This window comes from Notolepis coatsorum, assembly GCF_963971535.1.
Source record: "Notolepis coatsorum genome assembly, chromosome: 8".
Classification (NCBI taxonomy): Eukaryota; Metazoa; Chordata; class Actinopteri; order Aulopiformes; family Paralepididae; genus Notolepis; species Notolepis coatsorum.
In genome coordinates, this window is record NC_140172.1 from 127,685,183 (window position 1) to 127,757,271 (window position 72,089).

Below are 72,089 nucleotides of genomic sequence, written 5' to 3' on the forward strand. Positions count from 1 at the left end.
GTGTAGTCGTGGGGTCAGGCCACGGTCTGCTCACCCTGTGCGTTGAGTTGCTTGAGTGCCTCTTCGCACGGTCGGGTCCGTCGCCCTCCCGGGAACCTCCAATAGGGGGGGTGCCCTCCATTAGGGGGGGTCGGGGGGGCTCGGTCCTCCCTGATCTGATGGTTGTGGGGGGCCTTCAGCGGGGTGTATTTGTCGGCCGATGGCTCTCGCTCGGCCTCCCTTGTGCATGAGTGACGCCGAGCGAGAGCCACTACGATACAGAACGTTAGGTTATGACTATAACCAAGTTCTGTTAGTAGTGGTGACGCTCGGCGTCCGACGCCGCTGCAGCCCTTGATCTCGCCTTGTGGTGAAAGCTTGGGAAGGAGGCGAGGGGGTGGCCCCACCCCTGCTTATATGGGTAAGCTGATAGGGGTGTGGTCAGACAAATATTGGGATATAAAGGTACATTGTGGTCTTTTATTCAGTGCGCGTGCACGTGCGAGGACAGTGCATGAGTGACGCCGAGCGTCACCACTACTAACAGAACTTGGTTATAGTCATAACCTAACGTTATGGCCTACAAAGATGGCCATCATATTCAAAATGCACACGCAGGCATATGCACACATGCTTCCATATACTTCCTGGGTAATATAGCAGATGAGTCACCTGACATTGCATATAACCAGTAAGGATGGGAATTGGCAGGGACCTCCTGTTTCAATTCTATACTTGGTTGCCGATTCGATATGTATTGCGATTCTTTGAATGTATAATCTGTAATGCCGTCAAAAAGTGGCATCTAGGCAAAAGAGCCCTGCTTGGTATTTCACTTTGTTTCTTTTTTTGTGTTGGTCTGACATGTGGGTTGGAATTAAAGATCTTATTATACTGTGAAATTCTCCAGACTTCTCTTGGTAGAGCCTTAGGTGCGGCGAACAGTAGCAACCCCTTGCCTATACCCACTGAACTCCAACCCACACACAGTGGTGCGTTGGTCATGGGACGGGGTTGCACACCGAGCAACCGGCTCTGTGAGCAGAAGCACGCACATGCACGGATGTGCACGCGCGTGCACTCAGGAATGTGCTGCACTTGACTGATGCGCCAACTCGCCAAGTACCCACCTGGCTACTTTGCACAACAATAGCTCAGGTCGTCAGGTGTGTTCAAATACGTCCTCAGATACATTCACACAAAACTTGTGAATGAAATGTGTTACATTCCATTCCTAGAGGCAATTAGGCATTGTCTTTAGTCTGTGCGCACGCGAGGGAACATTTATGCGCAGGAGCGCGCGTGCACGTGCCGTCATTAAAACACAGTGCAACCAGGTATGAAATCACCAACGCACCACTGCCAGTGCCCACACATCAGACAAAACCAAAGACTGTAAACAAAGCGCAATACCATGTTGTCATCTTCTGCCTAGAGGTCACGGTTTGATGACATTACAGATTCTACCTTTAAGTATTGCGATTAGATGTAAAAATTATAAAAAATTCATAAAGTGTGGTTTTTGTTCACTTATTTTAACACTGGACCATGAGAAATTATAATAACTTTATGCACCTTTCATACAAAATTGCAGCTCAAAGTGCTTTACAGCAGTAAAAAGACAGACATAGCAATGCATAAAGTGCAGACATATAAAACAGACATGTAAAACAAGCATAAAAAAGATAGCAGCAAAGTGGACAAGGTAAGGCAAATCACAGTTTTTCACATTAGGATCTAACATCCCAGTAGGCCTCTTTGTTTATGGTTTGATTCAGTTTTAAAATAGACTAATAAAAATACTAAAATAGAATAGAGAGTAAAATAGTGCAATAAAATGGTTAGTAAAATAGATTATACAATGGCATGCAAATATCTTGATTCTGATTGGCTGAAACAGTCAAGTTAGCCGTTGTTATTTCGTATAACACACTCCACGTGACCCCAGATCCCTCCCACAACCAAATTACTTTTTCTGAATGAGTCCGCCATAGATAGACAAATGGAAGTATGAATAGCCTTTGAACGAATCCTCCAAAAAAGATAGAAAATAAGAGTACTTTTTTTTAGACTTGGATCTACTATTCAGCGTTTCCCAAACTTAGGGTTGCAACCTAAAATGGGTTGCGATGCATAACAATCAGGCACGTTGGAAGGGGGGGGGGGGGGGTGTGGCAGCTTCAGTTACTGCACAAAAGTAAACCGGTATTTGTATATACTGTAACACATATATATATATAATATAAGTTATAAGTTTATCCTGCTCAAAGCACTTGACTTCACCATTGTGTTAAATTGTATCTGAATCGGGAGATGATCTGCTCTCGTCACAATTGAAATTGTATTTCTCCATCGCGCAAAAGCTGGCTGGCAGTCTATATAAAGTTTGTTGTTAGATGGCATGCTTTGTAGCACCCCCCTCTGCACCTCCCTCTGCTTCAAAAGGACACTGTCACACGAAGCAATTTCACTGGATGTCCCGGACGCGTCTATACTTTCCACAACAAACTTGTGTTTCCGCGTTCAAGTTTTGTGCTCTGATTGGCCAGGTCATGTGACATGTGCGCCAATCGTGGGACGGCAAGTTCTGCGCCTATTTCCGGGTCGAACAACCTGCAAACTACCTAACGCCTAGTTTATCACTGGTTAAGCTTAGGCGACTCTTTCGCAGTTGGTTAAGGTTAGAGTTTGGAATCAGGGCAGGCGTTCTATCGCCATGCTCTAAGACAAACTCTAACCTTAACCAACTTCGAAAGAGCGCCTAAGCTTAACCATCCAAAAACTTGCGGTCCCACGATTGGGTGTACATGTCACATGACCTGGCCAATCAGAGACGCGGAAACACTAACTTTGTTGTGGAAAATATTCAGGCGTCCCGGACGCGTCTATTCTTATCCTAACGCATGTATGCTTCCGCGTTCGTGTTTTGCGCTCTGATTGGCCACTGACGTTTCTGGTCGCACCAATTCTAGTATTTTCAAACAGGCTGTTTGGATGTAACGCTAACAGCGCTGCCAGGGCCAACTAACATTATTTAGTGTTCTGTTCTGACCCAAGACACTTTGGAGCAAGAGTGGACAGGGTTTTGGTGGACCTGCTGACAAAGGTAACGTCTATTTTACCGAACCCCATCATAAAACATGCCTTTGTAAGGATCCCAGCGTCAGAAAACGATTCCACGAAGGGACCCCCCCCCCCACCCCATGGTTTGAGAATCATTCTACTATGGTCATGTTACCTTTGACCTGGAAATAATATAGGTGACAGGCGAGCAACCCGCACGAAATGTGCATATGCGCACAAAACACCTCATATCTCGTGTTCCAGGAAACTGAACTGGATTATTTTGAGCCTTGTCGCAAAAAATATATATATATATTCACAAAGATCGGCGCTAATTGCCACGCACAGTTAAAGCGACACTATTTACGTCTTCAGGGGTTTGGTGGTAACTAAGCACATTTATAAAGGGGTGTCATTAGGCTTGTTTGAGATGACACACACACACACACACACACACACACACACACACACACACACACACACACACACACACACACACACACACACACACACACACACACACACACACACACACACACACACACACACACACACACACACACACACACACACACACACACAAAAGATATCTCCTAAACTAACTAACAGCACACAGTACCAGAGCCTTCACCAGCTCTATTACCACACAAACAGAGAGAGCTCTACCAACAAAAACACAGAGACATAGTTACCACCAACACACAGAGCTCTGGCTAACCCTGCACACAATGGGACATATGAAGTGAGAGAGAAGGTTGATTGCTGACGAGCCTCAGCTGTTGCTGCTGCTGTTCTGCTGCTGGAACTGAGACACCTGAGAATGGGGATATGTAGACACTAGACACAAGAGAGAGACAAGACAACAACAAACAAAACATGCCTATATATACAACAGATAACATACATAACTCCCTCTATATACATACATAAGGACAGGGTCCGTAACAACTGCACTCACCTTCCAATTGTACCACCAAGCGAAAAACGAACATGTTTTACTGGCAACACCAGTAATATAATAATGAATGTGGTTGCCAAATTCCCTGGGTCCACTTGCCGTGCGTAATCTCACACCAGAACTCGCACATTTGATCGTGCGCAAATTTGGCATCTTAAAAAGCTGACTTAGATGCCTGGATCGTATCGGTGGTAATGCTAAATATTCCCCCCAAAGCACATCACTCCTTTGGGTGCTGGATTAGGTAATAATCCGCACACTCATATGCTCCAGAATAAACTTTTAATTTATAATGTTTCATCAGGTCCATGAGGAGTAGTAGCTGGAAACACGGCCAATGAAACGTTTATTCTAGAGTATATGATAATGCGGGTTCTATTCTCTTAACTAAACATTAAATACAACTTTCTCACTCAAAAAAGATTCCTTAACTCTTTCCCTGCCAACAACGATTTTATACGTGTTTGTCCACCAATCGAATAACGCCAACCATGTATATATACATTATTGGATCGTTATTTCTTTTATTCGCTATTTCCATTCATAAATCATCCAGGTATGCTGTGGTACTGTGTGGCAATGTGTCTGAGATCGCAGCGGTCCACCTGGTGGTATGCGGCCGATGTCGCACTTCCTTGTATGTGGCTGAGCGTCATTGAAAGTCATCCGGGCAGAGTTTTCTTGTAACGTGGATCAAGATATTCACCCGATCGCATTGAATCGCCTTCGGGACGCCAGATTCATTATGCTGTTGGGGGTTATGGCGTGGGCCAAATGGACATACGATCTAGCAGATGGCAATCAAATAATTGGAATATTCTTTTTGGAGTCTCATCGGCCACAGGTAAGAGTAATTTAACGTACATTTCAGCTTGGTTGTCCATTGTTTTCATAGCCATCGCCCTGATCAGCGTATGCTGTTGTACTAACGAATGCCGTTATTGACAATCAATTAATCAGAAACGACCCCCCCCCCCTCTTTCATGCATGCATGATGGAACATAATATACTGATCATATGCATTTGAATTTTCAATTGTAGCGTGTATAGGGACAAAATGCCAATGGATTAAGTATAATGTGTCACAGGCTATTACTAGCCTTCCAGGAATGACCCTAGACCACTCTAAAACTATATATATTCACCACGGTATAAAACGAGAATGTATGGATGGAAAAAATATTCCTTTTTCACATCTTGAACGATAGATACTTGATGTCAAATAGTAGGCCATAGTATTGCATATATAGCTATAATATTTAAATAGTTATAGCCCTGCAAACAAGGTGAGCGACTCCCACCGTTTACAGCGCTGGCGGTAGCTACTACAGGATGAGGCTAATGCTTGGCGTCCAATGAGTTAATGAGACAATATTTTCACTTGCACAGTGCCTAACTTCGGTCTAAAGATTCAGCACCATGGACAGGTCTGCTCAAAATTATTTATTTGGGAATGTCATGACAAACAAATGCAATAATGAAAGATAGTGACAAAAACAAAGGATGCAATGTGTCATGAAAATACAAATTAAGCAAGCTCTATAAATTATGAAATAAACTAAATAGAAATGGTGAAAAATACTGTTATGTCTATGCCTCATTTCATGTTTATTTTTCACCTTCCTGATATCTGCCAACAGCGCTGCCAGGTGCAAACTGCTCCGCAAGCAAACTGTGCTCGAGCAAATCAGGAGCAAATTGCACACCTATGGGTGTGTTTGTGCTAGTATATCATCCGCGCAATATCTTTAGTGAATCGGTTGCAAAGACGGAGCAGATACCGCGCGCTAATCGCTGCTATTAGCACCGCACAATCCATTCTTTGTGAATTCGCCCCTTTGAGTTTCTTTGCAAAGTTCAGTTATAATTTGCTTTATAGAACAACAGAGCAGTGCATCGCTCTTAAAGGGGACATGCATTGCTATTCCTAGCACTATTTGGGCAACTTTACACAATTCCTGTGAGTCTATTGAACACATCTGTAAGCTTTTATTAAAATTTTTTTATTGTTTTATATTTCTAATCAAGTACTCAAAAGCCAAATTTTTCTCACTTTGGATTTCAGGCTGTGTTGGCCTGGCTCCGCCCATAAGCACTTTGAGTGACAGTCATCCACACAGTCTGCGACTGGCACAGAGAGAGATAGAGAGAGACTGAGGGGGATACTAATTAATTTCGCAGCGGGGGGGCATAATCCCACGGGACAATGCATTGGTAACTTGTTTCAAATGACAATATATACCCCTGTGATTATTATTGTACGGATCGGAATACGGGCGTGCGCATGGGAGCATGCACAAAGATATTACAGTGATATGCTGGTGCTCGACTGCGAGGGAGAGAGAGAGAGAGAGAGAGAGAGAGAGGGACACACAGAGGCACGGAGCACTGTGTAAACGCTGCATGTGTGAGAGAAGACGGTCCCCCTCTCTATCTCTCCCTCTCTATCTCTCTCTCTCCCTCGCAGAGTCGCAGTCGAGCACTTTCTCGTTTGAGGAAGTGTCGGGTTACACTATCTGCCTCGCTCTGTTTGAGGAAGTGAAGATTTTCCACTCGCTCTGCTGTCGCTGTCAACCATAGAGTTAGTTAGTTAGTTATGCAAATCAGTGCTATATTAACATCAGCAAAACTGTCAAATCAGAACAGCTTAGTTGAGTGAGGGAGGATCTCGTGAACTCGAGACTAGATTGATGAGTCAATATGATAATTAACGACACAGACCACATTGATATAATCCCTATAGGAAAACATGCTAATCACTGAAAAAAGCCATTTATAATGCATGTCCCCTTTAACGCTTAAAAATTATAACCTACTTCAAGAGACAAAGTATATTATCGGATTTATTTTCCCTGATGCTTCAGGAAACCTAATCTAACTGTTATGGAGTGACAGGGGACTGGCTAGTATAGCAGCTATAGCTACCAATTAGCTTTGATTAGCTTGTTATATTGAATTTATGTACAAAACATACGTAGCTGGTTATCTAGATTTGACACCCATTGTATATCCCTCATTATAATGGAAGCCCTGAATAAAACCGAAATATGTTAGCTAACTAGGTTAGCAAGCTATATGTTGTGAGGGCTGCGTCTGAGCAGGTGTCTCAGCCTGGTAGCTCCCCCCGGAGGTCACGTGGTGCTTTCACACCGTCCAGACGCACACGTGCCCTTAGAAGTACTCTGCCAACATCTGTAACCAATCTACAATCAGAGGCTCCTGTCTCCTTGCCAGTGACGGAGGGGAGTATAAACGTTGACCTGCCCTGAGGACAACGCGAGTTTGTTCTACCAGGAACAGTAGGTTTGTGTCGTACTATTTGACTATTTTGTCTATACCTGTTGAATTGCATATTTGAAATGACTGGCTGGTTGTCTAACCCTCGTCTTGTTTTGATTCGCGCATTGTATTTACGTTTCTCTCTCTCTTTTGTCTAGTGTGGGGACGCCGTTCCCGAATCACCCCCACGCTTGTGTTTTTTTCCGCTCGCTTGACTGCCCCTCGTGTTTTTTTCTCTCTCGCCTGCCCCTCATATTAAGACCCCGGACTCCATCCCAGTGTGTGTCGTTATGCCAGTTCCCAATCCCCTTCCTGGTCGCTGCGCACCTACCCCAGCTACAGTTGGTCTGGGAGAGTGGAGGCTATCACATGCTTCCTCCGACACATGTGTAGCCAATCAACCGCTTCTTTTCACCTGGCAGCGCGGACTCTCACTGAGAGGGTGTAACGTGTGGAAGGATCACACTACCCCCTGGAGCAGGCGCCCCGACCGAACTGTAGGAGTCGCTGTTTACAACGACCAGGACCCACCCACCAGCTTTCCCACCCCTAACACTGCCAATTGTGTTAGTATGAACGACCAGCCAAGCTGGTAGCAATGTCGAGAGCTGGGCTCGAACCCAGCATCTCCTGCACTAGTGGTGAGCGCCTTGCCCACTGCGCCACTTAGCCGCCATCTTTAGCACCTTTTAAGTGAATCCATAATAACCGTCATAACCGCCAACTCAAGTCATTGCTCTATTCTGCCAGATAAGGAACCAAGGTCCGCTGTGCTGCTGGAGTCTCTGATCCATATTGCATTAAAGGGCTATAGGTCAACACGTATTCCGCACAAGTAGTTAATATTCCATACAAGGGCATATGGTTTATTTGTCTCTGTATCATTGCCTCTTTATCTCCCACCATGCATCACCTAGCTGGATTTGAACCTGCGGGATAGATTGCAAGCTAAGTTGCTTTCCTCCCGGCCGCTGTATACGAGCGTGTCATGAGGTTTCACGAGAGGTTGCCTATCGGAAATCCTTTTCATGCAGAATCAGCTGCTTTCTCAAAGGCCCTCGGAGGAGATAAGCGTATATAGCCTGCCAACCTGACGAGCGGAATACAAATGACCTTTTTAGCATAGGGGAGGTGAAGAACAGAGGAGATGGATGCTACAGTGTGTTCGCGGGGAGAGCAGAGCAGAGAGCGCACAGGAACGGACAGGCTACTCCGTGTCGAGGCCAGATTAGCCGGCGCGATAGCAATCGACGGAGGGATGGACAGAGGAACGCATGGCGAGAGAGGGAAAGGTGCGCATGTGAAGAGAGAGAGAGCGTGAGGAGCAAAAAGAAATAAAGAGATTGAGGCGGAGAGGAAGAAAGAGGCGGAGAGAAACCTAGAGAGAGAGAGAGAGAGAGAGAGAGAGAGAGAGAGAGAGAGAGAGAGAGAGAGAGAGAGAGAGAGCGAGAGCGAGAGAGCGAGAGAGAGAGAGAGACATAGCATAAGGGCAAGAAATTACATCGAAGCGTGTACACAGAGAGTAATTTGCCTGCGGGCAGCTGTATCACTCAATCTCTCAGAAGTTCTCCACCCTGACACACAGACACTGTGAGAGCAGTTTCTTTTTTTAAGATTTCCTCCTTTCATATGTTCCCTGGCACACTCCTGTGATGCATATTAAATCAACTGAGTGAATAATGAAGCTTATCTCACATAAATTAGAGAGACACACTGAATTCCCCCCGGTTCAATCACCGTGAATATTGAAGCGAAATGCACAAGGTTACTGGGAGAGAAAGGGACAGAGAGGGAGAGGGAGAGGGAGAGGGAGAGAGAGGGAGAGGGAGGGAGAGAGAGAAAGAGAGAGAGAGAGATAGAGATAGAGATAGAGAGAGAGAGAGAGAGAGAGAGAGAGAGAGAGAGAGAGAGAGAGAGAGAGAGAGAGAGAGAGAGAGAGAGAGAGAGAGAGAGAGAGAGAGAGAGAGAGAGAGAGAGAGAGAGAGAGGGATTGAGAAAAAGAGTAGATAAAGAGGTGAGCCCTGTGGCATTTTCAATTGGGTGCGACTGTGTAATCGTTTTGCAAACAGGGCGTCAGAAGACTTCCAACATCCTGCATGTGTCAGGCCAATGCCTAAGTCCTTCTACTAATGTACAGTGAAGTGTAAACCTCTCTTAGGACAGTGAAACACTTTATTTTTGTTTTGGCTCTGTACTCCAGCACGCTGGATTTGAAATGGAACAATGACTATGAGGTTAAAGTGCAGACTCTCCACGTCAGGTGAACCATGTGGGAATTGTAGCCCTTTTTTATACATATGTAACGGATGGTATCGTGAAGCGCAGTCAAGAAGGGCTGGGGTGAGTAGCGGTGCTATGGGTTAAACTCACTCTCACATCCTCAAAAGACGCATAGACCCATTAGTTAGGAGTGAATTCACCTCTTGGTATAGCGGTCTGTGTTGTTGCCTGCGGCGTGGGAGACCGGGGTTCGACTCCCACTCTCGGCATCGAAGTTTGAGGTGACGTTGTCACAACCGTTACAATGGTGCCGATTGACCCGGATGCCTTGGGTGGAGTGGAGTGAGTTTGAGAGGGTGAGTGTAACGGATAGTATCGTGAAGCGCAGTCAAGAAAGGCTGGGGTGAGTAGCGGTGCTATGGGTTAAACTCACTCTCACATCCTCAAAAGACGCATAGACACGGTACAAAGAAGTGAATTCACCTCTTGGTATAGTGGTCTGTCTTGCTGCCCGCGGTGTGGGAGACCGGGCTTCGACTCCCACTCGGGGCATCGAAGTTTGAGGTGACGTTGTCACAACCGTTACACATAGTCCCATCATTTTAGGGGACCAAAGGCAACTGGATACATGAACATGAACTTAGAATCTGTAATGTCGCCAAACAGGGAACAGGCTAAATGCTAACGCTTGGTATTGAACTTTGTTTACATTTTCAGTTTTGGACTGATTGGGGTTGGAGTTGAGTGAGGATAGGGGATGGGTTGCTATTGCCGGCCACACCACCAAGAGAGGTTGCACAGTATAATACGTTACTATATAGCTATATACTATATTATACTATAACATTACATTATATCATTAATATATATATATACACAGTATATATATATAGTATATAAATAATAGCAATATAGTTATTAGTGTGAATCCTCTTGACCTCACTTGGCAGAGACTGAGGTGTGGCCAGCATCAGTATATCTCTTGAATGCAGATGAGTTCTATGAACACCCTATGAATGAGTCTCCCCTTTACAGACATGCCCGATTTATGCTAATCCCATGCAGCTTCGGGGCAAAACCATGCAGTTTAATGCATGTAATAGAAATGATTGGTATTATTTTCATATTTAAAAAATGTGCATACTGCATACTGTGGTCCCTAAACAGTCTTGATATTGCATAAACTGGGTAGGCTATGACTGGGAAGCAGAGACCCTTGTGGATCTAATGAGCCCAGCTGTACTCATGAGTGATGGTGTTAGTCCCCATAGTTGCCATTTCAATATAGTGAGACCATAATTCTTTAACTTGACCTCACTGTATAAAATGACCTATTGTGACCTCTAGGATAATCAACCTCCTGAAACAAACTGGAGAGTTGGGCCATTCAGAGGATATATGGCCTAGATGTATTGAAAGAAGGGGGGTTTTCTGAGCCATTTTCAGAGCAGAAGTTCTCACCCTCCATTCACTGAGAAATGCAATTCTTAGGGAAATCACCAGCTGTCACTCCAGGTGAAACCAGTGAGATGGCTATCGCTGAAAGCTGCTGCTCAGGATATCATCCCTATATTGCTATCCCTATATTATACAACGCATTCATTCATTCAAAGCACTAATTCTGTGTACTGTTCAAGCTGATCCCTCCTATAAGCTCCTGAAGTCATCCACATGTGCTCTGGATCCCCTCCCTGCAGCCCTGGTGAAAGCCAACATCCGCACTATTGGTCCCCTTATGACCAGCACCATCAACCTCTGCTTGCAGGCTGGCCACGTTCCGCCTGCCCTCAAAACTGCCATCATTACCCCCCTCCTGAAGAAACCCACCCTGGACCCAGAGGCCCTCGTCAGCTACCGGCCCATCTCCAACCTCCCGTTCCTCTACAAGGTACTGGAGAAGGTAGTTGCGGTAGAATAATGAATTTAGTTTTCCATCAAAGACTTTTCGAGGACAATACGAGATGGGTAACATCTGATTACGAGGCTTTTGTTTATGGAATAAACAACGTTTGTCGAAGAAAGGTATCACGTTGTAGTGTCGTTTCTTATGACTATGGATGTACTATCAGGGGTTGCAAGAAAAACACAACGCACAAGAGAGAGAGAGAGAGACGAAGGAGATGAGGAGATGAGATTGGCTGATTGCCAATATCTAACATAATGTAATATTGTGTGTAGGATCAGGTATTAACACAGTGTTACTGTATCTAATATAAATACTGTGTGTATGATCAGGGCCAGATTAAACCGAATATATATATTTATTTATATATATTTAATTGTATTTGTATATTCTCTAATATTCCTTGATATCCCTTGTATATTCCTTGTACAATATGCATTGAATATCCATTCTAGCCTACTGAACATCCCATAATAGTCTCCATTCTACTATTGGTCGAGACCTTGGTGCCAGGCTGCCATACCCCCCAGACCCAGTTCAAACGTACCGCTCAACATGTACGAACAAGTCCTAGTTCCGCGTAGGAATCTGGCTACCGCACCACTAACGGTACTATTTGTTCATAGTGCGTATATATACTGCGCTACTAAAGTAGGACTTCCTTTTTAGTCCAGTTTCTTACCCTCCAATAGAGTGACAGACGTAAAGCCTCCCCGCGACGCCACGTGTGGGAGTAAGGCCAAGTTCGGCCTACCATCGGTATTGAGACATCGTGTATATTAATATTTGAATAGTCATATTTGGCACTATATTGTCGAGTTGGACGTAGTCTATTAAGCTAATAATAGTCTATTCATATGTAGTGCTTCGTGCGGTGAGAATACTATCGTAGTCAGTACCCCATCGTTTCGGGCAGAGAACTGGCTGCTTATCCAGGGTGGCCGACCCCATGTGAGGTTGCACCCGAGGAGCCCCAGAGCCGACGAGCGAGTGGACCTGCATACCGGATTATTCTACCGACGACAGCCCGCCTTCCCAGGCACGGATTATGCTTTGTATACAGTGATTATTCTATGGATAAAGACCAACACTGCCGTGTGTTGGAAACCCCCCCCCCCCGGAGAGGACGACAGGTGAGGAGACGCTCTACACGACGAGGTCGCTTCACGTCTCTCCATCGTGGACCGGAGGAAGCCGGCCCACAGAGAGTCCAACTGCTTTCATCTGTGGATCGAGGATCGCTGAGGCACCGAGCCGCACAACCGTGGGTTCTCCCAGGATACCCTCGGCCAGACGGATACAGCCAGACTCTACCCCCCCCCCTTCTCCAGTTGTCTTACAAGCGACCGGAATTCCCCCCTAGTGTATCCAGTTCTATAATCATTAAAGTATCATTGCTATTATTCCTTAAATATTCCAGGTTGTATATTTACCGCCTGCGCCACCAGAGATTGGACGTTCTCTATTGATATACCAACGAATACTCATTTGCCATAAAAGTGCATCCTATTTCAAATCATAAATGTAATTAAGTGATTGCTCTACATACCTTTTGCTATGTATTAATTATTATTAAACGCAGACTTTCGACTTGGTACATTTGTGTTGGATCGTTTCATCTACGTGGGAGTGTTTACCATAATTATTTATGCCTAGTACTGGGTGGCCAGAGTCTAAAGTACAAGAGGTAGTGGTAGTAAGTATCATATCTAACAATACAGTCAGGGAATTGTACCCCTCAGTTACAATTGGTCCTTCGAGCCGGATGGTAATTAGTGTAATATTAATATAGTGTTATTAATATTGAAATGGCCTATGATGAACACTCCACGAAACGATCCTCCTAACCAACGCCCGCAGCGCGAACGACGGCTCCCTCAGTACTTAGAGGCTTACGCTGTCAGTCAACAACCTAGTCTTCTACTAACAGTAAACGCGGTAAAACTAGAAAGTAAAAGTATGTCTAACCCCAACGCCCAGACTACCCCGACCATAGAGGCCCCTACGGGTTCTAATGTAACTGACCAAGTTCACGGTGGGGACCAGTGGGAACCAGACATGACTTCACACCCCGCCAGTACTGAAGAAGTAGTCCCCGATGAGTCCCGGGAGGAATACAACGCTACCGAGAGAGAACTCGGCACGGAAGAAGACGGGGAGAGCACCGTGGAGATAGAGCTCCAAGGCTCCGCAAGGAGTACCCCGAGGGAAGGCTCCCCTATACAACCGCCTTCTCCCAGCGAGGCAGAGAGGACCCTACAGCAGGCCTTCCTCATCAGCCTGAACGCCGCTGCTGAACGCGACCGACTGCAGATCCAGCAGCGGAGCGAAGAAGAGCATATACGTCTAGAAATAAGACGCATTCAGAGGGAAGAGAATGTGGCCCGAGACCGAGCAGACAGCCAGCGAGCAGCTGCTGGTGCTCTACGGGACGCAGAGCGCGACAGACAGCAAGCGCAACTAATAGAACAGCTGATCAGACGGACAACACCCTCTCCCTCCGCCAGAGGCTCCAGGAACTCGTCTAGACACACCTCCAGGGCGGCATCCCCTAGCCGAGTAAACAACCCTGAACTTGACCAACAGACGAGGTCTATACCCCCCACAGACCACCTCCCCCCACCGGTCCAAGCGAGACCTAGCAACCGGGAAGGAGCAGCATATCCTGTGGAGAGGCTAAACCAGAGACTACAAGCACTGGATGACCTAACTGAAGACGAAGAGGAAGAGGAGGAGAACCACGCCCGACGACAGCACAGTACTCTACCGGACCAGGAGGTCCGGTACAGCCCAGGCTATACTCCCGCGGAGCTGCGCTACAGACCCCCGACTCTATACCCGGGTGAGCACGACCCGCACCGAGGAACAGCACCTGGACAAGCGGGCCATGGTACACTGCCGGTACCAGCCCATACCAAGGAGCGGGAGGAGACTCGCCTAGGAGGCCTCTCCCCCAACGCTCGCCGATGTCATACATTGGCCCGCCTATGGTACCCGACTTCACCCAAGAGAACCGGGCCCAGTATACAGAACTCCGCATGTGTCTGGAGACCATGTTGGTGGATGTATTGGATGAACGCCATAAATACGCCATCCTACTGAAGCACTTAAAGGTACCCCGCGCACATAATATAGCGCTCGCCTACGCGACTTCCACCACCCCATACACAGCAGCGCTGGTAGCATTGGACCAGAGGTATGGGTGCATATGGGATTACGTGATCCAGGAGATCCGACACATCGACCGCTTACCCCCAGCAATAGACAATCGAGCACTGGACGACCTGTCCATCAGAGTGCAGTCCCTGGTAGGGATGTTGGGAGCGCAGAGAGAGAAGGGGAGGCATGAACTTTACGCCAACTCAAATGTGGAAAGGATCTTGGAGAAGCTGCCACCCGCTCGACAGGAGCGTTTTAGGCGGCAGAGAGACCACCGAGACCCGAATGGCCCCGAACCGAACCTCCTCGATCTAGCAGACTTCCTGGCGAGAGAAGTCAGCAGCCTACGGCTAGATACATTCGGACGGAGCACCCCTGGCTCCAGAGAAGGAACCAGACGACTAAATGATGGAAGAAGATCGGTGACTGTGATGCACCAATCGGAGTCAGTACCGAGCAGCAGGAGCCACAGTACCCCCTCCAGAACGGAGAAGTGGAAGATAGTGTGCCCCTACTGTGAGAAAGAACACTGGCTAGCGCAATGTGACTCCTTCCCCAAGCTGAACGCGGAGGAAGCAAGTCAATGGATAAAGTCCAACAAGCGCTGTTTTCGCTGTGCGCGCTCACACATGGCAGCCGAATGCCGCTTAAAGAAAAGGTGCACCAAGTGCGATGGAGCCCATCTGGACATACTTCACGACAGTAACAGACGGCGCCCTTCACCCGCACCATCCAGCAGCAAAGCGAGCGTCATGTACATCGATCCCGCCAGCAGCAGTGGAGCCCGAGTACTCCTGAAAGTAGTGCGTGTGACACTAAGCTACCAGAATAAAGTCCTGGACACTTACGCCGTCCTCGATGACGGGTCAGAGAAGACCCTTCTGCTCGCCTCCGCTGCGGCCCAGCTAGGGCTGCGGGGAAGCGAAACCCAAATGACAATTCGGACAATAAGACGAGATTTGAAGACGATAAAGGGCGAGAATGTCTCATTCTCTATCGCAGCAAGCGGCCAGCCTGAGCGACGGTACCAGATTACAGACGCTTTCACCAGCCAAGAAATAGGACTGTCGCGGTACACATACCCCGTCGCCAAGCTGATGGAGAAATATGCACATCTGCGCAAGTTACCGATCCCGCTCATAGACAATGCTATGCCGACCCTGTTGATAGGCTCCGACCATGCAGACCTCATTGTCCCGATAGACCGGGTTCATACCGGACCCCGAGGCTGTCCTGCAGCAGTCGAGACCCGTTTGGGATGGACTCTCCAAGGCCCGCTCGCCAAATCTCTCAACCGAAGTACAGCCACTAGATGTCTCCACTCCCGAGTCACAGAGGGAGAAACCGCACTCCTGCAACACGTAGAGCGGTTATGGACCTTGGAACAAATGCCCTTTAAGAACGGAAAGAAAGACATTCGCTCTAAAGATGACATTTACGCCATTCACCTCCTCGAGACAGGGACCAAGAGAGTCCCGGTCAACGGCGTGTTGAGATACGCCACGCCACTCCTGCGGCGAGAAGGAATGCCTACTTTCCACGCCAAGACAGACGCCACAGAACGGTACCTGCTGAACACGGAGCGGCGCTTAGCCAAGAACCCCGCCCAAGAGAGTGTATACCGCGCTGAGATTGAGAAGCTCATCACAGCGGGACACGTCACAAAGATGGACATTAAAGAGGCTGACCAGACCACTGAATCGTGGTACGTGCCTCACCACAAGGTCCATCACAACGGTAAAGACCGCATAGTATTTAACTGCAGCTACCAGATCGGATCCCAAAATCTGAATAAAGAGTTACTGCCCGGTCCCACACTCGGCCCCTCCCTACTCGGCGTTCTACTCCGCTTCCGCCAGGAAAAGGTGGCCATCAGCGGGGACATTAAAGGAATGTTCCTGCAGGTGAGATTAGTAGAGGAGGACAAGCCCCTGTTACGGTTCCTATGGAGAGAGAAGCCAGGAGATGAGCACCCAGCCATCTACCAATGGGAAGTCCTCCCCTTCGGAACGACGTGCAGCCCCTGCTGTGCTACATTTGCACTACAGAAACATGTAGCAGAGGACCCAGCAGCGGACGAAGAGGTCCGACACAGCGTAAAGAACAGCTTCTACGTAGACAACTGTCTACAAAGCCTTTCAACCCAGGAAGAAGCCGAGGCTCTCCTGATTAAACTCCGCGCCTCATTGATCAAAGGCGGCTTTGATCTCAGGCAGTGGGCCAGCAGCGATCCGCAAGTACTGCGCAGCCTCTCCTCCGAGGACAAGGCAGCCAGCAGCGAGACCTGGATGGCTACAATCCCGGGAGAAGCCCAGGAGATGACCCTGGGATTGGTGTGGCGATTCAAAACAGATTCGCTTCACTACAGACACAAGCCCCTGACTACGGAGCAGGGAAGGCCGGCGGCGGCGCCGACCACCAGACGGAGTGTGTACACAACACTCGCCCGACAATATGACCCGCTAGGATGTATTCTACCGTACACCACCAGGGCAAAAATGATTGTACGAGCATTGTGGGACAAGGACCAGGGCTGGGACGACCCCATTCCCGCACACCTTGCATCCACCTGGAGAGAGTGGGAGATGGAGCTCCACTCACTCCCAGGCATTAATATGCGCCGAAGCTACTTCCCACCCACGGTGAGGCCAGAGACATGTAAAATGGACTTACACGTCTTCAGTGACGCCTCAGAGGTCGCATACGGATCAGTAGCCTACTTGCGGGCCCAAGAAGAGGGGGGAGAGATCTACACAGCATTTGTCCTCGCCCGCTCGAGAATAGCCCCACGCAAGCAACAATCTATCCCACGCCTAGAGCTCTGCGCAGCCCTAGCCGGAGCGCACCTAGCCACGCTCATCCAACGTGAGCTCACCATACCGGTGTCTAGAACAATCCTGTGGTCAGATTCCACGACAGTACTCGCCTGGATCAAATCGGACTCATGCAAGTACAAAGTCTTCGTGGGAGTCAGAGTCACCGAGATTCAAGACTTAACCGAAGAGTTAACCGGAGAAACAGAGTGGCGCTACGTTGATACAAAACAGAACCCAGCTGACGTCATCACCCGGGGAATGCCCCTAGATGACCTCACCCGTCGCAATGTCTACAGTGACGGCCCAGCATTCCTAAAGCTCCCGGAAGGAGAGTGGCCCACGCCTATCCCGAGGGAAGCCAGTCAGGAGGAGGCTGAGAATAAGAAGCCTGTGTTCTGTGGATTGAGCACTGTTATCTCCGCAGACCCCAACATAGATGATTGCACTACCATAGAGAGTGCACAACAAAGGACATTCCTGCGGCACCACCCGGAGTGTAAGTCCCCCGCTGAAATGTCAGCAGCTAACTACGAGGAAGCAGAATTGCTTCTACTGCAGCAAGCCCAGAGAGACTCGTTCCCCGATGAATTGGCCTGTCTACAGGGAGGAAAGCCCGTCCCATCCGACAGCAGATTAATTCATCTGGCCCGCGAGAGCGACACTCATACCCTCATCAGAGTGGGTGGTCGCCTACGCAGAGCCCCCAATCTACCGGATGACATTAAATACCCGATCGTATTGAACAGCCGACACAAGGTCACAGAGCTGATTATAAAGAAATACGATGAGGATGTACATCACGCAGGAGCAGAAAGAGTCTTCGCGGAAATCAGACGTCGTTACTGGATCCTACAAGGAAGAGAGGCGGTACGACGCTTCCAGCGAACATGTCTAGACTGCCGCAAGTGGCGCGCGCAGCCCAGCATACCAAGGATGGCTGACCTTCCTCCATGTCGCCTCCGAATCGGTGACAAGCCATTCCACTCAACGGGTATGGACTGCTTTGGCCCGCTGCACATAAAGAAAGGAAGAGGAACCGAGAAGCGGTGGGGTATTGTATTCAAATGCATGACCACCAGAGCGATACACATCGAGCTTCTCCCGACCATGAGCACAGACTCATTCCTTATGGCCTTCCGTAGATTCACATCACGGAAAGGAAGACCGTCTACACTATTGTCCGATCATGGGACAAACTTCAAAGGCGGCGAAAGAGAGCTGAGAGAGAGCTTCCAAGCTATGGGCCCAGAACTTAAGACCCACCTCGCTCCAGCACAGATTGACTTCCAATTCAACCCCCCAAACGCACCCCACTTCGGTGGTACTTGGGAACGGGAAGTGCGTTCCATAAAGACAGCCCTGTACGCAGTACTTGGGGCCCAGACTGTGGCGGAAGAAGTCCTAATGACAGTCCTCACGGAGATTGAGGGAGTATTGAACTCTAAGCCCCTCGGCTACGTCTCCAGCGATGTGGCGGATATCGACCCAGTTACCCCCAACACACTCCTGATGGGGCGGCTAGATCCCGCGTTACCCCAGACAATGTACCGGCCTGAAGAAGCGAACGGCCGACGAATGTGGAGGTACAGCCAAGTATTAGCCGACAAGTTTTGGAGCAGTTTCCTACTGCACTACCTGCCGTCTCTACAGACCCGCCAGAAGTGGGTAAAGGAGAGAGACAATTTGACAGAAGGAACAGTCGTCATGATTATTGATCAATCACTGCCCAGAGCTATGTGGCCGGCCGGCCGCGTAAGCAAAGTGATCACCGGTGCCGACGGCAAGGTCCGAGCAGCTGAAGTGCTTGTCCAGGGTCGCACTTACACCCGTCCCGTGGCGAGGCTCATAGAACTGCCCCGACTCCCAGACACAATCGATGATGACCATGACCCTATAACCCTATGACTTTGTGAAGTTGACTGACCCCTACAGCAAACCCTTATGTGTAAATAGACAACGCGATTAATCTGTCTCTGCTTAACTGATTAGGTCTGGGACCAATCAGGGGGTGGCTGTTGTGAAGGGCCAGATTAAACCGAATATATATATTTATTTATATATATATATTTAATTGTATTTGTATATTCTCTAATATTCCTTGATATCCCTTGTATATTCCTTGTACAATATGCATTGAATATCCATTCTAGCCTACTGAACATCCCATAATAGTCTCCATTCTACTATTGGTCGAGACCTTGGTGCCAGGCTGCCATACCCCCCAGACCCAGTTCAAACGTACCGCTCAACATGTACGAACAAGTCCTAGTTCCGCGTAGGAATCTGGCTACCGCACCACTAACGGTACTATTTGTTCATAGTGCGTATATATACTGCGCTACTAAAGTAGGACTTCCTTTTTAGTCCAGTTTCTTACCCTCCAATAGAGTGACAGACGTAAAGCCTCCCCGCGACGCCACGTGTGGGAGTAAGGCCAAGTTCGGCCTACCATCGGTATTGAGACATCGTGTATATTAATATTTGAATAGTCATATTTGGCACTATATCGTCGAGTTGGACGTAGTCTATTAAGCTAATAATAGTCTATTCATATGTAGTGCTTCGTGCGGTGAGAATACTATCGTAGTCAGTACCCCATCGTTTCGGGCAGAGAACTGGCTGCTTATCCAGGGTGGCCGACCCCATGTGAGGTTGCACCCGAGGAGCCCCAGAGCCGACGAGCGAGTGGACCTGCATACCGGATTATTCTACCGACGACAGCCCGCCTTCCCAGGCACGGATTATGCTTTGTATACAGTGATTATTCTATGGATAAAGACCAACACTGCCGTGTGTTGGAAACCCCCCCCCCCCGGAGAGGACGACAGGTGAGGAGACGCTCTACACGACGAGGTCGCTTCACGTCTCTCCATCGTGGACCGGAGGAAGCCGGCCCACAGAGAGTCCAACTGCTTTCATCTGTGGATCGAGGATCGCTGAGGCACCGAGCCGCACAACCGTGGGTTCTCCCAGGATACCCTCGGCCAGACGGATACAGCCAGACTCTACCCCCCCCCCTTCTCCAGTTGTCTTACAAGCGACCGGAATTCCCCCCTAGTGTATCCAGTTCTATAATCATTAAAGTATCATTGCTATTATTCCTTAAATATTCCAGGTTGTATATTTACTGCCTGCGCCACCAGAGATTGGACGTTCTCTATTGATATACCAACGAATACTCATTTGCCATAAAAGTGCATCCTATTTCAAATCATAAATGTAATTAAGTGATTGCTCTACATACCTTTTGCTATGTATTAATTATTATTAAACGCAGACTTTCGACTTGGTACATTTGTGTTGGATCGTTTCATCTACGTGGGAGTGTTTACCATAATTATTTATGCCTAGTACTGGGTGGCCAGAGTCTAAAGTACAAGAGGTAGTGGTAGTAAGTATCATATCTAACAATACAGTCAGGGAATTGTACCCCTCAGTTACACCATGCAGCTTCGGGGCAAAACCATGCAGTTTAATGCATGTAATAGAAATGATTGGTATTATTTTCATATTTAAAAAATGTGCATACTGCATACTGTGGTCCCTAAACAGTCTTGATATTGCATAAACTGGGTAGGCTATGACTGGGAAGCAGAGACCCTTGTGGATCTAATGAGCCCAGCTGTACTCATGAGTGATGGTGTTAGTCCCCATAGTTGCCATTTCAATATAGTGAGACCATAATTCTTTAACTTGACCTCACTGTATAAAATGACCTATTGTGACCTCTAGGATAATCAACCTCCTGAAACAAACTGGAGAGTTGGGCCATTCAGAGGATATATGGCCTAGATGTATTGAAAGAAGGGGGGTTTTCTGAGCCATTTTCAGAGCAGAAGTTCTCACCCTCCATTCACTGAGAAATGCAATTCTTAGGGAAATCACCAGCTGTCACTCCAGGTGAAACCAGTGAGATGGCTATCGCTGAAAGCTGCTGCTCAGGATATCATCCCTATATTGCTATCCCTATATTATACAACGCATTCATTCATTCAAAGCACTAATTCTGTGTACTGTTCAAGCTGATCCCTCCTATAAGCTCCTGAAGTCATCCACATGTGCTCTGGATCCCCTCCCCGCAGCCCTGGTGAAAGCCAACATCCGCACTATTGGTCCCCTTATGACCAGCACCATCAACCTCTGCTTGCAGGCTGGCCACGTTCCGCCTGCCCTCAAAACTGCCATCATTACCCCCCTCCTGAAGAAACCCACCCTGGACCCAGAGGCCCTCGTCAGCTACCGGCCCATCTCCAACCTCCCGTTCCTCTACAAGGTACTGGAGAAGGTAGTTGCGGTAGAATAATGAATTTAGTTTTCCATCAAAGACTTTTCGAGGACAATACGAGATGGGTAACATCTGATTACGAGGCTTTTGTTTATGGAATAAACAACGTTTGTCGAAGAAAGGTATCAGGTTGTAGTGTCGTTTCTTATGACTATGGATGTACTATCAGGGGTTGCAAGAAAAACACAACGCACAAGAGAGAGAGAGAGAGACAAAGGAGATGAGGAGATGAGATTGGCTGATTGCCAATATCTAACATAATGTAATATTGTGTGTAGGATCAGGTATTAACACAGTGTTACTGTATCTAATATAAATACTGTGTGTATGATCATGTATTAACACAGTGTTACTGTATCTAATGTAAATACTGTGTGTAGGATCAGGTATTAACACAGTGTTACTGTATCTAATGTAACAGAGGGCCGATGAGGGGGGCTGGACACAGGGACAGAGGGCCGACGAGGGGAGCCGGACACGGGGACAGAGGGGCGACGAGGGGGGCTGGAGGGGTGAGGGCAACAGCGCCGGAGTAGGACCCCGGACGGGGGTCTCTCCAGGCGCAGACCTCGGGACCGGACCAGGGGAGCCGGAGCAGAGAGGCGAGGGCGACAGCCCCGGAGTAGGGCTGTCTCCAGGCGCAGACCTTGGCGTAGAGGCGGGACCAGACGTGGAGCCATGACCAGACGTGGAGCTGGGACCAGACGTAAAAGCGGACCCGGACGTGGAGGCAGGACCAGACGTGGGACCGGGACCAGGCGTTGAAGCAGACCCGGACATGGAGGCAGGACCAGACGTGGGACCGGGACCAGGCGTAGAAGCAGACCTGGGCGTAGCAGCTGGGCCAGGCGTGGGAGCCGGACCAGGCGTAGAAGCAGACCTGGGCGTAGCAGCTGGGCCAGGCATGGGAGCCGGACCAGGCGTATAGACCGGGCCGGGCGCAGAAGCCGGACCAGGCGTGGAGGCCGGACCGGGCGTGGAAGCCGGACCAGGCATAGAACCGGAAGCAGGTGACTCCCAGGGGACAGGAGCCAGGACCGGACAAGCGGAGGCTAAGCTAGCTGTAAGGGCCGTGCTAGCTTCCTGGGCTGTGCTGGCTGCAGGGGACAAGCCAGCTGAAGGAGCAGTCCTAGCTGTGGGGGACAAGGGAACCACCCCGAGTGTGACCCTGGTAACGGGGGCTAAGCTAGCCTTAGGAGTCTTGTGAGCTACAGAGGCACCGCTAGCTGCCAGGGCTATGCTAGCAGGGGATTCCTTACTAGCAGTAGGAACTAAGCTACGTGCAGGGGCTCTACTAGCTGCAGGGACTCTGCTAGCAGTGGAGGATGTGCTAGCTGTAGAGGGTACACTAGCCGAGAGGGTTAGGGTGCTAGCTGTAGGTGCTACACTAGCGGGGGAGTCTGTGGTGCTAGCTGCAGGGGCTAAACTAGACGGCGGGGCTAAGGTGCTAGCAGTAGGAACTCTAGCAGGAGGGACTAAGGTGTTAGCAGCAGGAACTCTAGCAGGCGGGGCTGAGGTACTAGCAGTAGGAACTCTAGCAGGGGGGACCAAGGTGCTAGCAGTAGGAACTCTAGCAGTACGGACTGATACAGCTCTAGGGGCTATGCTAGCAGCAGTAGCTAAGCTAGCGGTTGAGTCTTGGTTAGCTGCAGAAGCTTTGCTAGCTGTAAGGGCTTTGCTAGCCTTCCGAGTCTTGCTAGCCTTCTGAGACCTGCTAGCTGCAGGGGGCAAGCTAACAGCCGAGGGGGCCATGCTAGCTGTACGGGCTACGCTAGCAGACAGGGCTAAGGTGCTAGCAGTCGGAGTGATTCCAGCAGGAGGGACTAAGGTGCTTGCAGTGGCCAATCTAGCAGGGGGGGCTGAGGGGGTAGCTATAGAGGTTACACTAGCGGCAGGGGCTAGACTAACCACAGGACCATGCCAGCCGAAGGGGCGGTCCCAGCATCACAGGCCTTGTTAGCAGTTTGGCCTGCGCTAGCAGAGGGGTTTAGGGGGGTAGCTGCAGAAGCTACACTAGCTACAGGGGCTAAGCTAGCAGTAGCGGCTGTGCTAGCTGCCTGGGCTGTGCTAGCTGCGGGGCCTATGCTAGCTGAGTTCCTGCTAGCTGCAGGGGCTATGCTAACCCTGGAGGCCATGCCAGCCGAAAGGGCGGTCCCAGCATTACGGGCCTTGTTAGCAGTTGGGGCTGCGCTAGCAGGGGGAGCTAGGGGGATAGCTGTGGAAGCTACGCTAGCTACAGGGGCTAAGCTAGCAGTAGAGCCTATGCTAGCTTCAGGGGCTAAACTAGCAGTTGCTGCAGTAGCACTAGAGGCCTTACTTGCAGCAGGAACCATGCTGGTGGTAGTGGCTTGGCTGGAGGCAGGTGGCCGGAGGTCCCAGAACAAATGTTTGATCCAGAGCCTGCCATGCTCCTCCAGCTGTGGAAGCCGCTCAGGACTCCACTCCCTGACGGAGTAGAGCAAATGCAGCATGGCCTTCCTCTCTTCCAAGGAGGAGGAATGAAAATCCTCTTTAGCAAACTCCAAAAGGGTGGAAAGAATCGCACTCGTTCTGTCCGCTGAGCCCAAGGTTGGTGGCGTCATTCTGTTACAGTGTTGTGGTGGGGAGCGGTGAGTAGGGTTAAAATGCTGGACAGAGGACGAGGAACGAGTCAGAAAGCGAAGGTAGCAATGCAAGGTTCTTTACTGGCAGTAGTAAACACGGGCACGTCACAAGGCACGGCAATAAACAAAGGTAGCGGTGCAGTCAAACTGGCTCGGGGAAACACGACACAAACTAGAAATAAAACCTGACCAGAAACCGAACTGAGCACAAAACAAAAGAGCATCAAAACGAGAACACTAACATACACTTACTTAGAACAGGGAACAAGGGATAAATCTGCGAATGGCAGGATAAGGACACGAGCAAGAGTACAGGGGGGCTTCACGGGCGACAGGCTGGGAATGCGGGAAAACACGGAAGCCTGGGTACAGAGAACATGGAGCAAGATTCAGGAAACTCAGGACAGGAGTCGGGATTGTGCTACAGGATTCAGGGTAAGCAACAATGACGCCACAGGGAGACACGGGGCAGGCAGGAATATATATACGGACGTTGATTACAAACAAGCAACAGTTGGGGGGACTGACTAAACACGACATGACCAGAATACAAGACAAGACTAAATACAGTAGATACAGACAGGGGAGACAACACTAGACTAGACAACGGGGCACAGCACAGATAGCAGATACACAGGGAACAGATTAGTGAGCATGACAGAGAACAGATTAATAAACACAGACAGGCAAAAACACATGCACGGCATAACCAACTGCAGTAGTGACGACAGGCCGCTGGATGGCAGCAGAGGACAGTCTATGAGTCCAGGAACACTGTTCATGAGGCCAGAGAGAGGCTGATTGTAACACATTGGCAGTTGCACAGCCTGTTATTATGGTAGTTTGACTGATATACACAATAATTTAACAGTCTTTGATTTTGGCAGTGACTGAAAAGGTACAGGCTGAAGCATAATGCTTATACATGCCTGTTCTATATTTTTAACAAATTAAGCCTCAAAAGAAATTCTAAATAACAAAATTAGAATTATTCACATTTGTAACCTTAAGAAACAGCTATACAAACCATTTGTTTTGAAAACCAAAAGCGAACGACTCATTCTTAAATATATATCAGCATTGTTCCACAAGTTAACCACAACTATAGAAACAAATCTCCTTTTAATCCATTTCTTAGCTTTTTGAACAGTACATAGTAACCAGCCTTATATACATGCTCCGAATGGCCATCTTTTGCAGTAAGACTATTGGATTTACAGTATTTTAAAATGTCGACCCCCATACTTCCACACAGTATGATATGTAAGGAAGTATAATTGAGCAGTAAATTATGTACACAGCCTTATAGTTTAATATATCCTTAATATCTATCTATCTATCTATCTATCTATCTATCTATCTATCTATCTATCTATCTATCTATCTATCTATCTATCTATCTATCTATCTATCTATCTATCTATCTATCTATCTATCTATCTATCTATCTATCTATCTATCTATCTATCTATCTATCTATCTATCTATCTATCTATCTATCTATCTATCTATCTATCTATTTCTCTGTCTGTCTGTGATTTATCTATCTATCCTTTCTCTCCTCTCACACTGAATGACGCAGGCCACTGCAGGGTTCTAACTGAGGACTTGTAACAGAACCATCTGGTCCCACGCCCCCATCTTCACTCAGTTCACACTCGGAAAATAAACAGCTGGGCCATGGGTGGAAGGCTATGCTGTTGTCTCACACACACACACAGACACACACACGCACACACAGACACACACACACACACACACACACACACACACACACACACACACACAGACACACACACACACACACACACACACACACACACACACACACACACACACACACACACACACACACACACACACACACACACACACACACACACACACACACACACACACACACACACACACATTTATAAATCTAAATTACTTTACTGATGACTTTGTTACATTACTAGTTACTTGTTTATTTTGCTTACCCCCCACCCCTTCAGAGAAATTAATGTACAACATGTTTAGCTTCTGTTGATCACTATACTTGGTATTGATTGATAAACGATAAACGATAATTGATTGATAAACGGGTCATTGAATGAAACCAATAGTATATCTGCAGAGCCGCAGAGCCCGGAACACTATTCTACAAACGTGTCTAATGTGAAATATATAAGCATGTAAGCAAAACTAGATTTTAGTTCTGTGATGGAAAGTGATTGTTAACATTCGATTTATTTTTATTTTTATTAAAAAAAAACATATATATATATGATTTTTTGTCCGAGACTATTAACTACTAAACCCTGCACGGACTCTGGCACAGTGTATTATTATTGTGGTAGATGTACATATCTCTCACCTGTGTCACTGACCAGACTCCCACCATTATCTTTTTGACTGTTTATTGTTTATTCATATTTTATCTTGTTGCTTACCTCTACTCTGATATTTTTATCATCTATATTTTATTGTCATTACCCTGTCTGTACCTGTAGCCTACCTCCAACCTTCCAATAAAATCCTTTTTGTTGACCAATGTGTAAATATTCCAGAATTCACGTGCCTGGCCTACTGTCAGCCTATGTGCCTACTTTTTCTCCTCCTTTTTCTGTGATTTTTCTCCCCATCCCAATTTACCTCTCGTGCCAATTCTCCCTCCCCTGTCCTGATCGTTGCTCGCATATTCCCCCCACTGGCCGATTGTAGGGAGGATAGAAGCCTTGCATCACGTGTCCTGTTCGATACATGTGGAGGCAGCCTGTCACATATTTTCACCTGCCAGCACGGACTCTCATTTGGCGAGGAGTAACGTGTAGTAGGCTCACACTGCCCCCGCCATTTCCCTGACTTTTGCTGTGCAGGCGCCCCAACCGACCTGTAGGAGTCGCTGTTCACAACGACCAGACTACCACCCTTCGATTTCCCATGCTCTAATTGAGTTAGTATGACGGCCGGCCCAAGCCGGAGGCAACGCCGACAGCCCAATTTGAACCCGGTGTCTCTTGCGTTGGTGACGAGCGCAATGTCCGCTGCGCCATCCAGCCGCTTTTTGAGATTTATTTGTAGTATTTTTACAGCTTTTTTTTTGTTTTGGATAGGACATGCAGAGGAAAGTTGGGAGAATATTTTGGGGAGGACATGCAGCATAGGTCCCCGAGCCGGATTCAAACCCCGGACGCGGTGATTATAGTGCGAGCGCACTTACTGTACATGCCTTTATCGCCTCAAGACTGGACTAATGCAACGGACTCTTCATCGGGATTCCTGGCAAGAGCATCCAAAAACTGCAATACATCCAGAACAGCACTGCCAGGATCCTGATGAGAGTCCGTAAACACGATCACATAACCCCCATCCTCCACTCACTACACTGGCTCCCGAGTCCCCGTCCATCCCGGATCAATTACAAAATCCTGATGCTAACCAATAACTGCATAAATGGACATGCACCCCTCTACCTTCAGGAACTCATCACTCCACAATCCTCCACCCGTCCCCTCAGATCTGCAGGTAGCCTGCTCCTTCAGGTCCCCAATACCCGGCTCTGCACCATGGGTGACCGAGCTTTCTGCACGGCTGCACCACGCCTGTGGAACAGCCTCCCCATCCAGCTGAGGGCACCACAGAGCCTGGACTCTTTTAACACTTTCCGTGACAACAGTGCTGTGCCTAGTCAACGGTCTATTCAATGACAGAGTGCTCACATTTGTGAACGCATAAACTATATCTTAAATTATGGCTATGTGTCTAATATGACCGTTGCTTATCAATGACTTGTTTGCAGTCAACATTGTTGAAACTCATTGTTTTTTAATCGGTTCATTTCCGTTTTATACCATTTTGGAAAACGCTCGTTTTTTGAAACGTTAAAATTTTTTTTTAAGATTCTGCAGGAATCACGCTTTACTGTAATACACAAAACACGTTGTAATTTTTCGGCCTATTTATGAATCGTTTTCAAATAAACGCTAGATTATCGATAGTATATGTGTACTTATGCACGCTATAGAAGCGGGCTGAAAAATCCATTATCTTATTTCCTGATCAGCTACACACACTCACAGCCACATACACACATAGGGGACACGTTGATATATAGGTGAAAACAGCTCTGATTATCCCAATACTGGCAAAATAGATTCCTTACCTCAGATCAGATGTTCTCCAAAAATATTATTCCAATTCCTGATCGCCATTCCAAATATCGATCGCGTTTATTGATCCAACGCTGGGTGGTCAAAAGACATATTCCACACTGTTCTGATGGTGAGCAATGACTTGGATCGTCTCCGGTTACTTGCCTGACAAGTAAAATGTGGAATCCGGAAAACATTTTCCCCATGCGTTTCATTCAATCCAATCCAATGGGGTGCAGTACCATCCGGAGAGACGATAGGGGGCGGTATTTTCCGCGTTCAAGCTCAGACAGATCCCCACTGGTAACGTGAGGCTATATTGATGAAATATGAATGGAAATCGCTAATAAAAAAATAACGATTAAACGACAAGATTTCTCATCGTTGGCACTCAACGTTTGGCATGAACTAACTAGATTTCCCGTCGTTGGCACTGAAAGTGTTAAAGCAGGCCTGTTTACTGTTTGTAAAGCAGGCCTATTATACTCTGTTTAAAAAGGCCTTTGACTGTTAGCTTTTTATTTTTATTTTCTTGTGATGTTTTAAATTTTCTGTTTATACTATGTTTTTAACTATGATCTATTTTTATCTTATTTTATTCTGTATTTTATTTGTTTTACTAATAGTTATTTAATTTCTTTTAACTATGTTTTAACCCTGTAACACTTTGGGATCCCAGCGAACAAAAAGTGCAATACAAATTCAATTTATTATTATTATTACTACGTGGTGCGCCACCGTGGTGCCCATATACGTCAGGCTTTTAATGGGTTCCCTGTGCCTATAGGTTGATGAAACTTGCTCACCATGTAAAACTATAAACATAAAAATAATTAGGTGATGTGGGAATGTGCTGGTTTAAGCAGACACCCCTGGCCTGGGTTAGGCTAATTAGACCTGGGAGGAGGGGTGGCTCGTGCACCTGTTGCTCATTAAGGCAATCGACGTGCACAGGCTAAATTTGCCATCCCTGCAAACACAAGAAGAGAGCCTTTTGACAACATGTACCATCTGCTCTGGCTTGTGAGGTAATCTTGTGACTACTCTTCAATAAACTATTTTTGTCTTTGTTTTCACCGTCATCGCTTGAGTCCCCGTGTCGGAGAGCCCCCTTGAAAGCCACAAATTGGACATACAAGGTGTTCGCCCATGTATGTACACATAGAAGTGAAACCAGAAGTGCTTATATTTGGCATCTGTCCTACCTGCATGTTTTGACCAAGGAAACAAAAATAAAGAAGGAAGGGTCATCACGTCACAGTGTAGCGTGTGAACGCACATTGATGCCAAGTGTCCTTGCCAAGTGTCCTTGCCTCACAATGGTGGAATGAACTACCCACCCCAGTTAGGACAGCCGAATCCCGTCCAATCTTTCGCCGTCGACTAAAGACACACTTCTTCAACCATTATCTGAAATAATAATAATAAAAAATTAAAAAAAAAATTATAATAATCTAACCCTAACTAACCTTACTGTCATGCACTTGTCCTAATAAACTAACCTACACTGTAACACGCAACACTGTGATGAATATTGTTACTCAGCTGATAGAGTTGTACCCTTCCTGATGACCTGTCGTACAGCACTTTGGATAAAAGCGTCAGCTAAATGACTAAATGTAAATGTAAATGTAAATGTGTGGAAACTTTCACTTCACCCGATATTGAGTTGAATGGGATCGCCACCTCCTCGTCATTTAAGATGTCAGATGTCAGAATCGTCTGCGATTTGTTGCATTATTAACTAGCTAACGTTTAATATATTGGTTGATATATATTTCCTCAGATAGCTGGTATATTTTGAATTTTAATAGAGGCTTCAATAGAACTGACACCAAAGTCTGGCACCAAGCAGAGCATAGCACGCTGGTGTTTTAACGCGTTGACCCTTCTGTCCTTGGTTTTGACACAACTGAAGTTTGACTTGAATGCAAATCCCCCTTCCTGTGGCACAGAACCGCAGGACCCACAGTTCTACAAAGTCTGGGTTAGTGTAGTAGGCTACCTATCCCTCCCTGTTACCTCCACGCTGAGACCAGAACCACAAGTAAACGTCTGGTTCTGCTAATTCTCTCGATGCTATAGGACGAGACGACCAAATTACACGGTTCTATTTCTCTGCTCTTAAAATGAAGGATGCGTGTTAAAATAAAATGGTGGGTATACCTTTATGGCCATTGTTTTCCGTAATTGTGGCTTTTAATTGAATATAATGTCAAATCTCTAGCTGCGTGCCCTCGCTACAATGGAGTAATCCATCCGCCCACCAGTGCATTCAAGGCTTTGACAGGGAGCAGTGGTTTGGAGCCCACCAGTGTGTGAAGAATCGATTGGCTCTGGCTGGGGGGGAAAAAGGGCAATCATGCTTACAGATTCCCAACAGGCTACTCCTCTGAAATGTACTCCACACACTCACTATCATCGGCATAAAGTCAGAGATGCTAACGCACGTACAGGGGGAGCGCATGTGAGATATATGTATAGACGTGCAGCCAGGGGCCACGCACACACACACACACACACACGCACGCACGCACACACGCACGCACGCACGCACACACCTACATTCTGGTATACCTTCTGGGGCAATATAGCAGACGCACACATACACTCACCAGACGTAGCATATAACCAGCCATAACTAAGGAGACAATGTAATTTCCTCCTCTTTAACCCGATCTTGGAATGCCCAAGAGATCCGGGAGTCGTGTTCTACGGTCGCAGCGGCAGCTAACACGCTTCTCTGGGAAAGCCGGCATGTTGGGAAGCTCTTTGGAGAATTGCCTGAGGTTTTGCAGATAACTAAAATGAGCAGTACTGACATTTCTATTTTGTAGACGGCACTCTTGAATTGCAAATTTTTACCTGAGGTGACTCGCGAGCGGGCTGTGTGTGTGGGTGGGGTGGGCGGGTTGGGGGGGGGTTTCTAACGTGGCAGAGGTGGATAGATGAATGTGTACAGTGTTTAATTTATTGATCCGCCGACGCCTCTGATTCCATATTAAAGGGCCGTAACTCGCTCTCGGATGGATTTTTAATCTAGTGTTATCAGAAGCGTTAACAGGGACACAGCTGTGCCGTCGTCTCAGCCATGCTGAGTGAGAAAGGGGGGAGGGGGGGGGGGGCAATGTGTGAGAGAAAGAGAGAGATGCGGGAAGGGAGATTAAGAGCAAGAGAGAGGAAGAAAGTGAGAGATGGAAAGGGAGAGTGTGAGAGAACGGAGGAGGAGAGAGAGAGAGAGAGAGAGAGAGAGAGAGAGAGAGAGAGAGAGAGAGAGAGAGAGAGAGAGAGAGAGAGAGAGAGAGAGAGAGAGAGAGAGAGAGAGGGGTTGTGGACGTGTTATGGGACCTTACCAAATCAGTGGCAATTGCCAAGAGTGATTTGATTTTTCATTTGATCTCAGCAGAAGAGCACTTTTTTTTTCTTTTTCGGGCTGATGTTGATGTAACATGCAATACAGTTTATTTTTTTTATCATGTCCCTGGAGAGGCAGAGAGTCACACAGGATGGTGGAACATGTGGTGAAAAACCACAGCCTACATTGTGGAACATGGTGAAAAACCACAGCCTACATTGTGGAGGAACATGGTGAAAAACCACAGCCTACATTGTGGAACATGGTGAAAAACTACAGCCTACATTGTGGAGGAACATGGTGAAAAACCACAGCCTACATTGTGGAACATGGTGAAAAACCACAGCCTACATTGTGGAGGAACATGGTGAAAAACCACAGCCTACATTGTGGAACATGGTGAAAAACCTCAGCCTACATTGTGGAACATGGTGAAAAACCACAGCCTACATTGTGGAGGAACATGGTGAAAAACCACAGCCTACATCGTGGGAAATGAGCAAACTGCATGATGAGCAACAGCGAGTCATTATATGGTGACATGATGACATACTGGATGGATATATGGTCGTATATTGAGCCCTGTTGGCCCCAACAGTCCTCTATAGTGAATCTATGGCTCAATATACAACCATATATCCATCAAGCATTGGACAGAAAGAAGAGTAATGCCAGAGACACTCACCACAGACAATGGATGATCTCTGTGTATGTTGTGTGAGTGTGTTTGGACCCCGATAATTATAATTAATAGTAATGGATGGTGTCTGCATTTGTAAAATATTATTTTCAGAGCCACATATTGAATTTGTTGTGCAGTTAATTATACATTATTACCAAGATCCATCATGTTTATTTCTATACAAGTGCCAGAAACAACCAAGGTTTATAACACTTACATGCACAACCTTAACCCTTATCCTAAATCTAACCCATTTTAAGGGTAGAGTGCGTCTACCATTCGTGAAGCTCCATTCTAATGCAAACAGGAGCCTGGCTGTACATAAATTCACATAAAAAGACTATATCCACAATGTTAATTAATTTAGAGAACATAATAAATTATAAAGCCACTGATCTCTCGCTCTCTTAACATGGCAATACAAATCTACATCTCTCTCACATTCACAGTTCCTTATGTTTGTACCGCCCAACTTATGTTTCAGCACCATGGACAGAGACCGGAGATCTAATTATCCTCATTTCTTTGCTTAAACTCCACAGAAAATGAAGGGATGCATTGAATTGCATAATTTCTAGTAGGTAACTGAGGGGTTTAAACAAGCATCGTCTCTCACATCAAGTAATAATAATAATAATGGATTGGATTTATATAGCGCTCTTCTCTGACTGACTGTTGCTCTGACTCAGAGCGCTTCACAGAGTCCATTATTCGTTCATACACAGTCATACCGGTGGTGGTAAGCTACAATTGCAGCCAGAGCTGCCCTGAGGCAGACTCACGGAAGCGTGGCGAATAATCAACGCCTACGGCCCCTCCGACCACCACCAACATTCATTCACATGCATACACATTCATACGAGGCAAGTAGGTTAAGTGTCTTGCCCAAGGACACAACGGCAATGGGATGGACATGGGCTTGAGCGGGATTCGAACCACCAACCCTTCGATCATTGGACGCCCCGCTCTACCCCTGAGCCACGCCGCCCCACAAGTAAGTAAGCCTGGTAACCCTTTCACTACCACACTACATAAGGTTCTATTTCATTATGGCTCCGCTCAGCGTCAGTCTGCACGCACTTCACTTCGTGCACAAGCACTGAATAAAAAATTCCACAATGTACCTTTACATCCCAACATTTGTCTGGCCACACCCCTATCCACTTACCTTCATAAGCAGGTGTGTGGTCACCTACTCGCCTCCTTCCTCACTTTCACCACAAGGAAGTGCCTTCGGTAGATCCCACACTTGACGAGGTTGTTAGCTGAAGAAAGTTGGAAAACAAAAGAACGGGAAGATACGTTGACATCATATCTTTATTTTCTCTCTCACTATTTTCGAGAAAATACGGCGATATTGTCTTCGTCACTGGAGTGTCTGGAAGATGATGATCATTCTGACCTCCACCGGCTTTTTTGTATTAGGGGCTTGCGCCGCTGATGTACTCCCCGACTGCAGTCCTCCTTGCTGCGGCTGGATGGGGTTGCCCTCCGGTCATACAGCTGGACTGTAGGAAGCACCGGCTGTTGTGAGAAATCGGTTTGCTTCCGGGTGGGGTGAGTATTGTTTTGCTTGCGAGCACTGGTTGTCTGTTTATGCTATGGGGGTTAGCTGACAATTTTACGAACGCCGACTCCGGACTGGGGTCCTCTGCTCGGCTTCTTAAGCAACGGACGGAGGATCTTGGTCTGACGCCCATGATGGTCAACCTAGTGGGCCGCGACCAAGACCTGGGAAAAACCCGGGATTCTATGGACGAGCGGATGCTTCTCTGTCCCATGCATGCGCCATCTTTCACATAAATGTGGAAGTACACCCTAACGAGGAAATGTGGGCATAGGATCTTCATTATCGGGAGTTCCATGCCCAAGTCGGCTGCAGCCCGGATGGGAATTGTGCTGGCTTCGCTGTATGTCTGGTAAATCACTGTTGAAAACTGTGTTTGACATTTCTTTTCCTCTTCCCTCTTAGGATGGGGAGGGACTTGGACAGCGGCCTGTCTGAAGTGTGGCTTGTTATGTTGTTGTGTACAGTTCAGGTGATAGCTGCTTAGCTGGCGTGCTAGTTTGTGGCCTACTGTTGTTAGCCAGTCAGCTGTTAGCTGCGGCGCTAGCTCGTTGTGTTCACTAGGCTAGTGAACGTTAGCTTGTTGCTATCAGTCGGACGGCTGTTAGCTTAATGCTACACTGTTGAAACGTTACTGTGACTATAACATGCCTTAAACACTCTGACTACGACGTCATCCTTGACAGAGGATGTTAGTCGACCCTACACCCGGGTGCCAGTGCCAGCGAGGACTTCGTCAACATGGAGAACGGCGGCTGGGTGGCGTAGTGGACATACCCTCGTCGCCAACGCAGGAGATGCTGAGTTCAACTCGGTGTCCCGTTAACCAGTGTTGGTGTTCTCTCAGCCTGCGCGCAGGGTGAAGGTAGGAGTCCTCCGGACTTTAAACACTTCTTCTTTTCTTCCCTTCTAAATGTTTTGTAATAACGATGTTTCCAAAACATGTGTTGCTGCAATACATTGAGGATACGACGCGTGTTGTGTGTGAATTGTCTTGTCACTGGTATAGCTTTTCTCTCGGCGTTGTTTTTTACATGTGTAAAAATTAACTGGTTTGGTTGTGATGAGAACATGTGTGTTCATGTAACGTTGTACCGTGGTTGAACTCACAACTAAGAGGGTTATTTAACCTGTAAAGCTATGCTTAGTGACATGTGATTGAGGAATGAATCTTTTTCTCGGCCTGTGATGACAATGAACAGCATGTTCACACAAATGTCACTATTAAAGAAACTTGAAAGAAACTTGAAACTTAACAGAGGTGCCTGTTCGCCTTGGTCGTATCAAGGGTAAGATAGGAGGGGTGACCCCCCGGTTTCCCTGGGGCTTCCCCCCCCTCCTCTCAGACATGTTTGGTTACAATATATTGTGTCACTGTGTTTGTGGGGATACGATGTAACCCTCAGCTTAATTGCTGGGGTTGTGCTTTCCGCTTGAGAAACAATTTTTTCCTACAGAAAAGGTTGTTTGGTCACTTATCATGTGTGCTTAGCAAGGCCTGTGGCCAATACATAATCGTGGACTTCTGTCTTCTCTCGTTATGAAAAACGGCATTCCTCTGTAGTAAGAGTGTACTTTTGCCGTTTTTTGTTGTGATGAAGGGTTGTGTGTGTCATTGTGATCTACAACTGGGTTAGGTTTGGCCCACAGAAGCACATGTCTGGACCGGGGCTCTTAAAGGGGCCCTCTCTGTTCTGTGTTTTTCTTTAGTAAAACTCAGGTAGCAGGTTGGCACATGAGCTATGTGAGGCTGTTCGATGCTTCATGTAGCATGCTATGACTGTGTCATGCTCTGCTTGTCATTACATCGTATCATGGGTGAGGGGTTGTAAAGGGGTGAACTGGTAATCCTTCCTCCCCTTTTCTGATTGGTCAGGGGTTAAAACCACCTGTCCTTCAAGGTTCTTGTCACGTTGCTGTTCGGCACGTTACAGGGTAAGGGGGGGGGGGGGGAGTTTCCTGGTCCCACGCCCTGGAAGATTGGGCGTGTGCACCGCGGAAATTCCCCCGCCATAGAGTACGTCACTGAGCGCGTCTCTATTGGTAAGATTTCCGTGGGTTGTTCAGGTCCATGTTATGGATCTGTTTCAGGGAGTTGTCAGAGCTCCTCCTCATGAAGCTCCTCCTCAGGGAGAAGTGCCTTCTGTGAGTTCGGACTCTCCTTCCCAGTGAGGGAGCCTCCTCAGAGTTCAGAGCCTCCTCCTCAGATTGTCAAGGTGAGTAGAACTTCAAAAAAGGAGTTCTGCTCTATTGTGTGTGTATTCAATTCAATTCGATTATTGAGTGTGTATTGGTTCAGTGCCTCCTCCTCGGAGAGCCCTGACCCAAGTGTTACATAGCTCAATGTTGCAATATTTCTTTTCAATCTATACAGCTCGCGTGGGAAGTCTCTCTGGGGATTTCCGTCTCCTCCCTGTGGCGAGGGTGGCGGGATGTAAAAATGTAAAAGATTTTAACCTCAGCTGCGTCACGTGGGATTCATGTCAGTCTGTGTTTCTTTCTTTTTTAAATAAAAAGAGGAAAGAACATGAAGCGACTTGGAGGAACAATGTCTGGTGTCTTGCTAGACTATCCATTGATGTGTTTGGGTCTCGACGCGTACATAGTGCTGGCTCTGGGTGTTTCTGTCAAGAATCACGCAGGGGGCTAGTACGCCTTGGTTGCTCGTTATTAAAACAGCGTTTTTATAGGGCAACTGGGATGGAGTTTTGTCTCTTCCGAGCGCCAGTTTACTAGGTTGTCTCGATGAATTCTCGTTCATATCTGGGGGATGTTAACGGAATAGATCAGAACATAGGTAGAGGGGTCTCACGCCCTTGGGGTGGGCCACTGAGCGCGGTACAAATGGGACCGTCTGGGTGGCGCCCTCTTTTCATGTTTTAGATCGACACGCATACCTACCCCCTCTTCTGGAGCTGGCATGTCGGCGTGGTTAGGGCACGGGACTGGTTCTGGTCGCGCTGGTCCAGGTCAGTTAACCCGTTGTCCACCGGGGACGCAGATCTGCTGTTCTGGTACCCTGAGGGACTTGTGCTTTTTTCGGGGGGAAAAATGCCGGGTCGGCCCGGGTGTCACAGGGTTAGGCGTTATGGAGACCCTTTGTTGGGTACACGTTGTACCTGGCACTATCATAAGGGGCTGATTCTCCTTTCTTTCGCTACTCTCTCACGCATGGCGAAGAGGGGGCTGTTGGGGTGGTCTTCTGGACCTCCTCTGGTAACCCTGTGTGCTTCCCGAGCCGCCGGGCCCAGTCCGAAGTAATGTTTCGTTGAAACCGTAGGCCTGGGATAACCCTTTTTTCTTGAGGGGTTATAGGAACAACCACCGTATGTGGTACCAAGAGGGTGGTTGATTCGCTGGTGTGTTGGAGCAGAGTCAACTCCCGGGTTACCCGGTTGAGTGTGCCCCTGCACGTTCATGACGTCTGCCAATCGTGTCAGCCTTCTCTGCCTCGACCCCTCTGGGTGGGGGTATTTTGATGGAGGCTTTGTCATGGTGCGCAACAATGCCAGCATACGCCCCTTCCGCCGGGGGGCTGTTTTCAGTTGACCCCTTTGGCGCCTGTCTTGTCCACAGTGCTCCAGGCTTGGGTCTACAGCCTGCTGCCTGGTTTCCCCGGTGCGCTGCCTGCTTCCGTTGGTTAACCTTTTGAATGCTTTACGGCCATGCTGACTGCCTGTGTTGCAGGGTCAGTGTGCCAGGCGGTGTACTAATGGGGGGAAAGGGCTCAATATACAACCATATATCCATCAAGCATTGGACAGAAAGAAGAGTAATGCCAGAGACACTCACCACAGACAATGGATGATCTCTGTGTATGTTGTGTGAGTGTGTTTGGACCCCGATAATTATAATTAATAGTAATGGATGGTGTCTGCATTTGTAAAATATTATTTTCAGAGCCACATATTGAATTTGTTGTGCAGTTAATTATACATTATTACCAAGATCCATCATGTTTATTTCTATACAAGTGCCAGAAACAACCAAGGTTTATAACACTTACATGCACAACCTTAACCCTTATCCTAAGGAGGGGCCCTGTCCGAATACGCTGGCGATGTGAGGGGTGGTGTCACTAAGTGACCGCCTGGTGGGGTCTTGATGCCTGGCGTCATTGACCTCGCCGGGCCCCCTTTTTCCAGGGGATCCAGTCCCTTCAGTGGGTCTGGGTCTTCCTTCGTGCTCCGCTGCTACGGGGTTTGCTTTTGACTCCGTGATTTTGGGGGCAGTAACGAGGGTTGTTCCTTCCGTTCGTTCCCTGGTGGCATGCGGGTTGTGCGTGTGCGTAGTCGTGGGGTCAAGCGACGATCTGCTCACCCTGTGCGTTGAGTTGCTTGAGTTCCTCTTCGCACGGTCGGATCCGTCTCCCTCCCGTCCTCCAATAGGGAGGGTATCCTCCATTAGGGAGGGTCGGGGGGCTCGGTCCTCTCCGGTCTGATGGTTGTGGGGGGCCTCAGCGGGGTACATTTGTCGAGCTTCTGGCTCCCGCTCAGCTCCTCTTGTGCAGACTGACGCTGAGCGGAGCCATAATGAAATAGAACGTAAGGTTATGGATATAACCAAGTTCTATGAATTATGGTGACGCTCAGCGTCAGGACGCCACTTGATCTCACCTTGTGGTGAAAGTTTGGGAAGGAGGCGAGTAGGTGACCACACACCTGCTTATGAAGGTAAGCGGATAGGGGTGTGGTCAGACGAATGTTGGGATGTAAAGGTACATTGTGGAATTTTTTATTCAGTGCTCGTGCACGAAGTAAAGTGCGTGCAGACTGACGCTGAGCGTCACCATAATTCATAGAACTTGGTTATATACATAACCTTACGTTAACTGTAGTGTGGTAGTGAAAGGGTTAACCTTCGGTAGTGTGGTAGGGAACGGGTTAACGTTCTGTAGTGTGGTAGTGAAACCATTAACCCTTTGTAGTGTGGTAGTGAAAGGTTAACCTTCTGTAGTGTGGTAGTGAAAGGTTAACCTTCTGTATTATGGTAGTGAAAGGTTAACCTTCTGTTAACCGTCCGTCCTTCGGATGAGACGCTAAACCGAGGTCCTGACTGAATTCGGTCGTTAAAGAACTCAGGACACCTATGGTAAAGAGTAGGGGATTCCCCGACGTTCCTGGTCAAATTCCCAATCAGGTCTCTGACATCAAGGCCACCTAATCATCCTTTCCCCTTAATTGACTGATATCAATCCCTGTCTCCTGAGCCGTTCAGTTCAGCCATTGTTTAGTAGTGTGATGTGTGCCGGATGCCAGTGTATGGCAGCCATTGAGCCTGCATAGCCCAAGGTTGGCTGCTACCAGTGGTGGTGAAGGAGGCAATTTCCACCCTACATTGTAAATCGCTTTGAGTGTCTAAAAAAGCGCTATATAAATGCAATTCATTATTATTAGTGTGGTAGTGAAAGGTTAACCTAGTGTGGTAGTGAAAGGGTTAACTGCTGTAGTGTGGTAGTGAAAGGTTAACCTCCTGTAGTGTGGTAGTGAAAGGTTAACCTTCTGTAGTGTGGTAGTGAAAGGTTAACCTTCTGTAGTGTGGTAGTGAAAGGTTAACCTTCTGTAGTGTGATGGTGAAAGGTTAACCTTCTGTAGTGTGGTAGTGAAAGGGCACAGTAGCCTACTTGTGGGTTTACAAATGTTTATTATCTATAGTCTGAAAGGTACAGAAATCCATTGGATGGTCATTAGGAGTTGCTGCTGTTTTATTATAATTGAGAAGCAACATCAACAACTGTAGGATGCAGCAAAATCGTTGTACCTTTGCAGCCTGGCTGCCTTGAATTTAGAAATAAATGTATATGTGTGTGTGTGACCTTAGCTTTCGCTTTACTTAGAAATTAGTTTGTTATGTACTTTTCTGTGTGGAGCTAGGTGACCTTGATTGACTTTTATGTGTACATGACTTTTGTGTGTATGTGACTTTTGTGTGTACGTGACTTTTGTGTGTACGTGACTTTTGTGCACGTGACTTTTGTGTGTACGTGAATTTTGTGTGTACGTGTGTGAGGAGCTGTGTGTCAGCTGGTTGTGAAATGTGTCATCATGGACAAAAATACAGAAACAGAGACTTACTTATATGTGTTGATAATGTGTAGGCTTTTGTGTATATATATAAAGCTATGTAGATAAATAGGTGTGTAGATATATATGGGAACCAGGTTTGCCACCACAGAGTTGTAGTATTATATGTACAGTGATACAGGTACTGACGTCATACTGGCCAGCAGCATAACTAGTAATAGTAGGATATGTACAGATATAGATATAGTATCTACAGATATGTAAAAGGACTATATGCAGGTAAGTACAGACAGGTGTGGATAGATATATGCGGTGAGAATATGGTATATACAGCATTGTTGTACATGCTATCATACAAAGTTATGGGTTATATGCAATATGCATGTGTATAAGTAAGTATACTGTATAGAGGGTTATATGCAGGTATATTAAGACAAATATGTGTGTATATATGCACTAAATAAGTGGTATATGCAGCACTGTTGTACATGCTATCATACAGAGTATATGGGTAGACTATAATACAAGGTGGGTAATTAAGATTATTATGATTATATGATTACAGTGTAGGGCAGTTGTAGACAGTGAAAGCAGTAATTATAGTAAATTATCCAGTAATTAGACACCAATCTATTACATTTTTGTTGATATATTTCTTATATTTCAACACATAGCAACTGTTGTCATGCAGGATAAATAGGCATTCCAAACACTCTGTCAAAGTTCTGTTGAACAACCCGGGTGTAAAGTTGGACATCTCAGTGGTAAATGTCCAACGTCACGTTTAATACTGCACAATCTAAAAATACAACTGTGCAATTATTGAAGCTATTTTAGTACGCCTTCTAATGTCACAAATGCACTGGATCTATGACTGTTTAACGTTCTGGAATTACAGCCAAACTCATGGAAGCAAAAAATGTGTACGTGTGTTGATGAGTCCAAAAAGAACAACAACAAAGCATATGACCTCTCAACATTTCACAACTTTCTGCTGCTCTGTGCCATTAATTATGAACTAATCTATTCCCCGGAGGAACCCGGTATCAATCCTATACCCTCTCAATCTCGCATCTCCCACAATAGACACTTGAAAACATCAGAAGAGCTTTCGGCACATTCCAAATCACTCTCTATTTCAATCTTTACCTCTAAACTTCCTCTTCCTGTTTCTGTGATTGATCAAAACCAGCACTTTAGGTTGCCAGTTTTACGACGAGACAGATTACAAGGTGATTACAGCTCTCTATCTCTCTCTCTCTCTCTCTCTCTCTCTCCCTCTCTCCCTCTCTCTCTCTCTCTCTCTCTCTCTCTCTCTCTCCTCTCTCTCTCTCTCTCTCTCTCTCTCTCTCTCTCTCTCTCTCTCTCTCTCTCTCTCTCTCTCTCTCTCTCTCTTCTCTCTCTCTCTCTCTCTCTCTCTCTCTCTCTCTCTTCTCTCTCTCTCTCTCTCCTCTCTCTCTCTCTCTCTCTCTCTCTCTCTCTCTCTCTCTCTCTCTCTGTCTGTGAGTCCTGTGACTTTAGGGACAGATAAACCTGAGTGGTGGCTGACGACCGTAGAGCACAGCAGGGCAAACAGCCGCCAAGTAAACCCCGGTGTGTCTGGGTTTGTACCCTGTTGTCTCACCCGGCGCTGTACCCCGACACGTAACGCAGTGAGTCAGATGTTATGTTTACGAGGCTCTCTGAACATTAAACGGGTGCTTGTAGCTTATAAAGCCACTGTTAATGCTAAGATCATGGAGTAAGCCACGGCGGGAGTGATTTATTGGGGTGGTCCGGATGGCTGGTCTCAGTGTGTTGACGGGGAGTCCCGGTGAGATATGACTGCGTGTGTTTGGTGCGATCGCAGCCCCCGGCTGGATCAATGACTTCCCGGTGATTTGTCAGGAGGCATTTATGACGCGCAGCGGGGCAAGTCCTTGGTGGTGAGATAGTTTCTGTATCACTTTGTTATGCGGTTCCTTTCTTTCTGGCCGGAGTTAGGATTACACTCTTAAAAAGAGATCTGTTGAAATTACTCAGGACGTGTTGTTCCCTATCTAGACACATACAGATGTATTTAAAAAATAAAATAAAAAAATAATAATAAAATGACCAACACAACCTGGCTTAAATTATTTTTATTAACACTGTGGCAGACCGGCTGGTGTTAAACGGATCACCACCTTAACGCGGTGGGGCAGTTGGTGCGTCTCAATGACCCCTAGAGCTATGTCGGCAGGAGTCTTGTACTCCTAGCAGGGTCACCCAAGCCGAACAGGTCGAAGGAGAGAGACCAGACGAAGAGTGATCCAACTGGTCCTCCAGGTTGGGGGTTGGGCTGAGGGCCGATAACCCGCTCCCGGAAAAACACTTTATTACAGAAACCAGAAACAGAGCAAATTCACACAATCTTCGAGATGCCATAGCCAGTCGAGAGGACGCCTTTGGGCCGAATAGGCCACTAGTGCATCCGAAGGAAACCATGAAAATTGGGAATTGGAATGTACGAACACTGTACAGGAGCAGCAATATTGCCATAGTAGCAAGAGAGATGACAACCAGAGGAATCGACATCATAGGAATCAGCAAAACACACTGGACAGGGCAAGGAAAAGTGGAGCTTGCAACCGGAGAATGCATAATTTACTCAGGAAGAGATGATGACAACCACAGACAAGGGGTGGGCATAGTGATGTCTAAAAAAGCAGCAAAAGCACTAATATATTGGACACCAGTCAGTGAAAGGATCATTCAAGCTAGGTACCATTCCCAACACATCAAGGTCACAGTTGTCCACATCTATGCACCCACAGAAGATGCAGAGGATCAAGTAAAAAATGAGTTCTACAGGAGACTGCAAGATGTCCTAGACAGCAGGAACATACACGACATGCTGATCATCACCGGGTATATGAATGCCAAAGTGGGAGATGAAAACCAGGGCTACGAAAGAGTGATGGGCAAGCACGGGATCGGAAAGCGTAACGACAACGGACAATGTCTGACATGAACGAGCTAGTCATTACTGGAACACTATTCCCACATAAGAATATACACAAGGCCACATGGGTATCTCCGGACGGTAAGACCAAGAACCAGATAGGTGCTGGAAGATGAAGGGCGAGGAATAGAAGACAACGAAGAGGTGGAGCGTGACTCTCAGGTTCTGGAGAAAGCCTACACAGAAGTCGCTGAAGCAATCCTGGGTAGACCACGGAAGAATAAGAAGCCATGGATCAGTGAAAAATCATGGAACCTTGTAGACCAGCGGGAAACAATAAACAAGAGGATCCTTGGCACACACTCGGAAAGAATCAAGAAACAGCTAAAAGCAAAGTACACAGAGAAGGATAGAGAAACAAAGAGAAGTATAAAGACAGACAAAAAGAAATGGATGGAGAACATTGCAAGTGAAGCAGAAGAAGCTGCAAGGAAACAACAAATGAAGACACTGTACAGTCTTACGAAGGCACTGTGCAACGAGAGACCTAGACAGAGCACAGCAGTACTGGACAAGAATGGCAAACTCATCAGTGGAAAAGATGCAGTGCAGGCAAGGTGGGCAGAACACTTAAAGGAAGTACTGAATAGGGAACCACCAGAAAACCCAATAACTGATGAGGAAGAATGTGAACTCACTAACATGATTGAAGAGATTCCTGTACATGAACCAACACTAAGTGAAGTAAAGGTGATTAAAGGACTTCAGAATGGGAAAGCACCAGGAATCGACAACATCACAGCCGAGTTATTAAAAGCAGACATCGAGTTTTCACCAAAGAAGGTACATCAATTGTTGGAAAAAATATGGAGGCAGGAGAAGATCCCGAAGAACTGGAAGAGGGGGCTTATCATCAAACTAGCAAAGAAAGGAAACCTCAAAGAATGCAAGAACTCAAGAGGCATCACCCTACTTCCAGTCGTAGGGAAGATACTTGGCAGGATCATCATTGACCGAATCAGAATTGGAATTGACTCACGGCTAAGAAAAGAACAAGCCGGTTACAGAAGAGGAAGAGGAACAACAGAACAAGTCTTCATACTGCAGAACATCATTGAGCAAGTAAACGAGTGGCAAGCAACACTCCACCTGAACTTTGTGGATTTTGAAAAGGCTTTCAACTCAGTCCACCATGAAAGCCTATGGCTAATTATGAAGAAATATGGAATCCCAGAGAAGATTGTCCAGATAGTGAAAATATTCTATGAAGACTTCCAGTGTGCAGTAGAAGACCAAGGAGAAATATGCGAGTGGTTTAACATCAACAGCGGTGTCAAACAAGGATGCAACATGTCACGTTTTTATTCTTAATGATCATGGATTTGATAATGAGAAAAACAGTTGGACAAGGCGAGAATGGAATCAGATGGAAGTTGACATCAAAACTCGACGATCTGGATTTTTCAGATGATGTAGCATTACTCTCCTCTACCAAACACCAAATCCAGGAAAAAACTACAAGAATGGAGAGAGAAGCCAGACGAGTGGGACTCAAGATTAACACCGGAAAGACAAAAACCATGAGAATTAATGCAAGAAACCATGACAAAATCAACATCAACGACCAAGAGGTTGAGGATGTAGACCAATTCACATACTTGGGAGCCACCATCTGTAAAGAGGGAGGAGGTATGAAAGACCTAAAGAACAGACTCTCCAAAGCAAAAGGTGCATTCATCAAACTCAAAAAGATCTGGCACTCCAACAGCATCTCAAGAAGAACAAAGCTGAGATTGTACAAAACACTGGTTGTGCCAGTCCTACTGTATGGATGTGAAACATGGAAGATGAACAAGGGAGACAACAAATCAGTCGACGTGTTCCATAACAGATGCCTCAGAAGAATCCTCAGAATCCAGTGGCAAGACCGCATCAGCACCGTAGAGCTACTAGAAAGAGCCGACATGAAGCCGTTGAGCAAGGAAGTGAAGTGGCGAAGATGGAAGATGATAGGACACATACTGAGGCAAGACCACAACAACGACTGCAACATATCAATGACTTGGGCACCAGAAGGGAAAAGAAGAAAAGGAAGACCAAAGACTACCTGGAGACGCACAGTAGAGAAAGAAAGAAAAGAGGCAGGGTGGAGCTCATGGCCTGAAGCAAGAACAACGGCAGCTGACCGGGAGAAGTGGAAACGCTCTGTGAAGGCCTTATGTGCCACTAGGCACGAAGTGGATAGGTAACAGGTAACAGACCGGCTGGTGTGGTAATAGATGGCCGCTATGTGTCGGCCGAGGTACTGGGGCATATGCCCATATTAGGAGTTCCGCCAGAGCAGAGTGCATCAGCGCAGATGAAGCGCACCTGTGCCAGACGTGCCCGAGACAGGTGAGCGCAATTACCACACCATAGAAAATGGAGACAGAGTGACATAATGAATTGGATTAGCTGAGGCAAAACCGGTGCGAATGTGAGTAAGAGAGAAGAGAAGAAGAGGAGGAAGATTGCTGTCTGTGTGACCCCATGCTGTGTTTATCTGCTTTTGGAAGGAGGACCTTGCTGTGTGCTACATCCCCTGACTGTATGAGAACCCGCCTGTGCATCAACCCCTGCTTGTCTGACGTCTCTTCTCCCGGATCATCCCCCGACCGTACGAGAACCACTCTCTGTGAACCAAACCTCGCTAACGGACCAAGACGCTTCTCTAGGATTACGGACTGGCTGACGATCACACTAACCCCTCCTTTCCCCCTAAACAACATTAAAACTGCTGTTAAACTTGCTTCTACTGTGTGCCGTGTGTATTTTGGTAAATCCAGTCTCGTGACAACTCAGAACACCTGTCACAACACTTTCTGTTGTTTTCTGCCTGTATCTGTTAAAGGTGCTAAGATAAAGATTTTATGTAGAGTATATAATTATAATAATACATCCACAGAGCTTTTAGAAAGGTGCAAAATAAAAGTATTGCTTTTCCCCAATTTATTTTTATTTGTATTAATGACTATCATTAAAAGAATGTTGGCGGGTCCAAAATGACTGTTGTTTACACATTACGTGCATGTATCCCCTCCCTACTTCCCATTTCACTCACGTGGAATGCACATGATTGAACACATCACTCCTGTCCTCCACTCTCTCCACTGGCTCCCAATCAAGGAACGCATCAACTTCAAAACACTACTCCTCACCTTCAAAGCCCTCCATAGTCATCCAAGCTCATAAACTTTGGTGATCCGGCCTTCTCACACACTGCACCTCGACTCTGGAACTCCTTCCCTCAGACCATCAGAGACTCCCCTACACTCTCCACCTTCAAATCCCGCCTCAAAACCCACCTGTTCGCCCTAGCCTTCAACCTTCCCCAATCTTAACATCCCCACCCTCCAACCTGTTTTGATCTTTGTTACTGTGGCCTTATGTTTTCTGTGTATCATGCTGTTTTCCCTGCTTCCCCGTGGTCTTATGTTCCTTTTGATTATTTGCTTTCTCTGTTTTCCCGACCTAATGTCAGCGACTTCGGTTTTCTGATTGGATCAATGACATGCTGGTGCTGTAGTGCAACGTTTAGTGGCTGAGTGTTATCTATAACACCTTTTATGAACTCAATCAGCGCCAATCACTTAAAAAGTCGGGTTATCTCGCCAACGGTTGAGCGCCAAAACCAGAGAAAAGTCGGGTTTTCGATAGTTTTCATCGTTTTGTTCATTTTTTTTTTATTCTATACAGTCTCACAGACCTCGTGTATCATTGGGACTCATTGTAAGACCCAGAGATTGCAATGCCCGCCGAATCCTGTTAGGTGGAAGTATCGCCTACTCTTTGAAACCTTATTTCACACTGTGTGTTACATTTTATTTGGTCCGGGCGGAGAAATGGTACCCGGGCAAGTGAAAGGCTTCATTCGAGGCACTAGGAATGCGTCCAGCACACTTGGTGCATAGTTTGTCCCATTTCATGTCAGGGACCCGATGGACATCAATACTGGAAATCACGATCAGACAATTGGAATATTCATTTTGGAATACCTCCTATCAAAGGTAAGGACTATATGACATCAATCCTACTTTGATCCTACAATGATTTCACATCGATCGCAACGATCATAATGTTACGTACTTCAAAACGTATGTCGTTGCTGACGATCAGAGTATCACAAAACGACCCCCCCCCCCTTTGATGCCTTCATGATGAAACATAATACCTATTATATACCTTTGATTTGGAAATAGTATCGTGTCCAGGCGAGCAACGTGAACGACTTTCGCAAAATGCACATAGCGCTCCGTAGCTCAGCTTCCAGGAATTAGCCCGGATCACCCTGAAACGATACAATATTCACCACGGGATAACACGCAAACGTATACATGGAAAAATGTACTATTTTTTTTACATGTTGGACGAGAGATAGTGACTGTCAAATGAGCCATAGTATTGTCTCCATAGCTATAATATAGAATATAGATATAGCTCTACAAACATCGCGATGCATCGTGAAAATGTCTAACTTTTAAAGCGTGGCCCATTGACCACAGGGATGGGGATACACGCTGGCGCTGAATGAGTTAAAGAGTGTATGGTGTGTTATTTTGACTAAACAGGATGCTACTGTGTGGTGTGGTTTGCACATCGAATGATGGCGAGTACATTCGATCTAGAATTTGAACAGATGGTGTTTGTCATCACAGCGGGTCCCTGTGCTTTGAAGGCGTGTGTTTGAGAGTGAAAGAGCGAGGTGACTGAGGCCTTCAGGGGACCCCGTCTCTACCTCTCGTCCGTCTCTCATCATTCTGTCTGCTAGAAGCACTATGGAAGGAGATGTCATAGTTAGCATACAGGACGCTTTCCAATGTAAACTAATTCATGGCACCAGTGGGTGATCTATGGGAAATTAACATCGGTTTAAAGGGAACAATTACCTGAATTAAGAATTCCAATATGTTATTTCCATGGCCTAGAGATGTTCAATGAAATGTGTGAGTACTCTCTCTCTCAAAGCCAGACCCCAATGTTGTCACCAGAGAAGTAAGTCTCAAACCTTTCATTAAGTATAAAGTCTGGAACTGCTCTAATGAATGGGAAACTGATGTTGTGGACACTCACATAATGTTTGTGTTCTTCTTCTTTTTTTATACCCAAAATATGAGTTTCAGTCTATAGCAGTGGTTTCATTTCTGAAACAGAACATGTACCTATATACTGGCTGCTCTGTGTCATCTATCAAACCTTTCCCAATTCATTGTCTATGGAGCAGTTACAGACATTATACTTGATGACATCACACATTTGAGTTTTAGTTTTTGGATTCTGGAGAGAGTTGTTCATGTTTACTCATATTTTTGGACTGTCTTAGATGACAGGAGTTGCATGTATGAATTTTTAAAATGGGCATAGTTCCCCTTTAACCTGTGCTAGCAGGTGATACATTAATTGTTACAGTGGCTTTGGATGTTTTTTAACCACTAGCTGATATCTACATTACATTTACATTTACATTTAGTAATTTAATTAGCTGACACTTTTATCCAAAGTGACAGAAGTTCTGTGCAACATGTCAGCAGGAAGGGTACAACTCTTTCAGCTGAGTAAAAATTGTAGTAGTTTTCATAAAGCAAACTGTATATTAAACTGTTCTGGGACCTGACGGAAGCCTGGCAGAGGTGGTAATTGCATTCATCATACACTCCTGACTCACCGACGATCGCTGCCATTCCCCTCGTTGAGGAGAAAGGTTGGGGATATAAAAGTTGAGTTTGCACATAGGCTGGATACACTATTATACAACATACTACTGGTTTACTTCCTCAGGCCAAACTCAGAGACAATAGTGGTTTGTTGACCATAAACAAATGACACACTAGACTTCTGTCTCAAACTCCCCAAGCTGAACCTTAGAGATAATAGATCAAAAGACATCCTGACGTTTGGGGCTGGCTGAGACAAAGGAAGTCGACACCAGGCCCTAAAACACAGGTTTATTACGTCTCACAACAGAAACGGCCAAGCTGCAGCTGTTTACAGTTGATCCCCCAATAGAATCTGCCACAGGCAGTTGTTAAAAGTAACCGTTTGTTATTTGGGGGAGAACATTACCTCCAGCAGAGATATCCTTAAAAGGCGTTTCCGGAACATATCTATTCAAAGAGGCAGGCATCTAGTTTCATCTAGTGTCAGCGAATCAGACGTGGCGGTAGACTACAAACGGTCACGACCACTGGTTATCCAATCGGAAGCTCTCTGACTCCCAGAAAGACCCGCCTTCATGACGTAACGTTTGGCGGGGGGAGTCTAGTCTTTAAATTACGTGGTTCTGATCGAGAGATGCAGAAACCCCATGAATAACTGAGCGAGGAACACCCATTCTACATTCTCTTCCCCCACTGGCCGGAGGACCGCGTCGACGCATTGAGACGACAGATTCCAACTACCATCAAAGAAGAAAGAGCCGAGAACGAGAGATGCTTATAGCTGTTTAGATATTGAACGTTTAGACTGAATTCTGCTGCCCTTCGGCTTAGTGATTGCTTCCAGCAGAATTCATTGCACTACTCTTCAAATCGTTGATTTGTAAATTGCTTTGAATCCCAATAAAAAACCGGATTCTTTCAGATCAAATCTGCTCGGAAATCTTTTTCTTCAACCGCCGTTTCTCTGTTGACGCCGGGTAAAACCATTTCCTGGTTTTGTTTTAAGTACCACAGGGTTGTAAGATTTATACACAACGCAGAGCAGATTAATTAGGTTCTGATTATATCAGAACAGCATAGCCCAGTGGCGTACTTCACAATGTTCATCAAACAGCGTTGAAACGTGGGTGCTACTGCCTACTGTGTTGAGTGCATAGTAGTAAAGACATAATGTATAGTAGGCTGTAATATAGGCAAGGACGATTAGTAAAAGACTATTACTATTACTATTACTGACAGAGTAACTGACTATTACTTTTGATCTGTCAGGCTATTGACTGGCAATGAATACTTGAAACACTTGAAATACTTTAACCCCCCAGAAAGCTTATAGAATGAGACGTGCTATGTCACCAAACTGTACACTTTGTTCTCTAAATACTACTGGTACTTTTACACATATGATGTGGGAATGCCCCACAGTTAAAAGTTTCTGGGAACAGATAACTAATTATCTAAAGTATTACAAAAACATATTCCCTGTTGTCCCAAATTACTTCTCCTTAATGATGATGATTCTTTAGCTTTAAGTATTGTTCAGAGACGATTTTGGCTGGCAGGAAGTACTGCTGCAAAAAAAATGTTGGCGCTGCGATGGCAAGCTCCATACTCTCTGCCCTTTAATCACTGGAAACAGTTATTAGCTGATGTTGTAACAATGGAGCTTTCTACAGCTAGATTAAATGGGGCAAGATATCAAACAATAGATAGCTGGAACCATATTCTCTATCAAGTTAGGACCTTCAATATATAGCTAGCAGGACATAACTAATTATATCTGTATAATTCCTTTTAGTTATTTTTTTAGTTTTTCGGTCTTTGTTGACATTTTTGTTCAATTAATTTTCTTCTCAGGCCTATGACGGGGTGGGTTGGGGGGGGGGGGTTACTATTATTATTATTATTTTATTTATTTTTTGTCAACGGTGGTTGGTGCAGGGGTTAGGGGATAGGAGTTTTTTATTTTAAATGAGGCAAGGGGCAAGCCAATGCAAGTAATTGGCAAAACATTTAAATGTATGTTTTTATGTGCATTGTATGTGCATTGTATGTGCATTATATATCCTGCCTTTTCTTCCAAAAAATGAAATAAAAATATATTAAAAAAAAAAAAGAATACTTGAAACACAGAGAAAGGGAAATGTTGGGTCTTCCTGGCTACTTCCATCTCCAGCTCTGTACAAATAAGGAGACACGAGAGCCCCGAAATGAGAGGGTTGTTCAATTGCTAATACCAGTATAAGTAGAGGGGGCTTCTTTGATTGAGCAACAGATGTTTAGGGTCTTAGAAACATATTGACGTGTTGAACTTGGAATGTCATCAAAACCTTTTTTCTTTTTGTTATATTTGGGTGCATATTGATGATGTGTTTAACCTTACACAATGAGGGTAAGCTAAGCTAGATTCAGACATCGAAACGGGAGCATATATATATTTTTTGCAATATTGAAATTGACATTCCTGATATTTAAGCAGTCTTTGTGCACACATTATGTACGAGAATGACGTGAATGACGTGGTGCTAAGTCTTCAGTGAGGACATCGCCTGCCATTACTTCTCCTGGCTGATGTTCCTATACTCTAATGAAGGCAAGGAGCTGTGGGATCCATGCAGTAGCAACTGTCGTTGCTCAGTCTGGCCTGTCTGCTGCAAACAGCTGCCTCCCATCACTCCTGCAGTTCTTCTTTCACTTAAGACTAAATGAGACAGTGAGGAATTTGACAAGCTCTCCGATCTTATCTCAAGGTCACTGATAATTAGTGTATCACATTCACACACACACACACACACACACACACACACACACACACACACACACACACACACACACACACACACACACACACACACACACACACACACACACACACACACACACACACACAATGTATTAGTATGTTCATACTCTAGGGCTGTTATTGACTACAGATATTCTTAGTCGACCAATACAGTAAGTCTAGGACTTAGTTGAGTCATTGATTAGTTGATTTAATCAACAAATCTCTTCACATTTTTGTTTCGCATGTGCAGTAATGCAAAAGCAGATCTTTAAATCTCGTACAGTACTTACCAGATACTGTAGTGTATGTGCTTCAGGAAATACCTCAGTATGGGTAAAACATATAACAAATAATCAACTAACAAGGTCTTGGTCTTAGAATAGAATATAAGTACTTTATTATGGGACATTCAGCACCACAGATCGCTCACAATAAAATAAGAATACACAGTCAAAGATATACATTCTAAAATATGTATATACATTCTAAAATATACAGTTCAAGTGTATACAGTCCGGTGCAAAAAAATTGCAGTGCAAAAGAAATCGCATTGATAAATATATTTAAAGTATTTCAATTATTTCTATTTCAATTTTGCCTCTGATATAGTTGTATGGATATACAGTCATTAAGTAAAACATTTTCAAATATGATCTACTGGGATTCTATGCATCGCTGGTAGATGCCTTAATGCTTAATGATCTGTTACTTATGCTTATGGAAGTCTTGGTTGACTGATACCAAACCAATCGATTAATCGACTATAAGGCGGCAGCCCTCACTCACTTACTCACTCTTCTCTCACACACACACACACACATCTTGGTCACCCCTATTAGTTTAGGTATTGTGCTCCAAACAATCTAGTATCTTCTACTATGACCGAAGACAGACAGAGAGACACATACTCTAGCGGCCTCGCTATTAGAGAGTACAGTAGATTGTCCACACTCCACAGGGTATTCACAGGAGAGTATAGTGCAGGTGTATTTAGTATTCTGAACAGGCTATTGTTTGGCCATAGCCCTCACCAAATAAAGCATCACTGTATCGTTTAGCTATACGCTAAGCTACCTGTTATCCCCTTTCACCAGCGCACTCATGATGTAACACTCCCTCATCTCCTTAGCCCCTGCCCCTCACCCATGGGACCGCCAACCTCAGGGCACCTTGGTCAAGTCCACAAGGAGCCCCAAGCTTAGTGGACCATGAGTGATTGACAGCTAAACACCCCCACTCAGTAAGTATCCACATTCCACACTGGATCACATTGATAACTAGGGTTTTGCTAGAATACATTTTATTATACAAACTGTCCTGTAGTCTCCAAGTCAAGCTGCACCAGAATTTGTTTTATTTTAATTGCCTATAACGCCAATATTAATAAGCTTCCCCAGCCATGCAATAATCCCCACAGAAACATAATCGAGGCCGCCGTGCACATGCAGCATACAAACCTTCAGACTTAGTGGAAAGAAATAGACTTTATAATCCATCTGAGGAAATACAATTGTCATTTCACAGACGGAAGACTAGACCAGCATAGGCCTATGCCTCTTTAGTTATTTCCACTGCTGTCAAGCCTCAAGACTAAATCCACCATCTATGGGCAGAGTTCTCATGTGGAGACGTAGCAGATTGGTGTGAGTGTGGCGTTATGCTCTGCAGAGTTACAGCGTTACTGTTTGGGTTGGAATTAATACAATGATCACACGTGATGCGTCAAAGACAACCACAGCCGGGCCGTGACTATAATAACAATGATTATGGGTCTCTTCCATTTTGGTGGGCCAGGGCCCTGATGCTGTGCATGCCGGCTCACTGACCAGGGGCGTAGCTGGGGGGGGTAGCTTAGGATGATTTTTTTTTTTTTTTTTTTTTTTTACTAGACATCACTCAGGTGTATTATTGATGCTCTCATTGATACTATGTTTGTTTCTGAAGTGTGTGTGTGTGTGTGTGTGTGTGTGTGTGTGTGTGTGTGTGTGTGTGTGTGTGTGTGTGTGTGTGTGTGTGTGTGTGTGTGTGTGTGTGAGATATATAGAGAGAGAGGGGGGCTTTGGTAGACTATTGCATTGGTCCATTCATTGAAGATGAACGCAATGCGACATCCTTTACTAGGCTCACCCACCAACAGTGCAGGTGCTGAACTGCTGATCCGAATGTATAGGTAAAAACCATATTATGCGTTTTCATCAATAAAAAAATGGCCAAAAAAAATTCTCTCGCGCACTTACGCGCGCTCGCATACACTGGGGGCCTACAAATACATTCTTTCATGGGGCCCAGAATCTGGAGCTACACCCCTGTCACTGACACACCTAAACCAAGGAAACTATAAAAGAAGGAAAGGGTCATTACGTCAAAGTGAAGCACCGTATAACGTTTGATATTTGGTTGATACTTGTTTATTTAGAATTTGAATACAGGCTTCAAACTGACACCAAGCAGAGCATAGAATGCTGGTATTCTTCTTTTATAATTCCCTTGACCTAAACAGAACAATCATTATTAATGTTATTAGTTACAGCTGTGTCTATGTCTGCTGTGAAATAGGTCTATAATGCAGGATACTACATTGGGGGGGGACTGTAGTTAATATCAGAGACACACTATACAATGAGGATGGAATAATTAAATGTGATGTGATTTTATGTTGAGTGAAATTATAATTTCCTGCATTTTTAGGTGAAAGGTGAGTTTTAAAGAAGTTTTAAATGAATAACAACCTCTGCAAAAAAAGGCTGGGAATTGCACTGAGTGGTTGCTACGGTAACTATATAAGGACTCTGCGGTAGTAATCACTGGATGGTGTGTGCGTAGAAGCTGGTCTAAGGTCGCTTTCACATCTAAGCTCTTTCCTGCTTTAATCAAACCCTGGTTAGTTTCCTCAGATAGTCCGGTTGGTTTTAGGTGGTGTGAGAGCTCATTGGAACTCTGGTGTGAACCAAAAAAGGGAACGTTGGTCTCGGTTCGCTTGCAAGTGAACCCTGGTTCTGGTCGTTAGAGGTGTGAAAGAAAACCGGACAAAAGGCAGAAATCACACGTTTAATGAGGCAGTTTTTCTTTCCCATATATTTCCAAATGTGTGATTTTTCATCATCATTATGTTAGATTTTCACAGCTAAATAAAAAAAGTGTTAATGTTGTGATACGCTAAGAGGTATTGGTATATTTTCGCACTCTCGTCAGTCTGCACTGAACCTGACTGCTAGAGGTACGTTTCTAAAGCAGCGTGATTAGAACAGGAGAATTATAAGCTCTAATGTTAATTTAAAGGTGCTATAGATAAGATTTTTACGTAATCTATTTTTTTATTATTATAATTTTGTTTTATATAATACATCCACAGAGCCCCCCCCCCCCCCCCCCCCCCCCCGCGCAAAAAAAACATACATGTACCCCCTTCTTACTTCCCATTTCCCCACATAGAGTGCACCTGATTGGATAAAAGGCATGTTGGTGCTCTAGTGCGACATCTAGTGGCTGAATGTGATCTATAGCACCTTTTCACGTGGACAAAGCAGTTTATTATTTTTTAATATCAGTATGATATATGCATTACCTAATTTTCTGTGGTGCATTTGACTTGTAAATAGATTTTTAAGAAGTTGATAAAAGTAGCAAGTTAGTGTTTTTTCCTAGCATGTTAGCGATCACCATTTTATCTTTATCGTTTGGTTTTCCTCACGTTAGGCATGTTAAAAGAAGTGATGACAGAGTCTGAGATGTGCCTTTGGCCTCTTTTAAAAACAAACAGGCATGTGTATTATTTTGTGCTCCCATTGCCATGTTCAGTAAATATTTTATTCATTGTATGTTAATTGTATAAACCCATTGTAGTGCAAAATGATTCGTGATGGTGGCTGTGAGCACCCACGCTCAGTTTTTTTCATGGAATCTGGTAGTTTGATTATCTAGTAGAACAAACATGATGATGATTCATTTCATATTTTGAGAAGAAATTAATGGTCTTTTGATGCAAACGTAAACAATACCATTCGATAGTCGTGCCAGAGAATTTGAGGTCATTTGTGCCAAATATCAGAACTGTAATTTAAAGTGATAGTCATTTATATGCATTGTATTTTATACATTTATATTAATTTAATTACATTTTTATATTTTAATATGATTGAGTCTGCACTGAACCTGACCTCGAGAGGCATGTTAAACATGACAAATGGTGACTGAGATTTTCCTTTGCTCTCATTTAAAAACAAAGAGCCTGTATTTAACCTGGCAGTGGAATAAAGCTGAGAGTTCGAGAAGACGTCTGATTCGTGCACCACAACAAAACACAGGGCAGTCAGGATCTGCAGACCTGTTTCCGGATTCAGGTGACAGTAGTAGGCTATAGTGGTGCATAATTAATTACTGACAGTGAATTGGAAAACATGTAGTGTGTAGTGACATTAATCAGGCAGGAGCCAGTACTGCGTCTCAGGCTCATTTACTGCAGGTCTCTGGGTGACACACATCAGATGTACAATCATTAGGTTTGGTGTGCAGTTGCTTGGTTTCACCTCATAGGCAGTACTGTGTACTGTGTTACAAATTACACAATTATTATATATATTTTGTTTGACAATTTTTTTATTAAATTCCATTCCAACAATCTTAACAAAAATATTAAATATGACCCATATTTCATTTCTAAAACAAATATGAAAATAGAACACATTATAATCACAGACAGTATCATTCTTAACATTCAAATAAGGCTTCATTTGAATAACATGTTACTCTGTTGTGTTATAATAACAATCACACTACTCAACGTATAGCTGAACTGGTGTGGATTAGCTAAAAGGCTATTAGGCCTACAGCCTTTCATTACACATTATATAAAAAACGTTTTCAAAAGAAACAGACACAAACATCTCCATACCTGTGTTACACACATCAGATGTACAATCATTAGGTTTGGTGTCCTACAGTTGCTTGGTTTCACCTGATAAAAAGAACAGAAGTGGTCAGATTGACGTGAAAAGGGTCCGGTAGGTGGCGGCAACACACCGTTAATTGGTTACCAACCACCATAAAACGGAACAGAAGAGCGGATAGGGCGAGAACGAGACAATAGCTAGCTAGTAATAGCCAATAGCTAGTTCACCAGCTATACAGGAGCTAGCCAACCGGCAGTCTCGTTAGCAATAACTTACTTTCTCCAAGACTAAACTAATAAAAAATGGGTTAGTGATCTTGGATCCGAACCAGGGGCGGATTTAGGATTGTAGGAGATCCGGGGCTTAGCCCAGATTTTTTTTACTTCGACACCACAACCTTTAACTTATACCACCACCTTAAAGCGGACAAAAGGCACTAGAGAACACTTAAATTCACACCCTTTAATTAATGAAGCAAACTATAATAATTAATAATAATAATAATAATAATAATAATAATAATAATAATAATAATAATAATAATAATAATAATAATAATAATAATAATAATAATAATAATAATAATAATAATAATAATAATAATAATAATAATAATAATAATAATAATAATAATAATAATACACTGTTTGTATAGCACCTTTCATACAAGAATTTCAGCTCAAAGTGCTTCACAGCAATACAAAAAGACAGGCATAAAATGAGCACAACATTGGCAGATCAAGAGCAATGCATAAAGTGCAGACATAAAGCATAAAATAGATAGCAGTAAAATAGACAAAGTCAAGGTAAGACAGAACATTAAATCACATCGTTTTTCATATTAGGATCTAAGATCTAGGGTTAACTCGCCGAACGTTGAGCGCCAGGACCCCCGAAAACCAGAGTATAGTCGGGTTTTCATCGTTGTTTCTTTTATTCGATATTTCCATTCATAAAGACATGCCGGCAGCCTGTGTTATCACTGGGGATGGGTCTGAGATCTCAAAAGTCCAATACCGCCGCCTAACACCTTGCGGCCGCTATTGCACTCCATTTGAAACGATGTGGCTTGGTGTCTGTCATTTTGGAAATGACACCAGACCACCCTGAAACTACACTCATATTCACGACGGTATAAAATAGAAATGTATGGATGGAAAAATTATCTGTTTTTTGCATCTTGACCGGAAGAAACTCAATGACAATCGACTATATTATTAGATCCATAGCTATAATATATAATATAGCTTTAGGCCTGCAAACACAGCCACGTATCCCCATGTTAAAAGGCGCTGGCCTTTCAACAGTAACAGTAAACAGCGCCACCTGGCGCTGAAAGTGTTAATATGCATCTTTGTTTACGGTTTGATTATCACTGATACAAAGTAAAATAGTGCAGTGCAATAAAATAGTTAGTAAAATAGAATAAAATAATGCAATAGTGCATTGCAATAAAATAGTTATCATCGTATTTTTTCGGGAGGCCGGTAAGGAGTGCATTACAGTAGTCGAGTCGGCTTGAGATAAAGGCATGGATCTGGTTTTCAGCGTCCTTTTGATTTATAAATGGCCGTACTTTAGCTATGTTTCTAAGGTGGAAGAATTATGTTTTTGTCAACTTGTTGATTGTGATTTAAAGCTTAGGTCTGAGTCTACCATAACACCAAGACTTAACTCACTAAAATACAGTTAGCAGCTGGATAGACTACAGATGGAAATTAGCTTCTGCTAAATCTGGTGCAAACATATTTTCATGTAACAATGATTAATTGTAAAAAAAAATTTAAATAAAAAGTATGATTTTTTTATTTTTTTTGAAAATAGATTCGGGGCTTTTCAGAAAACATTCGGGGCTTGAGCCCAAGTAGCCACCCCCTAGCCCCGCCCCTGATCCGAACAGAATGTACACAGGATTAATGGAATATTTTACGGAACATGTAGCAACAAGTAGATAATGTTTAAAGCATGAATTACAACGTTTATCAGCGTTTATCAGGCAGAGATTAACCCGACACAACTCACCTCATAGGCAAAGTACTGTGCCCGAGCACGTAATGACGTTGTCACGGTGGGTGCGTTGAGACACACCAAACCCCAGAGCACACAGGTAGGAAATTCAAACAAAACTAATCTACTAATCTACCCCACAATGCAAAGTGTCTCACATTCTGTTTTGCTCTTAGAAAGTATTAGAGCCAAATAGGTTGGATTATAGGAAGAGGGAAGACATGCGGGAAAATGTATGGGAAGCGATGTCTTCGTTGCAAACCAAGGGGTCATCTCTATGTTCCCTGGGTCCTAACTTCCCCGGGTTCTATGTTCCCCGCTTAAAAAAAAGAAAAAAAATTGTCCTATGTTCCCCACTCCCAAAATAAAGGTTCTATGCTCCCCGGTCCCGCCCACTCCCAAACAAAAAAAAGGGTCCTATGTTCCCCACTGAAATAAGGGTCCTATGTTCCCCGCTGAAATAAGGGTCCTATGTTCCCCACTGAAATAAGGGTCTTATGTTCCCCACTGAAATAAGGGTCCTATGTTCCCCGCTGAAATAAGGGTCCTATGTTCCCCGCTGAAATAAGGGTCCTATGTTCCCCGCTGAAATAAAGGCTCTGCTGCCGGCGGTGCAACAGTCAACAGATATGTCCGTCAGTCACTCGGGTATTTGGCATTATGCGTGAGTGGTCCCAGAATGACCTAATAACATTATTAGTTGAATAGTTACTGTACAGGAATTACAGGAATCATTTGAATATATGCGAGTTACGTGAATACGTGAATATAGTGGTGCAACAGATATGTCCGTCAGTCACTCGAGTATTTGGCATTATGCGTGAGTGGTCCCAGAATGACCTAATAACATTATTAGTTGAATAGTTACTGTACAGGAATTACAGGAATCATTTGAATATATGCGAGTAACGTGAATACGTGAATATAGCTTGCCCGGGGACACAAACCTTCAATACGCATGAACAGCTCCGTCTTTTAATACACACTTATATCGTACAGTAATGTCAAATAAGATATTGAAAGATAAAGGATGAAGTTACAAAGGGAAAAGGGCAAAAGCAATTACTCTTTGACAATGCTACAGCGCACAATAAAAATAAAAGATCCAGGCGGAATTAAATATGCCATAGGAGTAGGGTTTTAAACTGACGTCAAATCGGAGCAAAACAAGCTGAATCCGCTTCAAGAAGACGCATTACATTGGGTATATACTCATTACAACAAGACATTAATTAATTGCATTGTTACTGTTCACATGTGTGGTGCCGTCGTCGCCCGTTACAGTCATATTTAAGTAAGGATAGTTTGAATGACACTTCAGCACCAAGGCGCTGTCCACCGAAGTTACAATGAAAAAGACGTCACTCGCCACTTAAAGAAACCAAAAGTGTGTATTTAACAACCTCAAAATTTTTCAAAACACGCTTTATATTAATTTAATAAATAAACAAAAAGGGAAAAATCTACTTATGTCAACGAAAATGTCGAGTAGGTCTAAGTAACCCTTTGATCGCCGGGGTTAAATTCATAATTTACCATCCCTCGCCAGCCCTATTTAACATGGAGAAGTTCCCCTTCTTTGCAGGGCTATAACTTTTTAAATTGTATTGCTCAATTGACATTACTATGGCCCATTCAATGTCCTATATCTATTGTTCAGGGTGTAGCAACGTTATACTTTTTCATTCACATATTCATACTAAAATACGGTCTAAAGTATAAGTATGTTTTTTATCGTTTTCTGCAGCTTTCTCCAGAACTTGATTTATAGCCCCAAATGCATTATATTGATGATCAAATACAGTTTGGTAGGAATCTGTGCGAGATAAAAAATTTCAACTGGACGTGGTTCTAGGAGTTACTACGTATGATCTGATGTTGACCGGATGGGCGGGGGGTCGTTTATAATTCCGTGGGCAACGTTATATCATTCATCTAGTGTGGGTGATATGATCATCAGAGCAGTTAGTATCGAAGAAATTTAAAAATAACGCTGAAACTCACCGTAGCTTCCTCTCGCCGTTGGGAGATGAGCGTGGAACAGAATTTTTTCTATTATGGGATGTCGAAATATCCGATCCATTTCCAGGTTGTATAATAGTATATACGTCCAAATCATGTTGTTTATCGAGTTATTGGCAACGGATCGCTATCTTGTGTCGAGATCGAGTCCCGGGACCTATAGCGAGTGATCGGACCAAATTGAAATGAGCACCAGCTTCCACTTCCTGTTTCTTCCCTGGGCGATCAGGCCGATCGGCCACCAGATGGCGCTCTTGAACCGTTAGAGAGTTGATAGGGGCTCACCAGTACATATAATGTCTCCGGGGGAGAAATATAATTTCGATCACAGATTTTTGAAATATTGATATCAAAGACGCTGTCCAGCGTCATCGGCAGAATAAGCATGGCGGGGAATGACGCTGAACAGCGTCAACGGCGATTAAAGGGTTAACAAAAAATAACAGATATACATCTCTGGAAATGTTTCTTCTGTTGCGGCATGCGGGACAAAGGGCTAAAGAACGGGACTGTCCCGCACAAATCGGGACGTTTGGTCACCCTAACACACACACACACATACACAATTACACAATTACACATGTTGCACCATCTCTACACTCTCACACAACTCTGTAATTTTTTCGGGAGTAGCGGGGAACATCGGACCCTTTTTTAGTTGTGAAGTGTACGTTTGAGAACACTACCGTAATGACAGAGAAATGAAGCAAGCTGACACAACTCGGGGCGCTTTTTCGGGAGCGGTAGCGGGAGCGGGGAATATAGAACCCGGGGAACATAGGACCCTTTTTATCGCGAGCAGGGAATATAGAACCCGGGGAACATAGGACCCGGGGAACATAGACATGCTCCCCAAACCAAAACCATCGAAGAACTCCTGGCTTCAGTGTGCTACAGTGAGACTGTGTACAGAGTTGTGAGGTGGTTGGTTGCAAATCGGTCGTGGCACTTTCATTTAGTCCATAATGAATTGTTTGTTCAACACCAGGCAAAATGCTCTCTCTCTGCCCTCGCCGAAACCTCCAACAACCATGTTGTTGGGCAGGATATGGTGGAAGTGTGCATGCACCAGTTTGAGTAGAGGCGTGCACGTGCGGTCATGAAAACACAACTCTCTGTAGGATCTCAATAGGATAGCATAATTCCATTAATTTCTCTGCTTTGGTTACAGTATATTTACATATTACCACGCATGCTGCCCGCTGTCTCTGGTGGTTCACGTCGGAGCCAACAACATCGAAACTAAACTGAACTGTTGAAGAGGGACTTCAGCCTTCTCTCTGAGGCTCTCAGCATACTGTCATTATCTCAGGACCTTTCTGTTACCTATGGGGATATGAAGTTTAGCCGTCTTCGTCAGCTACACCTCTGGCTAAAGCGTTACTGCATGTACTGGGAGATTCAATTTAATTTCAAATTTCACCATAGCAATGACGAAAACTGGTTTATCAGCAATTTCATACATATAGGCACAATAAATAAGAATAAACAATAAAAGAAAAAATCAGCTAAGGCAGTTACAAGTCGACACACAGTGGTCGGAGATAATAATTTTAAACGCAGTAAAAGAAGGAAGAACCTTCACCTTCAGAGTTTAATAAATAAAACTTTTTTAAATTTATTATGACAAGACAAGCGCTGTTTAAAGCGCTGGGATACTCTGATCAAAGAGGCTTCTAACCACTGGCTTGTGATGAGAGACAAACCATGCAGGCCTCAGTGTTTTGGTTATTTCCTGGTCCGTGTCCACAGATCAGCTGTGTGTGGGAAAGTCTGCTCTGTACAAGTATCCTACTGTATGTACTGTATTGGTAATGCTGTTGGCTTTTTTTCTTTTGTACCGAAGCCAGACGTTGATTTGGCTGCATCCCCGACAAGAATGTCCATCTGCACTAGAGCTTCATCTGAGAACCCAGGCTATAAGAAGATTGTAGGAATTAAACTCTCATTCCCCTTAGACCACTATCTCCTAGTTCTGTGCACTTCCTCTTCCTTCCCAATGTTGAGAAACAAACACAGTTCACGCTAAAAGGCCCCATGAAATCAAAATAGATGTTTATGTTCTTGTATCACATGTCATGCACTGATTGTTACTTATGTGCTAATATCTGTCCAAACAATGGCAAAGAAGTAGTTTCAGAGGTATTCCTAATGGTATTTTAGAGTGTAATTTCCTGGAAAACGATAAAAAGAATGTTGATGAGTCATCCAGCATACAGGGGGCACAAATAATCTTGTGTCCAATTAAATGCTTTCTAGACTGACATTTATAGCACATTGTAACTGAGCTAGTGTCACGGGTGGGGGTATGTGTGTGTCTGTGTGTATTCATGGAGCGGTGGGATCTACCCATGGGCGTTCCCTCTCTTGCGTTACAGGCTGTGCCGTTGGAGGAAGCTGATTGGCTGGCTGGCGCATAGGGGCGGTGCCCTGGAACCCCGCGAACTCGCTCAAAAGGGAGGCGAGTATTGTCAGCTGGGGCGAGACACAGAAGGACGAGACCCGGAGCAGAGGAGGAAAGAGAAACCCGAGGACGCCGACTGGTGATATTGCTGGTACACACGGCGCTATTGCTGCTTCCGAGAACGAAAACGGGAGTCGAGAGGACGGTAGCAGAGGACGCAGGGCTAAGGAGTACGAGGACACGCGGCTCTTTTTGTGTTTTTACCTTTCCTCCAGTGGAACCAGTTCAGAGCGGCGACTGCGGTGTTTCCCCCACAGTGGAAACGAGTGGAGCTTCAGACCGAAGAGACATTATCGCCACACCGGGCGCCGTGAATAAAGAATGCAAGACAGTAGAATACGTGCCTAAACAAACAAACAATTTTCCCGAGTGGTAAATGAAGACATAGACGAACAGTGACTGCATTTGAATTAGGAATATTATTAGTGGCGTGAAGCTGAAGATTATCGGAACGGCATACAGTAAAGCCAGTAATACTGTCGAAGACTGGAACCTAGTATTGTGGATTCTCCATCCTCTGTGAACTACCTTTCTCTCTTTTCTAAATCATATGGAGGATATCTAATCCATTGTGCATTTTGATGAACCCGTGAACGGGGGGACCTTGCTCTTACTGACTGTGCCTTTCATTGCAGGCGGAAGGACATTATTGCACGCCTGGTGCTTGGAGTGCCTAAAACACCCCAGTACAGACCGAACAGTGTTTAGCCCGAAGCCGAAAGGGGCTACGGGAGCGGAAGGAGGTGGCGTCCTTCCGGCCCTCAGCTTCGGGCCCCGGTTATCCTTAACCTTTTTTGTATTGTTTGTAACTCAGCGCTTCCACTGCCCCAGACCTAGGTTAGGATATGGGAGGAGTATTCTAGGCCTGGTCACAACCCCTAGTGGTGAACAGCACCCACTATCCTATCCAAACCCCCTTAATTTACCGTGTGAACACTTAGTGTGTATTTATCTACCTATATTCTCCCTAAATCATTTGCCGTGGCTCCCCGAGGGATAGTGTGATATCGATACTTATTTCAGGCTGTTTGCAGTGAACCGTGTGGTATAGTGTGATTCTAAGTTGACGTTTGATAGTCATAGACCCGTGTGCAGGGCAGACTCTTTTTCCTTCACATGTGTAGTGTCTCAGGGGCGGGGATAGGTGGCGTGGGTGGGAGTAACAGTCTGGGGGTGGGTTTACGGGGCATGGAGCACTTCCTCCTTTTAAACTACCTTAGGCTTAAGAGGCGTGGGTATTTTAATCTAGTCTAATAGTGTTTAGGTAGGTTTATGAATTTGTATCTTATGTATTAAAGTATTGCCTGTTTTTCTTAAATACCATTATGTAATAAAGTATTGCTTGTTTTTGCTAAACATTCTCTCCTTGTCTGTCTGTGGTCCTGGGGAATCTGTTGTGGTAGTTCAGCTGAGCTCTTTGGAAAGTACACCTGTGCGCTTGCACTTCCTAGCTGTAGACTGGGGTGCTTTTCATTGGGGTCTGGTGACACTAGCACTTGGCCTCTTCAACTAAATTGAACAAATGTTCAAGGTTCTCTTGCTAGCTAATGGGTGAATCTGTTCTTGCGGGAACGGATTGCAGAGCAGGCCGCTGGAAACCAGTCGAAAGGCAAGGAGGGAGAGGTCAGCTTGGTAAGTGGCTACGCTAACTACCAATCCCTAGCTTCCAGTTTTTTTTTTATACAAGAAACGCATAAATATATGGAATCAAATAGCATTCTGCGAGCTGTTTCATGGGGACTTTAGGGACTGGTTTCTAGCGTGTTCGATTTTGTTAGGCTTAGCCTCTGAGGTATGAAGTAGTTAAGGACTGGCAATAGCCTAGTGATGCTCCTAACTAAGAGCATCTCAAGAAACATATTAAAGATGTGAAAAGCCATCGGGAAACATGTGAAAATCTTTAGCACATCCTAAGATTTAGCAACCCCCCACCACACACACACATACACACAATTCCAGCATTGTTGTCATGTGACTGCCGGGAGGGGCAGTCCAACCCTTCTCACTTCTTATTTTCACTTTCCATAATACTCTGTATTCCCCCCTCTTTATGCACCATGTACTAAAGATTGTACTGACAGATTTATGCTTGCTTACATCAAGGTGTCCAATGCACTGGTTCAGATACACCATACGTCGTCATAGTTTGGGGAAGATGAAGGTTTTCCTGTAGTGGACCGCGGTGATACATTTGGACCGCAGTGAATTGATCAATTTGGACTGCAGTGATACGGTTGGACCGTGGTGATACGGTTGGATCATGGTCATACATTTGGACCGCAGGGATACATTTGGACCCTGGTGATACATTTGGACCGGGGTGATACATTTGGACCGTGGTGATACATTTGGACCGCAGTGATACATTTGGACCGTGGTGATTAATTTGACCGCGCTGTTACATTTGGACCGTGGTGATTCAATTGGACTGTGGTGATTCATTTGGACCGTGGTGATTCATTTGGACTGTGGTGATTCATTTGCAGGGCCATTTCTACTCGCCTTGCTCCTCGACTACTGCGATGCACTGCTTGCTGGTCTACCAACCACCGCCACCAAGCCACTTCAACTCATCCAGAACGCAGCAGCACGCCTGATCTCCATCCTACCAAAGTCAGCCCATGTTACCCCACTTCTTAGAGAGCTGCACTGGCTCTCTATCGCCGCACGAATCTGCTTCAAGGTCCTCGACCTGGCATACCGTGCTGTGAAGGGAACGGCAATGGTCTCTAACTACACACCCTCAATACCCCTCCGCTCTGCACCTTCTGGCTGCCTCAGACACACTCCTATCCAATCAAAGAGAAGCCGCCTATTCTCGGTCCTCGCTCCACAATGGTGGAACGAACTTCCCACCACAGTCAGGACAGCCGAAACCCGACCAATCTTCTTCTTACTGTGTTGTACTATCATGCACTCTTCCACTAATTAATCTTCCTTGCCTATATTGCTACCTACTATGTCTCTACTACTAAGCACTCAACACTGCAGCACCCACGTTTCAACACTGTTTGATGAACATGTCAAAATACTTCCCAAAGGTCAGTGAATACCACGATCACAACACCAGAGGGAGCTCCACAAATCATGTTAAACCCAGATTCGGCTCAAACAAGGGACTAAACACGATTAGCAATTATGCCACATCAATGTGGAACGCCCTACCCAAAGCTGTAAAGGAATGTGAATCACTACCCACTTTCAAAAACACTCTAAAAAAACACCTAAGGGAGACTGCAATTCGAAACTGGCCACTGTAAATGTCCGAACACAACCCCCTCCAATGTACAGTAAATTACCAAGTATGGTCTTGTCAATATTCCAATGTACAGTTTTGTTTGTACAGTTGTACAGTGTACCCCACCCACCCCACTCCTACCCAACCTCCCCCCCCCCCCACCCACCCAACCACCTCCAATGTACAGTCCCCCCCCCCCCCCCCCCCACCTACCCAATCCAATGTACAGTTTCTACATCAAATGTATATACTTTTCTTTCTGGACTCTTTTTGTATCACAAACAGTACTGTATTTGCAAATCTGGTATGTCATAAATGTATAGATGTAGCAGTACTGTCTATCTGTATGTCATGTATGTCATATATGTTACGATGAATTGAAAATGGGGGACCCTGATTGTAACTGAGGGGTACAATTCCCTGACTGTATTGTTAGATATGATATTTAATACCACTACCTCATGTACTTTAACTTCTGGCCACCCAGTACAAGATATAAGTATGATGAACACTTTCCCACCTGATGAAACGAACCAACACAAATGTACCAAATCGAATATTTAATACAGCAAAAGGTGTATACAACATTCACTTAATTACATTTATGATTTGAAATATTGAATATGCACTTTTATGGCAAATGAGTATTCGTAGGTAAATCAACATTGAATGTCCAATCTCTGGTTGCGCAGGGAGTAAGTATACAACCTGGAATATTTAGGAAACGATAGCGATGGTACTTAAATGATTATAGCTGGATACACTAAAGGGGGGGGGGGGGGGTCCCGCTGGTTGTAAGACAGTAGGAGGGGGGGGTTAGAGAAGCCGCTGGCGGTATCCCATCTGGCCGACGGTGTCTTGGGAGAATCCAAAGTCTTGGACACGGTGCCCACAGAACCTCGGGCCGCAGACGAATACAGCTGGACCCTCTGTGGAACGGTATCTGCCGGTCCACAACGGAGAGACGTGGTGCGACCTCACGTGTAGAGCGCCGCCTCACCTGGAGTCCTCTCCGGGGGGTAATTCCAACACTCGGCAGTGTTGGCCTTTATCCATGGAATAATCAAAGCACACAAAGCATAATCCAAGAGCCGTGGAAGGCTCGCCGTCGTCTGGGTAGAGTAATCCAATATACAGGTCCAGTCGCTCTTGACCCGGAGCTCCTCGGATGCAATCACCACTAGGGGTCTGACCAGCCTGGTTAAGCGTCCAGATAACGTCAGGAACGATGGGGGGTACTGATAACTGTAGAACTCTAACCGACTCGATGCACCATACATAAATAGACTATTATTAGCTTAATAGAATACGTCCAACTCGACGGTATGGTGCCAAACTATGACCATTCAACTATTAATCTACACGATATCTCAATGCCTATTCTGGGCCAAGTAGGCCTTACTACACCGCACGTGCGTCGTGGGGAGGCTTTTGCGTCTGTCACTCTGTTGGAGGGTAAAGAACTGGACTAAAAGGAAAGTTCTACTTTACGAGCGCCATATATATATGCGCTATGAACAAATAGTACCATTCGTATTTCGCCCGACATATTACTGCGCGGAACCGGGGGTTGCCTCGACATGTTAGGCGGCACGATTGAACTTGGACCTAGGGGTATGGCAACCTGGCGCCAGGTTCTCGTCCAATGGTAGAATGAAACTATTATGGGCTGTTTAGTAGAAACGGGGATATTCAATGCATATTGTGCAAGGAATATACAGGGGATATCAAACGATATACAAATACAATTAAATATATATAAATAAATATACATATTCGGTTTAATCTGATCCTTCACAACAGCCGCCCCCTAATTAGTCCCACCTAATTAGCTAAGCAGAGACAGATTAACCGCACTGTCTTCCACTCAAGGTCCGCTGTAAGGGTCAGTCAACTCACAAAGTCATAGGGTCATGGTCATCATCGATAGTATCTGGGAGTCGGGGCAGTTCTATGAGCCTCGCCACGGGACGTGTGTAGGTGCGCCCTTGGACGAGTACTTCAGCTGCTCGGACCTTGCCATCGGCACCGGTGATCACTTTGCTTACGCGGCCAGCCGGCCACATAGCTCTGGGGAGTGACTGGTCAATAATCATGACGACTGTTCCTTCTGTCAAATTGTCTCTCTCTTTTACCCACTTCTGGCGGGTCTGTAGAGACGGTAGGTAGTGAAGTAGGAAGCTGCTCCAAAACTTGTCAGCTAGTACTTGGCTGTACCTCCACATTCTTCGGCCGTTCGCTTCTTCGGGCCTGTACATTGTCTGGGGTAGCGCGGGGTCCAGCCGCACCATTAGGAGTGTGTTGGGGGTGACTGGGTCGACATCTGCTACATCACTGGAGACGTAACCGAGGGGCTTTGAGTTCAATACTCCCTCGATCTCCGAGAGGACTGTCATTAGGACTTCCTCTGCCACAGTCTGGGCTCCGAGTACGGCATACAGGGCTGTCTTTATAGAACGTACTTCTCGTTCCCAGGTTCCACCGAAGTGGGGTGCGTTCGGGGGATTAAACTGGAAGTCAATCTGGGCTGGAGCGAGGTGGGTCTTAAGTTCTGGGCCCATAGCTTGGAAGCTCTCTCTCAGCTCTCTTTCTCCGCCTTTGAAGTTGGTCCCGTGATCAGACAACAATGTAGACGGTTGTCCTTTCCGTGATATGAATCTCCGGAAGGCCATAAGGAATGAGTCTGTGCTCATGGTCGGAAGGAGCTCGATATGTATCGCTCTGGTGGTCATGCATTTGAATACAATACCCCACCGCTTCTCGGTGCCTCTTCCTCTCTTTATATACAACGGGCCAAAACAGTCCATGCCTGTGGAGTGGAATGGCTTGTCGCCGATTCGGAGGCGACAGGGGGGTAGGTCAGCCATCCGTGGTATGCTGGGCTGCGCGCGCCACTTACGGCAGTCTAGACAGGTTCGCTGGAAGCGCCGTACTGCTTCTCTCCCTTGCAATATCCAATAACGACGTCTGATCTCCGCGAAGACTCTCTCTGCTCCTGCGTGGTGTACATCCTCGTCGTATTTCTTTATGATCAGCTCTGTGACCTTGTGTCGGCTGTTCAAGACGATCGGGTGCTTAATGTCATCTGGTAGATCGGGGGCTCTCCGCAGGCGACCACCCACTCTGATGAGATTATGTGCGTCACTCTCTGGTGCCAGGTGAATCAGTCTGCTGTCTGATGGGACGGGGTTTCCTCCCTGTAGACAGTCTAGCTCATCGGGGAACGAGTCTCTCTGGGCTCGTTGTAGTAGAAGAAGTTCTGCTTCTTCGTAGTCAGCTGCTGACATGTCAGTGGTGGACTGAATCTCTGGGTGGTGCCGCAGGAATGTTCTTTGTTGCGCACTCTCTAGGGTAATGCAGTCATCTATGTTGGGGTCTGTGGAGGCGACAGTGCTCAGTCCACAGAACATAGGCTTCTTGTTCTCAGCCTCCTCGTTACTTGCTTCCCTCGGGGTGGGCGTAGGCCAATCTCCTTCCGGGAGCTGGAGGAATGCTGGTCCGTCACTGTAGATGTTGCGACGGGTTAGGTCATCCAGGGACATTCCCCGGGTGATGACGTCAGCTGGGTTGTGTTTGGTATCCACATACCTCCAGCTTGCTTCTTCTGTTAATTCTTGAATCTCGGTGACTCTGACTCCCACGAAGACTTTGTATCTGCATGAATCGGACTTAATCCATGTGAGTACTGTCGTGGAATCTGACCACAAGATTGTTCTATGCACCGGAATGGTGAGTTCACGTTGGATTAACGTGGCTAGATGCGCTCCTGCGAGGGCTGCGCAGAGCTCTAGACGTGGGATAGATTGTTGCTTACGTGGGGCTATTCTTGAGCGGGCCAGTATAAAAGCAGTGTGTATCTCTCCTCCCATCTCTTGGGCACGCAAATAGGCAACCGATCCGTAGGCTACTTCGGAGGCGTCGCTGAAGACGTGTAGCTCAATCTCGCATGTCTCTGGCCTCACTGTGGATGGGAAGTAGCTGCGGCGTATATTGACACCTGGGAGTGAGCGGAGTTCCGTCTCCCACTCTCTCCATGTTGAGGCAAGGTGTGCGGGTATTGGGTCGTCCCAGCCCTGGTCCTTGTCCCATAGTGCTCGTACAATCATCTTTGCCCTGGTGGTGTAAGGTAGAATACATCCCAACGGGTCATATTGTCTGGCGAGTGTTCTGTACACACTCCGTCGGGTGGTCGGTATCGCCGCCGACCTTCCTTGCTCTGGAGCCAAGGGTTTGTGTCTATAGTGGAGCGAGTCTGTTTTGAAGCGCCAGACTAATCCTAGTGTCATTTCTTGGGCTTCTCCTGGGATTGTCGCCATCCAGGTCTCGCTGCTGGCAGCCTTGTCTGCGGAGGAGAGGCTGCGCAATACGTGCGGGTCACTGCTGGCCCACTGCCTGAGATCAAAGCCTCCTTTGATTAGGGAGGCGCGTAACTTGATTAGGAGAGCCTCGGCTTCTTCTTGAGTCGAGACGCTTTGTAGACAGTTGTCCACGTAGAAACTGTTCTTCACACTGTGTTGGACCTCTTCATCTGCTGCTGGGTCCTCTGTGACGTGTTTCTGTAGTGCAAAGGTAGCACAGCACGGGCTGCATGTGGTTCCGAAGGGGAGTACTTCCCACTGGTAGATGGATGGGTTCTCATCTCCGATCTTCTCTCTCCATAGGAACCGTAGCAGAGGCTTGTCCTCCTCTACTAGTCTCACCTGCAAGAACATCCCTTTGATATCCCCGCTTATAGCCACCTTGTCCTGGCGGAAGCGCAGTAGCACGCCTAGTAGGGAGGGGCCGAGTGTGGGGCTGGGCAAGAGCTCTTTATTCAGATTTTGGGATCCGATCTGGTAGCTGCAGTTAAACACAATGCGATCCTTGCCATTGTGATGGACCTTGTGATGCGGCACGTACCATGATTCGGTCTTCTGATCGGCCTCTTTAATGTCAATCTTTGTTACGTGTCCCGCTGTGATTAGCTTCTCAATCTCAGCTCGGTACACACTCTGTTGAGCGGGGTCTTTGGCTAGGCGCCGCTCTGTGTTCAGTAGATAGCGCTCCGTGGCGTCTTTCTTTGCGTGAAAGGGGGGCATTCCCTCTCGCCTCAGGAGTGGAGTTGCGTATCTCATCACTCCGCCGACTGTGACTCTCTTTGTCCCCTGCTCGAGTAGGTTGATGGCGTAAATGTCTTCTTTAGAGCGAATGTCTTTCTTTTCGTTCTTAAAGGGCATTGTCTCTAGGGTCCATAGCCTCTCGACATGCTGCAGGAGAGTGGTGTCTTCTTCTGTCGTTCTGGAGTGGAAGCAGCTAGTGGCTGCTGTTCGGTTGAGAGATTTAGCGAGGGGGCCTTGCAATGTCCATCCTAGGCGGGTCTCGACTGCAGCCTCGGGGGCCTGTATGGACCCGGTCAATCGGGACTATGAGTTCTGCATGGTCGGAGCCTATCAACAGGGTCGGGGTAGCGCCGTCTATGAGCGGGATAGGTAATTGACGCAGGTGCACATATTTATCCATCAACTTGGTGACAGGGTAGGTGTACTGCGATAGTCCTATTTCTTGGCTGGTGAAAGCATTTGTGATCTTGTACCGTCGCTCTGGCTGCCCGTTGGCTGCGATAGTGAAGGAGACATTCTCCCTCTTTATCGTCTTTAAATCTCTTCTTATTGTCCGAATCGTCATTTCGTTCTTGCTCCCCCGCAGTCCCAGCTGAGTCGCAGCGGAGGCGAGCAGAAGGGTCTTCTCTGACCCGTCATCAAGGACGGCGTAAGTGTCCATGACTTTATCCTGGTAGCTCAATGTCACACGGACTACCTTTAAGAGCACTTGAGCTCCGTTGCTGCTGGCGGGGTCAATGTACATGACACTTGCCTTGGTGCCGCTCCGTGGTGCAGGTATAGGCCGTCTTCCGTTACTATCGTGTAGTATATCTAGATGGGCTCCATCGCACCGGCTGCACCTTTTCTTTAGGCGGCATTCGGCTGCCATGTGGGGCCGCGCACATCGATAACAGCGCCGGTTGGACTTTATCCATTGGCTCACTTCTTCTGCATTCATCTTTGTG